Below are 72,089 nucleotides of genomic sequence, written 5' to 3'. Positions count from 1 at the left end.
GGCCACCAACTTGGATGGGCTTAAAAAGGATTAGGCAAATTCATGCAGGAGGAGAGGACCACTGATGGCTTCTGGCCAGGTTGGCTCTGCTCTGCCTCCATTTAGGGGCAGCAATGCTTAATCTGAGCCCCTGTTGCCGAGAAACATTCGTCTATTTTATCTTCATCTTCTTATATATCTGTCTGTCTGTTTGTTTGTTATTAGGTATTTATATTCCACCTTTTTCTCCAAGGAGCTCCCTGGTCCTAGTCCTCATTTAATCCCCACAACAGTCCTGTGAGGTAGGCAGGCAGGCAGGCAGGGCTGTGAAGTGCAGGGACCCAAGGAGTCCCCGGACTCCAACTCTCCTTCCCGGAAATAAGGGAAATTCAAGGGATATCAACGATAAGGGATAGCAGCGGGAAACGGCTTGGAATAAGGGAGTTCCCCACCCAAAAAGGGAGACTTGACAGCTATGGTCATGTGGCCAGCATGACTAAGCCGCTTCTTGCGAACCAGAGCAGCGCACGGAAACACCGTTTACCTTCCCACCACAGCGGTACCTATTTATCTACTTGCACTTTGACGTGCTTTCTAACTGTTAGGTTGGCAGGAGCAGGGACCGAGCAACAGAAGTTCACCCCGTCGTGGGGATTCGAACCGCCGACCTTCTGATCGGCAAGCCCCAAGCTCTGTGGTTTAACCCACAGCACCACCCGCATCTGGTTTTAACAATGAGTCCGTAAGTGACTGTGGAGGCCAATTTTGTATCCATATGTCCTTCCACAGTGGGTTCTGAACCAGACCAGTGAAGTTATTTCAACACCAACCTAATACCTCTTCGGACACTTCAGTTCATTCAAAATGCAGCTGCTGGGCTGTTGACTGGGACAGATCGAAGGGTACACATCTCAACCACAGACAATCCTAGATAGTCAAAGACCATGGCTAAATGTGGGCAGGCAATATTTGTGTCCAGGCCAGGCGGCCAGCTGGTGTGGCAGCTTGAGCTGATGAAACAGGATGGTATGTATATCTAGAGAGGTCAAAGCGACTTCCTGGGATTCAGATTGGCTTTGCCACATGCAATATCTCTGAAACAGAAATAATAAATATTTCCACCTTGAATATATTTTCTCTGAAGTGAGTCCCATTGATTTTGATGGAGCTAACTTTCAAATAAGCATGCTTAGGAGTGCAGTTTAAATTTTAATTATGGAATTATGATTCGTATGTGAAAAGTGACTTTCTTGCAATCAGGAGTCCAACTTTATTTGGGGGGGGGGAGGGGGGAAGTAAGCATTTGCCTCCCACCCTGTCCAGGATTACATAAAATGGATGTCTAGGCATGACTACTCAGACTGATAACACAAAGATGTCACATTAAATGCCATATAATATTAAAGAAAGATGCCATATATTGCTTTCTTTAAAAACTCCTATCTTTGACCGCTACGTATTTAGCTTCAAAGTCGTTTCAGAGATAGTGCCAGAATCTGTCTTGTGAGAAAGGCCACTTTGGGGCCAAAGGGGAAGGATGATCATAAACTTGTGAGTAAGGAGTATGAGCATTTATCTGGAAAGACGGTCTGGTGATGAATCACAGAGCATGGCAAACGTGACCATCCAACTGCATGAATTATAGGGAGCTTGTCCTATTAACATTTCATAGAATCATAGAATTATAGAGTAGAAAAGGACCCCAAGCATGGGCATAGCCAGGATTTTTGTTGGGTGGGGGGCAGGACTTTTGCTAGGGTGGGAGCAGAGCCAAGCTATCTGTGTCATGATTAGTCTGTTAGTCAAGTATTTTTATTTTTTGCTAGATCTGGGGGGGGGGGAAGCTACACTCCCCTATCCCCCTCTGGCTATGCCCATGACCCCAAAGGTCATCAAGACCAACCCCCTGCAATGTAATAATCTCATCTAAAGCATCCATGACAGATGGCCACCCAACCTCTGCTTAAAAACCTCCAAGGAAGGAGAGTCCACAATCTCCCAAGGGAGACCATTCACTGTTGAACAGCTCCAGTTACAGGTGGGTAGCCGTGTTGGTCTGCCACAGTCGAAACAAAATAGAAAATTCTTTCCAGTAACACCTTAGAGACCAACTGAGTTTGTTCTTGGTATGAGCTTTCGTGTGCATGCACACGAAAGCTCATACCAAGAACAAACTCAGTTGGTCTCTAAGGTGCTACTGGAAAGAATTTTCTATTTTGTTGAACAGCTCTTACTGTCAGAAAGTTCTTCCCGGTGTTGAGTCAGAATCTCCTTAATTTTTTTAGTATGATTTATTTTATTTGATTAGACATTCATGCAAACATTAATACGCATACACTTACGACAATAATAACACAACAACAAATAACAACAACGAAAAAGAAAAGAAAAAAGGATAAGAAGAAAAACGAAAGAAAAACGTTGAGGTAAGGAAGAAGTACATCAAATAGGTGGATGATAATACACCTTTGTGACTTCCCTCCAGCGGTGCTCATCATTTTTTCACTCGAGTTCTTATTTACATTGCAAATCATGTATCACTACATTATTCAGAATCTCCTTTTTTTGTAACATGAATCCACTGGTTCAAGTCCTACCCTCCAGAGCAGGAGAAAAAACACCTCCCATACGGCAGCCCTTGAGATATTTGAAGATGGCTTTCTTATCTTTTCTCCCTCTCCTCTTTTTCAGGCTAAACATACCCAGCCCCTTCAACCGTTCCTCATAAGGCTTGGTTTCCTGACCCTTGAAGCCAAGTGGTGGAACTTGTGTGTGAGAGAAAATATAGGGTGAATATACCCCTCTGTGTGTACTCATTTACCCTCCTGGCTCCAAAGTAACTAAAAGGTAACATATTCTCAAGAAAGAAATGGAAAGAGGAGGAGGAGGAGGAGTTTGGATTTGATATCCCGCTTTATCACTACCTGAAGGAGTCTCAAAGCAGCTAATATTCTCCTTCCCCTTCTTCCCCCACAACAAACACTCTGTGAGGTGAGTGGGGTTGAGAGACTTTCAAAGAAGTGTGACTAGCCCAAGGTCACCCAGCAGCTGCATGTGGAGGAGTGGAGACACGAACCCGGTTCCCCAGATAACGAGTCTACCGCTCTTAACCACTACACCACACTGGCATGCCATCCTTTGAATAGCCAGTTATCATCCCCGATAAAATGCCAGTGGCTTTTGTTTGTGTTGAAAACTGTTCCCTACCACCACCCCAACACTGAAAGGCTTGATTCTATTCACAATTCCCCCTTGCCAGGAGTAGCTAGTTGGAATGCGCCGGAAATTAGGCATCCCACTTTCTTCCTCCGTGTCATGATTCTGCCCTCTTCTCAGGCTACTTGACTGTGGGCCCATGTGTGGCATCCATCATATTAGCAAATACTGAAATGGAAAGCTCTTGATAACAGCTGTCTTGACCTCCGTTTCCGAAGGAACTATTCCCACACTAGAGACCACTGGAAGTCGGCCAAGGAGATGACAAGCTGCTGCTCCGTTTCGCTGGCCTGCTGGGGTCTCGATGGGTTTACAAGAAGATTTTGAGCCTGGTAGCTCTAGGGCTGCGTAGTCTGGCTTTGAGGACAAGCACTAGCAGGTGAGAGAGAGACGGGGGAGGGAGAGAGAGAGAGAGAGAGAGAGAGAGAGAGAGAGGAGCACACATTTGGGGGCTTGATTACTGAAGCAACACTCTCTGTTCTGGAAGAAAAGCTGCAGGAGACAAAGCTATTCTTAAAGTATAACTTGCATAAAACTTCATTCTGTAAATCTCCTTTATCTAAGGCAGTTCAGACAATGCAGCAACACAAAGCTTTGCAAGGGATGGTATTCCCTTTCCATAGCAAATCATAGAGTTTTAGAGTTGGAAGGGACACAAGGGTCATTTAGTTCAACCCCCTGCAATGCAGTTCACTTATAATATCATGTATTGTAACTTTTGTCCACCTTGTTGTTGTTTAGTCATGTCCGACTCTTTGTGACCCCATGGACCACAGCATGCCAGGCACTCCCGTCTTCCGCTGCCTCCTGCAGTTTGGTCCAACTCATGTTGGTAGCTTCAAGAACACCGTTCAACCATCTCACCCTCTGTCATCCCCTTCTCCTTGTGCCCTCAATCTTCCCCAACACCAGGGTCTTTTCCAGGGAGTCTTCTCTTCTCATGAAGTGGCCAAAGTATTGGAGCCTCAGCTTCAGGATCTGTCCTTCCAGTGAGGGGTTCCAGCTACCCACCCTGTGTCTGTGTTCCACTGGAGAATCGAGACACAGTGGAGACTGTTGTACCTTTATGAAATATGGTTTATTCACCTATTTACACCTTCAGCCTGCATGGAGGGAGTCCAGATCTTACAGCATTGTCATTTCAAGAGGGGCTTGTCCCCCTTAGCAGTGCAACCAGGGGCGTACCCAGGATCAAAACTAGGGGGGGCAAGCCATGGTCGTTCAGGTTGTGACATTTCAGCACGGAAAGGCGAATGAAACCAAAATTTTAGGAAAATTATATATATTATAGCAGTGCTTTATTACGGTAGTTATTACAATTATTTGCTTGATTTTTTTATTTTTTTTATTCTAGTTACATGTCTTATACCAGGGGTGGCCAACTGTGATCTACTTTCAGAATTAAAATCTGGCAGTTTTGGGGGGTTGTTGAGCTTTTTTTAGGGACTGGACCTTCTGAAATAATTGATTTAAAAACTAACTCAGCAAGACAGAAGACTGCCCGCTTTGTAAAGTGTGACAACCTTTGAGGTACAAAACACCCAGACAAGGAAAACCAACTCAGCTAACTAGTTTACAAGAATACTTGGCTAGTTTAGATGTACAGTCTCCAGGGCCAGATGAACTACATCCAAGAGTATTAAAAGAACTGGCAGAGGTGATTTCAGAACCACTGGCAATAATCTTTGAGAATTCCTGGAGAACAGGCGAAGTCCCAGCAGACTGGAGGAGGGCAAATTTTGTCCCTATTTTCAAAAGGGGGGAGAGAGAAGACCCAAACAATTACCGCCCAGTCAGCCTGACATCAATACCAGGAAAGATTCTAGAGCAGATCATTAAGCAAATGGTCTGTGAGCACCTAGAAAGGAACGCTGTGATCACTAAAAGTCAGCATGGGTTTCTGAAAAATAAGTCATGTCAGACCAATCTGATCTCATTTTTTGACAGATGTGGATGTAGCCTATCTTGATTTCAGCAAGGCCTTTGACAAGGTGCCCCATGATATTCTTGTAAAGAAGCTGGTAAAATGCGGGCTAGACAATGCTACCATTCAGTGGATTTGTAACTGGCTGACTGACCGAACCCAAAGGGTACTCATTAACAGCTCCTCTTCATCCTGGAGAGAAGTGACTAGTGGGGTGCTACAGGGTTCTGTCTTGGGCCCAGTCTTATTCAACATCTTTATCAATGACTTGGGTGATGGGCTTGAGGGCATCCTGATCAAGTTTGCAGATGACCAAATTGGGAGGGGTGGCTAATACCCCAGAGGACAGGATCACACTTCAAAATGACCTTAACAGACTAGAGAACTGGGCCAAAGCAAACAAGATGAATTTTAACAGGGGAAAATGTAAAGTACTACACTTGGGCAAAAAGAAAAATGAAAGGCACAGATACAGGATGGGTGACACCTGGCTTGAGAGCAGTACATGTGAAAAGGATCTAGGAGTCTTGGTAGACCATAAACTTGACATGAGTCAACAGTGTGATGCAGCAGCTAAAAAAGCCAATGCAATTCTGGGCTGCATCAATAGCAGTATAGCATCTAGATCAAGGGAAGTAATAGTACCACTGCATTCCACTCTGGTCAGACCTCACCTGGAATACTGTGTCCAGTTCTGGGCACCACAGTTCAAGAAGGATACTGACAAGCTGGAACGTGTCCAGAGGAGGACAACCAAAATGGTCAAAGGCCTGGAAACGATGCCTTATGAGGAACGGCTTAGGGAGCTGGGTATGTTTAGCCTGGAGAAGAGAAGGTTAAGGGGGGATATGATAGCCATGTTCAAATATATAAAAGGATGTCATATAGAGGCGGGAGAAAGGTTGTTTTCTGCTGCTCCAGAGAAGCGGACACGGAGCAATGGATTCAAACTACAAGAAAGAAGATTCCACCTAAACATTAGGAAGAGCTTCCTGACAGTAAGAGCTGTTGGACAGTGGAATTTGCTGCCAAGGAGTGTGGTGGAGTCTCCTTTGGAGGTCTTTAAGCAGAGGCTTGACAGCCATCTGTCAGGAATGCTTTGATGGTGTTTCCTGCTTGGCAGGGGGTTGGACTGGATGGCCCTTGTGGTCTCTTCCAACTCTAGGATTCTAGGAGGGGGTGTGGTGGGGAGAGGGAGGTGGAGATCATGACGACTTTGCAAATGTACAGGAGAGTTTGCCTCGCTCAACAATCCCGGGGCAGTTGTGCGCGATACCTGACCCTCACAGCCTAAACAACCCCCTCCCAATCTCTTCCGTACGGATGAGGGGCGGGAGGAAATCAGGGTCCACACAAAATAAAATAGGAGGAAAACACGGGAGCTGAGCAGAGGGTTGTAACAGGAAGAATTATCTGAAAGACGGGTGAGGTGGTGGTGGGGGATACACAGCTGAAACCGGGATCTTCTGGAGGTGGGAAGTAGCTGCTGCGGAGCTTTAATGGTGTTGATTTTGTGGAAGACAAAAGCAGAGGGTGAGGCGGCTTCCAAGCAGGTTTACTCGGAAGTCAACCCCGCGGGTTTTCCTCCCAAGAAAAGCATAGGATAAAAGCACAGAAAAGCCAGGGGAGCCGCTTTGCAGCGAGTGGGGGAGACGGAGGAGCTTTGCCGGTGCTGTTGCTCACGAGCTGCTGGTTTGCCAGAGAGTCAGCCTGGAGGGAGGGGGACGGGCAGCCACTTTGCTGGGAGGGAAGGAGCGCCACCGGGGCTGCCAATTGGCGCAGCTGCGCCATCCGCCCGGCTGCCGGGGGTGCTGATTGGCGCGCCCCCCCACCCAGCCAGCTCTTTCAGGTGCTTTGCCGCTCCCCCCTTCCTCCGCAACTGCCACCAGACATATATAGTTGGTGGGGCATGAAGCGTGTTTGCGTTTCCATGTCCTGCCAGGGACTCAAGGCTGCTTTGGGGGGGGGCAGCTGGCTTCTAGGGGGGGGCATCTGCCCCCTCCTGCCCCCCCTTCGGTACGCCCATGAGTGCAACCCTAGAGTCCAATACATCTCTTGCAGTCAGCCTTCAGCCAACCTGCCCAAGATGGATCCCGGTTGTTCTTCTCTCCCCTTCTTCTTCCCAGCACAACTCTATTTTCTTGTTACCTTGCACCCAGTTACTCTGGCAACCTTCCACATCCCCATTCGCTGCTCACACCTCAGGGGAAAGACAGTTCTCTTGCATTACCAATGGATCTCAATGGCCACATATTGTTTCTTAACGGCCCAAGTCATTTTGCATAGGCTAGCCCAGGAATTCTTCTGCAGTTTGTATTTCTCCCTTCACATCCCAAATAATCAAAATCCTAACATTTATCAATTTCTAGGGTTTAGTGGCTTCTCCCCAAATCTACAACACTAGCTTGCAACTACTGGACATCATTCACTTGGTTTGGGACTTTAAACTGTCTTCTTGCTTTAATTCGTATCCCACTCTGCCATTTGCTTGTCTCTGTTTACGGTCTCAGTGCAGTGGGAAGCTGGCAAGGATTTAACATACAAAATTCGGCATAGTGAAAAGGTCAGATGCATCAATGGAGACCACCAGAACCTGCCAACTAGGACAACATCGTAATGAGAGTAGGAAAGGCTACAGAAGACTGCTGTAAGCAAATGTTAACATCTGATACCATCCAATTCTGCCAAATGTAATCCTAAATGACAGAGCAGTGGGGAATGATGGAGCAGAAAATGAGATAAATATTCCACCTGTCACTTTCTCTACACCAGGATTTGCCAGCTTGGTGCTCTCCAAGTGTTACTGGCCTGCAGCAGGGGATGTTGAAACAGTAGTGCAACAACATCTAGAGGACAGCATGTCAGCCAACCCTGCTCTAGATCAAGGATTGGAAGTCGGGAATCCAGCCTGGAAGTAGTGAGAAGCCAAAAAGAATTGTCCAGTTGACTGGATGGTTAGCTTGGTCAAACTGCAGGTGGGCTTGGGTTCAAATCCAAGAGTTCAATTAAAGGTTTGAAATGCGCATTTGTAAACAGATTCAGAAGTGCCAACGCTGCTCACCTGGGGCTTTGGGAGGGATGGCATTTGCCACACAATGTGGCCACAGCTGGTCCTAGGAGGCTGTCATCCTCTTGTATGGCCAGGGAAGAGGATGGCCACTTGGTGCCACCCACCTCCGGTCACACTGGACCTTGCAGCTGGGGCAGGCCTCACCCGCAAAGCCAATCAGTTTCAGGGGCATAGGGGCTGCACCCAGCCCACTTTGCTGAACATCACAAGATTTTCCACCCACCCACCCAATCTGCTAGGTGGCAGGGCGCCGCTCCCTAGCATGTACGCGCCATGATGTCACGGTGCATGCGCAGCATCCCAGGTGCATCCCAGGGTGTACCTGGGGTGGACCACCCCCTATGCCCCCCTCGCTCCGCCCTTGGCTAGGGGCCTGTTCAGTGGGGAGAGTGTGGGACATGCGCATGGACCTTGCTAGGGTTTACTCGGTTGCCATATTTGGGGCTAGGGAAGAATTTCCTCCTGCTGGCAGAGTGGCTGGCTTGCAGGTTTTTGCCTACCTGTCAAGGCTCTGCCAAAGCTTTGGGAAAGCTATTCCTCCCCCAGTTGCAGGAAGAACAGAGGAAAAAAAGGAGAGTCACTTTTTAATGAGTTTTGTTCAATCTTAATAGCAAGAGAGAAAAGAACGCAACAAGCCTTAACATGGCATTGTTCCAAACTGGGCTCCTCCTCCCTGTTCCCTAGCAACAACATCTCCCTTTAAGGTGGCTGCTTGTGGCCAAATGTCTCCGATTCTGTTGTTCCTGCTCCTGGGAGCCAGTGTGGTGTAGTGGTTAAGAGTGGTAGACTCGTAATCTGGTGAACCGGGTTCGCGTCTCCGCTCCTCCACATGCAGCTGCTGGGTGACCTTGGGCTAGTCACACTTCTTTGAAGTCTCTCAGCCCCACTCACTTCACAGAGTGTCTGTTGTGAGGGAGGAAGGGAAAGGAGAATGTTAGCCGCTTTGAGACTCCTTTGGGTATGGATAAAGCAGGATGTCAAATCCAAACTCCTCCTCCTCCTCCTCCTCCTCCTCCTCCTCCTCCTCCTCCTCCTCCTCCTCTTCTTCTTCTCTTCTTCTTCTTCTTCTTCTTCTTCTTCTTCTCTTCTTCCTCCTCCTCTTCATGAACACTGAGTTATGGGGGAAGGGGGATCAGAAATAGTCTCCAGTGACAATGTGTCAGCTGGCTACTCTGTTGCAATTCCCCTCCCCTTCTTCTAACACTTCCCAACTATTTTGTTCCTCTCTCTCTCCGAGCTGTGTCCTTCCTCAGCCCCCTCAAACCCCTGCTGGAAATCAATGCTGCATTCTTCTTCTCCTGCAGCGTCAGGATAAGGGGTGGGTGGGTGGTCTCCTCCACTCCTCATCCATCTTGCCCTCCTGAGTCCAATCCCTCATAGCAATTGCCACAACCTTGGCGGTTAAGGCATTGGACTGGATCCTTAGTTACAGATCCACTAGAGGGGACCACGAAGGGGTGACTCTGTCCAGGAGTCCACAGGGGACTGATGGAGCCAATACACATCTCCTAAAAACGGCCCGTGTCCACATGCCATCCATACACATGTCAGGAGCAACACCCCAGCACAGGATCAACACCACTGGGTCCTGTCAGGTTTACAGGCGGACCTGCCTGGTGCGGGATACATGCCCAAGGTCTACTCTTTCCTGTAATCAATAAAGTTGTGACCTAATTCAACCCAATAACCAGTCTTCTGCGTGCAGTCTTTCAGCCCTCTCTGCACCAGCTGCGGACATCATGCGCCTGTGGCAGTAGTTTCTGTCCCCGGGTGCTTTTGATTGATTTTATGGTGTAATTATGGTGTGTTTTATGGGTATGAATTGCACACAGATTGATTGGTGACCAAGATAAAGATAATGCGTTTTACAAATAAGTACGATAAATAAACAAATGCGCGCACGCACCACACCACACACACACACAATGGCATGGACAATTTGTGTAATTAATTTGTTGGCAGAATATTATGCTCCTTGTCCTTCAAATGACGACTTTCAGAAGTGGTCTGTGCGCAGTTAGGAAAACCTAAGAGCCAGGAGATCCCAACAAGACCCAAGCTACTCTTAAAGCAATGGTGGTGGAGAAGCCGGCTTTGCCATGAACACCTCGTCAAGATTTCTGCAAAGCAATTCCTCGGTGTGGGGAAAATCAAATAATTCCCCATATGAACCTGGAGGATAGAATTCATAGCTTAGGATTCGTTAGGCAGATCAGTACTACCCCACTCAGGAGCAGCTAGTAGTCAGGGAGATGTCTGAAGAAAAGAAAGGAAAGGAAAGGAAAGGAAACAGAGAAATGGCTGAGAGAATGTATTTCCATTCACTAAACTGTTTGTGCACGTCTCCCGTCTTCTAAAGACACTGCAACCACACAGGTCTGTTTCTTTCTTTCTGCAAATCAAATTGACAAATCATTCATTCTATGGAACTCTGGTGGAATTCATTTATTCCCAGTAGTGTTTCCAATATTTCAACATTTTGCTCGGAAGATTTTTTTTTTAAAAAATGTACACATGATTTACTAGAACATTGGAGTGATGCTATGTACTTTCCCCATTTTCCATGCTACTGCAGTATCCAACCAAGGTGACACTCCACGTGGAATTTACAAATGAAGAGGAGGGGTGGGGAGTTCATCCTATAAGCAACCAGATGTTCCTTGTATCTATAGATGCACTGGTGCTATTTCACATGAATATTTCCCATGAGAGCTGTGGAAACAGCTGCAAAGGCGTGGCCCTAGGACTGTAGGAATGATTAATAGCCATGCATATATATATAATTGTAGGTTTAAAAGCCAGTTCCTGGATCCTGCCTCTTTGTCACACTTTAGTGTGACATGAGAAATGGAACTCGCTCAGGGCAGGACTAAGTAAATAAGAGATACATCATTTTTCAGTGGCTCACACTGTGCCCCACGGGACCATATAAATTGGACCATGTAGAATTTGGGCCACAGTTGTGAGCAGTGTGTGTTTATGTGGGACAGAATTTGCTCCTGATCTCAGACAAGAATTACCATTCATTCATTTTCATTCATTTAGAGGCCCCACATATTGTTAGATATTGTTCTCGGCACACTGAACATGGGTCATCCTTGGACCCATTGAGTGCTTCAGCCCAAACATTGATGTTTCAGACCTACTGGATTATGAACTAGCCTTTCGCATTGATGTTATTTGTTTGTTTGTTGTTTCCATCCTTGCCCAGTAGCCCTGTGTTCCCACAGCATTTGTCTATCTCACTACTTCAGGGAAGCTTAAGTCTCGAAAGTTATTTTCATATAAATGATGCTTCTGTTGCAGGGGAGAGCTGGGAAAAGGAGGGAGGCTAAGTTTGTACATAATCAGGCTTCAGACTATTATGCCCCGAGAGTCTGATAAAATACTCTGGGTATTATGATTATAGCTTAAACTTGTCACGAAAGATAATGCATTTCCTGTGTTTGGGGAGGGGGGAATCTCCGAACAAAACTTCTGAGTGTTAGCCGCAATCGTGAAATGTTTAAAATCAGTTCAGTATCTCTCTTAGAACACAAGGACTTTGTGTTACAGTCCACTGATCTAGTCAATCTAGTTTAATTAAAACTCATTGCTATCCAAAGCTTAGACTAATCCCTGAGAATTTTAGATGCCAAACAAAAGAGGGGGGAAAGGGAAAAGACAGAGAGCGGAAGGGGGGAAAATGTTATTACCCTTGAGACAAAACTAGGTCTTTAGTTATCACTTGTCAGTTTGGATATTTGAGGATGAGTGGATAGGTTGCTTTCCAATACATGGCTTCCCCCTGATATGAAATAACTGCCAAGTAGTAATATTTATAGTGTATTAAGCTGTTAAAAGTTAACTCCAGCTATTAGTATTTTAGAAGTACAGTTGGTCTGCATGTTACTTGGGGGTTTGGTTCAAGGTTAACATATACAGTGGTACCTTGGTTCTCAAACGCCTTGGTACTCAAACAACTTGGAACCCAAACACTTCAAACCCGGAAGTAAGTGTTCCGGTTATGAACATTTTTCGGAAGCCGAACATGTTCCGTTTTGAGTGCCACGCTTCCGTTTTGAGTGTTACGCTGAGGTCTGTCTGTTTTTTGTTTTGTTTTTGTGACTGTGTCAGTTCAGCTACTGATTGATGGATGGCGTGACTGCCGTACATTGTTTATTGCTTTCATTTTATGGATCAATGGTCTCGTTAGATAGTAAAAATCATGTTAAATTGATGTTTTAGGGGTTGTTTTTAGAAGTCTGGAATGGATTAATCCATTTGGCATTACTTTCTATGGGGAAAGCACACCTTGGTTTGGAACACTTTGGTTTGGAACGGACTTCCGGAACGGATTAAGGTTGAGAACCAAGGTACCACTGTATATGTGAAAATGTTCATACCCTTTGAGCTGCCCCATGGCTAACCAGCCTGCCTTTCATAAGACAATGTCAGACTTTAGGGAATCAGCTTCCTACCCACAAGGCAGTAGATAAGAAGATCAAATACAGGAATGTCTTACCAGTAGAAAATTTAATAATCACATAATAAAAAGTAGTATAAACACCAACAACTGGGAAACATTGGTCTGCAAACCCTCCAATTGGAGAACAGTCTTTACCAAAGGTGTCATGGGCTTTGAAGACACTCAGGACGAAAGGGAGAAACGTGCTAAGAGGAAGGCACGCTTGGCAAATCCTCACTGTGAACTCCCGCCCAGAAACCTATTTCCCCACTGTGGAAGGACATGTGGATCCAGAATTGGCCTCCACAGTCACCTACGGACTCACTTTTAAAACCGTGTTTATGGAAGACAATCTTACTTGGCTATGAGTGATCGCCAAAGCAGAAGAAGAAGAAGAAGAAGAAGAAGAAGAAGAAGAAGAAGAAGAAGAAGAAGAAGAGAAGACATTCAGAACATGAATGCAAGAAATGGCTTCTGGAGGCATGGTCTCACCACTTCCCATCCACATGTTTAGCCTCTAATAATAATAATAATAATAATAATAATAATAATAATAATAATAATTTATTTATATCCCGCCCATCTGGCTGGGTTTCCCCAGCCACTCTGGGCAGCTTCCAACAGAATATTAAAATGCAACCATCTATTAAACATTAAAAGCTTCCCTAAACATGTGGAGCCGGAATTGCAAAGGGGGAGAACAACTCCATCCAACCAGGAGTTGGTTTTTAAATAAAAAAGGAAAGGAAAGGAAAAAAATGTAATCACCAATCACATTTATGATAATACTTTCAGCCATTCAGTGAAGGTGGACATTGTTTCACCCCAACCAGATGAAACCCTTTAAAAGAAAAAAAGGAAAAGTCCTCCAGTCTAGAGCACAGAACACTTGTCTGTTGTCCCTTGGCATTACTGCCCCTTGCTTCTGAGAGATAGGGCATGTCTTATTCCTGTTTTACTTCCTCTTCTGGCAGAGAGAGGCAGGGAGTGAATGCAAAAGAGGCCCACAGAGCTAGAAAAAAACGAGGGTAGCAACATGAGGTAAAGGCACGACCTTAATGCCTTTGTGGAGGTCACACACTTGACCTGGTAAAGTAAACAGCCACAGTTCAATTCACATGACACCACTCCTCCATATACAGAAAACACAAGGATTGTGTGTCTGTAACAGTACACCAGGCTTTAAAATTGTGGTTTTTTAAAAAAAACAGAAAAAAGAAGAAGACTAACATTATGCAAACCTCTTTTTGTGGCATCTTTCATATAGGAAACAAAACACAAAACAAATACATTAATATGAAATAGAGAACATAGCATAAGGTAGTCCCAGAACAGTTTGCTTTAAGTCAAACAGAGTTCAGCCTGCCCCCTGCTCCCCCTTGTATTCACTTTTAGCAGAAAGTGTGTGCATAAGAAAGAACAACCATTTCCTTTGCATTTCCTTCTGCTGGCTGTACTTTGTTTTAATTTCCACAGCACAATTTAGTTTCATATCATGAATAAATCTACTACTTAACTTGTCTGCATTCAGCTTTACAGATTTGGTGACAACAACAACAACAACAACAACAACAACAACAACAACAACAACGCAGAAAGGGAGTGGTCAGCCAGGAAAAAAGACCTTTGCAATCCTACCCACCATTGCACCCAGTATGTTTTGTCCATATGCAATTTTAGCTTCAGGTACAATCCCTGGAATATAACCCCCATAGAAGTTGAGGGCTTAACTGTATATATTTTGGAAAGTGGTTTGCTTTTCTGTTTGCTGTGCATTTGCACACCTTTGAATATACCGAAAGCCCATTTTGCATGAAGGTTCCTGAGATCAAGGAGCAGGCTTTCGTCTGTGTTTGCATACAATTGGAAGCCATCTTGAATAAAGATGGTGAACCTTTCGAAACTGCTCCAGCTTTAACCAGATTTTGAAACTGAACTGATGCTTTGGTGTCTTAGAATTCACAACCAACTCTGGGTACAAGACTGCTAGTAGTGCGTGTGTGTTTGGAGTGTATGTGCGGAGCATATTTCACGTTTAACCGACTTCTAAAAAATAACGTATTTTATTAGTTTACACTGTTGCATTACATGAGCCTACTTAGCAAATTTTGCAATTCTTTTATGTTCGGTTTTGCTACAAATATCTTATTCTGCTAACAAATTCCTTTCACTTCTGCATATATGTCCATATGGCACAATGATCCACTTAACTGGAATCTGAAAGTATGTATTTTCTGCATGCCTTGGCTCCAGATTAAGTTTACAAACTACCACGATGCCAGTCATGTCTTAAAGCTTCATACATTTCTTGGGGGGAAATCATTCCTAGCAGAAGCTTAATGCACGACCTCAATGTGAGGCACATTGTGTTCTGCATGATACGGTAGCTTTGACAAAATACCAATGTCACCCGTTCATTTTTATTGTCTGTCTCTGATTAAGTTCTCCAAAGACATCCAGGAGTGAAATGCAGCCCTTTTAACTAGTGATGCCAATTTTTTTCCCCATATAGTAAGTGAAGTCATGCCAGACAGCTTTCATTCCTTAAAAAACAACAAGCTACTTCATTCCTCTTCTTCTTCGTTACTCTTCTCAAAACCTTGAAGAAGTGCTGTTATTATATGGTTCTAATGTTTGCTCCGGCTGGTTCAGAGAATGCTTATCATTATATCATGCAGCTAAATAAAGCAAAGCTATGCTTTATTGCCAAATTCCTGGAAAGTTATGATGATGACAAACTTAATTGGCACAGGGAAGAGAGAGCACTGCTGGGTTTTCCAGCTAATTTGTGGCATGAAAGATGCAGCAAAGAAAGCATCTGAAAGAAGGTAGAACATCGTAGGAACTAACTCCATGGGGCCGAGGTCTCTTCGGCCCCCACCATAAAATATTTGAGGGACCCAGGCCCCAAAGTGGATGGGCATTGCCATTCAAATGGTGCACATGCACTGTGTCTTCTGATCAATTATGTGGGGCAGGGCTTAACACTCCCCCCCCCAAATATTTTATTCAAGTTGGTACAATAAGGTGGTTAACAATATTGACAACCTCAGATATGTTGATGACACAACCTTGATGACAGAAAGTGAGGAGGAATTAAAGAAACTTTTAATGAGGATGAAAGAGGAGAGCACAAAATATGCTCTGACGCTCAACATCAAAAAAACTAAGATCATGGCCACTGGTCCCATCACCTCCTGGCAAATAGAAGGGGAAGAAATGGAGGCAGTGAGAGATTTCACTTTCTTGGGTTCCATGATCACTGCAGATGGTGACAGCAGTCACGAAATTAGAAGACGCCTGCTTGTTGGGAGAAAAGCAATGACAAACCTAGACAGCATGCTAAAAAGCAGAGACATCACCTTGCCGACAAAGGTCCGTCTAGTTAAAGCTATGGTTTTCCCAGTAGTAATGTATAGAAGTGAGAGCTGGACTATCAAGAAGGCTGATCGCCGAAGAATTGATGCTTTTGAATTATGGTGCTGGAGGAGATTCAATACCCTCTTTGTTCAGTCGTTCAGTTGTGTCCAACTCTTCGTGACCCCATGGACCAGAGCACGCCAGGCACGCCTATCCTTCACTGCCTCTCGCAGTTTGGCCAAACTCATGTTAGTAGCTTCGAGAACACTGTCCAACCATCTCATCCTCTGTCGTCTCCTTCTCCTTGTGCCCTCCATCTTTCCCAACATCAGGGTCTTTTCCAGGGAGTCTTCTCTTCTCATGAGGTGGCCAAAGTACTGGTGCCTCAACTTCAGGATCTGTCCTTCCAGTGAGCACTCAGGGCCGATTTCCTTGAGAATGGATAGGTTTGATCTTCTTGCAGTCCATGGGACTCTCAAGAGTCTCCTCCAGCACCATAATTCAAAAGCATCAATTCTTCAGCGATCAGCCTTCTTGATAGTCCAGCTCTCACTTCCATACATCACTACTGGGAATACCCTCTAGGGCTGCCATATTTTGAAGAGCAAAAAAGAGGATGCTATGGTGGCCATTCAAAGCAAATAAATCCAATTTGTCTCAAATTTTACCCCTGAAAAAGAGGACACCTGGCAACCCTACTTATCATAAATGTTTAAGGGTAACTTGGTGAATGTTACGTTGCTAAATACTGTGGAGTAGCTACTTCACAAGCCTTGCATTGGTCTTAACAAGGGCACTTTTAAACAAAAAACAAAAACACAGTCTATATTTTCATCCTGACTGTGGTTCATCTATAGAACTTATGGTGGTTTGTTTTGGACATTTTTTTCCAGCTGCTGAGAATCAGTGGGAGTTTGGGGGGTGGCTTTTTTTTTTTTTTTTTTTTTTTGCTAAAATTATTTGGGACACATATATCAATTTTAAAGTATGAATTTAATTGCCTAATGGTAAATGTGGAGAGATCTGACAATGGGGATGCCCTAAAAAGAGAAGCTGCCCTTTGAAGGTAAAGACAAAACACCCATTGCACTCAAGGGAAAGTTTAATTGTGTTTCAACTCATAGAACTGAAAAGAACATTAATTCAATATCTGTTACTTATGGTCACAGAGTGACTCAACCATCCATGTGCAAAAGGGTCACATTGAAAAGATCAATGATCCAGAGGATGGCTTCTATAACATGCTATCTGGCTATAATATTGAGGAAAAACTGGCATGACCCTGACTATCATACATATAGCCATCTCTCCCCCTCCCCCTTTTTAAAGGGCTATGAAATAACAATATTAATGTACTCTAGAAGAACTGCCTGTTTCTCTGCAGACACAATGCTTGTTGTTGTTTAGTCTCTTCGTGACCCCATGGACCAGAGCACGTCAGGCACTCCTTTCTTCCACTGCCTCCCGCTGTTTGGTCAAACTCATATTAGTAGCTTCGAGAACACTGTCCAACCATCTCGTCTTCTGTCTTCCTCTTCTCCTTTTGCCCTCAATCTTCCCCAACATCAGGGTCTTTTCCAGGGAGTCTTCTCGACAAGGCAGTGATCCATGAAGGAGACACAACGCTTATCTATTACCAATTATTGGAGACGGCTGATTCATTGTTCGCCCCTTACCAAGATGTGAACACTGTAATATTGAATGCAGTTATGTTATATCTGAGAACAAGGACTGCAACGTTTAATTTGTATTCCTGAAAACGTTGACTCCATTACATATAGAAGGACTCGCTTTTGAATACAGTTCAGCTTTGCACAGTTAGTCTATTTATTAGTGAAATCGGGCATGGACAGAAAGTAAATTGAGATGGAAGCCAGGATGGATTTGAATGTTCTGATTGATCAATCCATATTTAATAGTCAACTGACCATAATACATAACAAAGGGCAGGTTGAAAGAGAAAAAAACATACAGTAATAAATGTAACAAATAAATGGTCATTTCTATCCATCCTTAACCAAGAGGTCTTCCATTTGCAACCCAAGTCCATCCACAAAAAGGAAGGGGAAATGTGGATCTGAACCCCTTCAATGTTAACAGGAGCTTCACCATAGTTTTTGCATCGTATTCAGCTTCAGAAGCCTATTTACCTCTCCCTTTGATCTCTCTGTCTCCTCTGCAATTTGTATCATCAGGATAGAACCTTAGACAGACAGACAGAGAGAGAGAGAGAGAGAGAGAGAGAGAGAGAGAGAGAGAGAGAGAGAGAGAAGCAATTGTTCCATGAGCTTCCTACATGACATCTGTGGAACACTCTCAGGGTGGAGCTATAGCCAAAAAATGCCCTTATCTGGCTTGCAACTGGAATCGCTAGTAGTTTGGAGATTTAAAGAGAGGAGGCAATGGACAGAAATCAACCGGAAACATCAACAATCATTGTCCAGTCCCCCCCCCCCCCAAAAAAATAGTGTTCCATTTTAATTGTACTTCGAATAGTTCCCCTCTTTTGTGTGTGTGGATATCATCAAAGTATATTTTAGTGTCATGTATGGAGAAGTAAATGGACATAAGTCATACAGGACTGGGCTAGAATTGGAAAGTCAGAAAACCCAACCTTTGGAGAGTATGATCAAAGAACTCACCCTTATCTCATCCTGAGAAAATGCATGAGAAGATTTTTTTTTCTTTTTTCTTTTTTTATAAAAAAACACCAAACACTAGTAGGTCATTTTCCCAGGGGGCTATGGCTGAAGACATTTGGCACACTTACAAAGAAACCAGAAACTTAGAAAGACAAACATGTTCAACAGGTGCCACAAAGTATTTTAATATTAATGGCGCCTGCTGGGTGCCGAGGAGAGCTAAGTGACTCCTTGAGCTGTTCTCCCCCCCCCCCGCCCCATACCCATGGCTGCGGCATGAGAGCTATCTTTATTTAATGACAAATAGTATTCAAATCACTGATAGGGATGTGGAGACTTCTTGAAATGAAAGCATTTCTTTAAGAAGAAGATGAAAATGTAGTTTCTCATACCCTTTGATTAAGAAAGCTAGCCCATCTGCTTATCAAAGAACAGTATGGTTGTGATTTTAATCAGGGCACAGGGAAATGATGGCCTGTCGGGAAGAAATGCTTTTTATGAAGGTCATATTACTAAACCAAAAATTAAAGCCAAGGTCTTTTCTGTTTGTTAACAATTCATTACTGCACTAATTGGAAAGGAACTTCTAATAATGTGGCTGATTATTTCTACTGTCTGAGTAAGGCACTGTTTGGCTCCAATAACTCTTTGGTTTTGGAATATAACGTTTCTTTGATTAAAAAATCCAGCACATACAGATGATTGCTGAATAATTAAGGGAGACACATACACACTATATTTTCTAATTCAGCGCATACACCACCTCCATGTATAAAACTGAACATTATACGGATCATTTTATACAAATGTCTGTGCAAGCTGTGATTGGTTTACACAAATATTTCTTTTTACACTTTGTTACCTATACAGTCATACCTTGGGTTTTGAGCAGCTTAATTCTCGAACATTTTGGCTCCTGAATTCCACAAACCCGGAAGTGACTGTTCCAGTTTGCGAACTATTTTTGGAAGCTTAACTTCTGATGGGGCTTCCGTGGCTTCTGATTGGCTGCAGGAGCTTCCTGCAGCCAATCAGAAGCCGTACTTTGGTTTCTGAATGTTTTGGAGGTTGAACGGACTTCCGGAACAACTGTACCTGAATGTGTGATGTGATTCCATCAAAAAGCATGGAAACCACTGAGGGAAAGTAAGGTAAAACAAAGGTTGCTGTCTGACCCATTCAGACACGCCAATCATGTGTTGATCAAATTGTTGTGCTGGCTGGGAGTGATGGGAATTGTAGCTCAAAACATCTGTAGGCCACCAGGTTGGGCAAGGCTGTACAAGAAGAAATGAACATGGGCATATTCTCTCTCTCTCTCTCTCTCTCTCTCTCTCTCTCTCTCTCTCTCTCTCTCTCCTCCCCTCCCCTTCTCTCTTTCTCTCCCTCCCCACCCCACCCCAAAACAACTCAAGAAACCATTTTGGACAGAAATAGTTAAGGGTAGTGTTATAGGTTCAATAAAGGAAGCCTTCAGACTGCCAGTGTATTCCCTTCTTGCAAGGTTCACCTAGTGGATCATAACTTCCTGAAGGAGTTCATGACCCAGTTCATCAGGGAACAGCCTCAGGAGGAAGTTCTATTTACAGTACACAGTCTTCTGTGCCTCTCCATTAAATTTATTGCCCAGATTCTTGCTTCCCAAAGCAACCTGCATTTCTTTCTGGTCCTTCCCCTTCCCCCACTTTCCAGTCCAATTCTCTAGTCCATGTCCCACCTGCACCAGGGTGTCAACAACCCTGACAACAAGTTCCCTGCATGCTCCAAGTGGGCTCTCAGATTTTCCCTCTCACCCTTGCTCTCCTTCTCATCTGTCCTCTCTCTATAAAAAATAATCACTTAATCCACTCCAATATGACACCCAACAAAACCACTTTCTATCAACAAACAAACAATCTCTCTCTCCCCCTCTCGCATAGATCGTCTTTCATTACTGGGGATTGAACTAGCTGGCCTCGAGTTCCTGCCACTTCTACTTTTCAGTTCATAATATTTAGATTATTTAGAATGGAGGCCGTGTGGAATAAACTGTGTAGCAGTCCCCTCTCCCAAGTAATTAACAATTATGCTTTGGGCAGTGACAAAAGTGAAGCTTATTATCTTCTTCATGATTGCAACACGCCCACCGGGTTAGCTAGATCAGCATCATTATTCCCATTTTGAAAAGAATGTAGAGAAGCTAGTGCATAATGACTGTCCCCAAGCCGATGGGTCAATTGCTGCAGTGTTGAACTCAGGTTTCTCAGCTGCATCCCATCCATTAGAGCCATGCCCTTCAACCTATGTTGTTACACTACAACTCCCTTCATCCCTGTAAAGGTAAAGGTAAAGGTAAAGGTAAAGGTAAAGGTAAAGGTAAAGGTAAAGGTAAAGGTAAAGGTAAAGGTAAAGGTAAAGGTAAAGGTAAAGGTAAAGGTACCCCTGACCATTAGGTCCAATTGTGGACGACTCTGGGGTTGCATCTCGTTCTGTAGGCTGAGGGAGCTGGCGTTTGTCCGCAAACAGCTTCCAGGTCATGTGGTCAGCATGACTAAGCCACTTCTGGTGAACCAGAGCAGCGCACAGAAACGCCGTTTACCTTCCTGCCACAGCGGTACCTATTTATCTACTTGCACTTTGATGTGCTTTCTAACTGCTAGGTTGGCAGGAGCTGGGACTGAGCAATGGGAGCTCACCCCGTCATGGGGATTCAAACCACCAACCTTCTGATCAGCAAGCCCTAGGCTCTGTGGTTTAGACCACAGGGGCCCCCTCGTTCCCATCGTCCCTGACTATGGGCTAAATTGGCTGAGAATGATGGGTGCCAACTTGAATTAAATATTGGCAGGGGGTGAGATAAGCTCCACCCTGCATAATCACATGACATTGTACATGCACACTATTAGAATGGCAACACCTATCAACTTTTTTTTGGGGGGGGGAGCTCCCTCAATTATTTTATTGGGGCATACACAAAGACCCTTTGGCCCCTAGGAGTTGGCTTCTATGGATTATAGTCCAACAACATATAGGGACCCAACGCCGAAGGACATTGCATGACAATCTATACATCTTGGCTGGGAGGAAGTCTGATGAGATCTACTTCTAAGCATGTGTGCTATATAGGGGCTTCTTTTTCAGGCACGTACGCTATACGATTGCTCTGCTCTCAACATTCTACAATAGGGAGAGGAACCTACGGCCCTCCAAGTGTTGCTAGACTATAAGCCCCATCGTCTCTGTCCATCAGCCATGGTGGCTGAGGCTGATGGGAGTTGAAGTCCAACAGAATTCCAGAGGACCACAAACTCCCCATTTCTATTCTGTAACATGGATCCAAAGCAACTACTCTATTCCCAACTTAAGAACGGAAAGAGTAAAGCTGGTGGACAACAAAAACAGAGGTTTAAAGATGCCCTCAAGGCAGCTCTAAAAACAATGTAGTATAAACACCAACAACTGGGAAACACTGGCCTGCATGCCTCCAATTGGCCTTCAGTTGGAGAATAGTCTCTACCAAAGGTGTCATGGACTCTGAGGAAGCACGAACTCAAGACAAAAGGGAGAAACGAGCTAAAAGGAGGGTACATTTGGCAAATCCTCACCATGATCAACTCCCACCTGGAAACCTATGTCTCCACTGTGGAAGCATGTGCGGATCCAGAATTGGCCCCCACAGTCATTATGGACACACTGTGAAGACCATATTTGTGGAAGACAATCTTACTTGGCTACGAGTGATCACCAAAGAAGAAGAAGAAGTGAAGAAGAAGACCTTGATTCTGAAGTATCAGATGAAACAGATTCAGCACTGCCTGAATGGCGGTCTGTTGTGTTTTCTCCAAGTGGCCGTCTCTGTTCTCAGTGCATGTGCTGAGGTCCCTTGAAGTTCTGTATCAGATCAAGTGGCACTGAGGGAGACGTGTATGCATTCCTGTTCCAGACCTGTTGTGAGAAAACCCTGCGACAAAAAGAGAGAGAGAAGAATGAAAAGAGGCCTGCATTTGTTTCTGAGAACATGGCGCCCGTCCAACAATGTGTCAGATTTGTCAAGTGTGTCTGACTGAAGCCCTTGATTATCATACGCTGCTGAAATGATTTGCCCGGAAGGGAAATGGATCATTAATGAAAGGGATGAAGTGCTCTTTGTTCTTAGAAGGCTGCTTTCAGGCTGTCCTCCTGTGCCTTCTCCCTTCCAACTCCCATTCCAACTTCATTACCTGGTCGATAATGAGGTTATTAGATCACTAGAGTAAACCTGGGACCAGGCACAAGGAAGCGAACACTTCCTGAGATATCGCACGGGAAATGAATAATGGCAAATCCGCAAGTCGGAATCGCTAGCCTGAAAAGAGCCAAAGCAGTCATGCCTCTCCAATCCGCTGTGTAAGATTATTAGCATCTGCTGAAACCCACTCTCTCCCTTTCAGAACTGGCAGCAACACTTGGCATTGGGAAGGCAGGTGAACAACTGTGCCCCTCCAATCTGCTACCTGTGAGGGACATAGAAGGAATGGTGGCTGGTGGAGAAATGTTGGAGGGTATGCTTAAACAAGTCTCACCTGGGTTGGATTTAGGCAATAATAATTGTCAGTGATTTTGGGGTTTTTGTTGTTGTTGTTTTTTTGGGAAAAAGGTGGATGTACTCACCATGAAGTTGTTACAATCAGTGCCATATTTTAGCTTTTTAAAAAAGGTTTCGGTATGAGTAACCCCCCAAAAAACAAAGCAGTGAAATGGGTGTACCACACCACAATTCAGCACAAATTTAGATAATTTGTTCTAGCAACCTCTATGCCCATTCCAGCATGCCGAATACTTCTGAGGAGGCTTGAACAAGAAATGACTTTGAATGCTTTCAGCATGCGAAGCAAATATTTACCCTTTGCAAGGCAGGAGGGTGGTGGGTGGCCCAATGAAAGTCATCTTTGTTCTGGCGTGGGTTATGTCAATGCTCAAAACATTCTACACATATTCCCACTTCCTCCGTAAAACATTTTCAGGATTCAATTACAGGACATCAAGTTGTCAGGGGAAGTATATTGTGTTCTGAAGGCTCTCTCATTGTGTAATCAGAAACCTAATGAAAACACCACAAATTACAGGGTTCACTTTGTGACCCCCCCCCCGCACACCCCTTTGTAAGATTTTGGAAGAATGAAATCAGCACACTTCAGAAGTATATAACTCTTCAAATAAGAACAGCTTTCAGCAACCATTTCTTCAATGAAAATAGGGGTGTCCTATTCCATAATAGGATTAAGTTGTTGTTGTTGTTGTTGTTGTTGTTGTTGTTGTTGTTGTTGTTGTTGTTGTTGTTGTTGTTCTACCCCACCCATGTGACAGGGTTACCCCAGCCACTCTGAACAGCTTCCAACTTATATAAAAACAGGGATACCTTCAGATGTATTCTAAAGCAGGCACGTCCAACAGGTAGATTGTGATCTACCAGTAGAACACTGGACGTCTGTGGCAGATTACTGGCAGATCACAGGCTCCCCCCAAAGAAGTTCAACAGTTTTTGCTCCCCTAAAAAAAGCTCAACATTTTTGCCCTACACCCCTAAGAAACAGGGCATTCCTCCTCTCTAAAAAAGCTCAAAGGGGGTAGATCACTGCCAGTTTTTAACTCTGAGAGTAGATCACAGTCTCTCGGGAGTTGGCCACCCCAGTTCTAAAGGTTGTATAGTTAACCTATCTCCTTGGCTCAGGGGGTCGCATAACTCCATGTCTTCCAACATTTCTCTGATGAAAATAGGGATGTTTTAAGGAAAAGCAGGACATTCTGGGTTCCAGTCATAACTGGGATGAAGAGTCTGATACTATGATGATGGGGAATGCATACATTGAGAAAAGCTCTACTGTATGTCCTGTTCAGTCATTCATATCTCAGTAGGATGATGTGTACATACTCAAGGGGGGGGGGGAAGCTAAATTGGCCTCTTGCCAAATAATTTTACCTTCACCCTTAGCAATTTAAAGTATCTGAAATTAAACAAAAACACCTACTTCAACAAGTTCCTTTCAAAATAAAAAAGCTCAATATAAAAGCCCAGCATGATAAAATGTTACAATACGGATATTAAGGAATCATTTCTGAAGTTGTGTGCAGGTCATCAATAAGTCATCATTCTGGAATTTCTTGTGTTCGAGGCAATTTCTATCACTTTCTTTCTCCATGTCTTTATCATAAAGATATCATGGTGTGACATCATGAAAGAATTTTGCATAGTCTTTACTTTGTGGGACCGGTTGTTGTTTAAAAGCACTTGCTGGTCTCCGAGGTGCTTTGCAATTAGACCTTCCTAGCATATGAGAGAGAGAGAGAGAGAGAGAGAGAGAGAGAGAAAGAAAGAAAGAAAGAAAGAAAGAAAGAAAGAAAGAAAGAAAGAAAGAAAGAAAGAAAGAAAGAAAGAAAGAAAGAAAGAAAGAAACTCACTGGCTTTTGTAATGAGAACTCTGCAGTGCATACGAACAGGAGGGCATTTAACTATTAACCAGGCCTTGGGTTCACTCACACCAATTATTGCACCCACTAAAGTGTTGAGAAACTGCATTGATCTGAAAACATTCTCTGGAACAACAAGGCTGGGATTGCAAACTGGTCCCTACTACTCTCTGCAGAGTAGCCAGTCCATCTTTCTAAATAAATAGAAGAGACATCACAGTACACGATGTTCTTTACATTCCTCTGAAATTTATCTGGAATGTTTTGTGAGCTTTTCAGTGCTGACATATTTCATTTCTGTGCTGTTATCTGGGTAAATGGGATGATTTGGGTGCTTTGCATTCAGATATGAATCATTTTGTACATGATAGACTGAAGGCTCTTGGGCACATACTTTTGGACCTTCTCACATGACCCTTGGAGGCTTAAAGTTTAAGCCCGGCAAAGGCATGCCTTTTGTCAGCCAGTATTGCCTAGTATCTCAGATGCATTGCCATGAGCTGAATCGGTCATGTGACGGTTACTAGCCTACACTTGATTGGCTCAAGCTCAGGATAGGCTGATGAAAACATCAAGGGTGCTGAATGAACAGATGCCTGAGAAGAAGTCTATTGAGCCTCTCTCCAGGAGCTCATCCACACTTATGTTGTGCTGTGCCTAGAAAGCAGTTTTCCCCTTGCCCCACTCCTTTCCAAGGGAAAACCTGCTCTTTAGCGATAGATCGGAACAAATGGTGATCAAGGGAAAACCCGAATTGCCATTTGCTCCAACTGAGCACTAAAGAGTGGTTTCCTCCTGGTGGAAAGCAGTGACACAAGAGGAATTGTGAATCAGCTCCATGTGTCATTAAAACTGAACATGCACAGCTCATTTCATTAAGTTAAAGTTTTGAAGCCTTCTTGAGGTTCTGGGGCTTGCGAATGGTTCAGCATGCTTGCCAACTGTGTTCCAACACACGTTCAACCAGTCTGAAAAATGAAATGAAACCAGGCCGAACCAAGTCATAGGATCATAGAATTGCAGAGTTGGAAGCATAGGAGCAAACTCCTGAGGGCCAAGGTCCTTTCAACCCTCCCAATAAAATATTTGACAGGACCGGGGTCCCCAAAGTTGATGGGCATTGCCACTCAAATGGTATGTGTGCACCACATCATGTGATTGATTGTGTAGGGTGGGGCTTACCTGCTCCCCCAATATTTTATCTAAGTTGGTACCCCTGGTTAATTCAAGTTGGTCCAACCACCTGTAATACAGGAATCACAGCCAAAGCATCCATGACAGATGGCCATCCAAACTCTGCTTAAAAACCTCCAAGGAAGGAGAGGCCACCCCCTCTTGTGGGAATCTGTTCCACTGTCAAGCAGCTCTTACTGTCAGAAAGTTATTCCGTATATTTCGTCGGAATCTCCTTTCTTGTAACTTAAAGCCATTGGTTTGAGTCCTACCCTCCAGAGCAGGAGAAAACAAGCTTGCTCCATCTTCCATGTGACAGCCCTTGAGATATTTGAATAGGTCTCTCACTCTCCCCTTTTCCAGGCTAAACATACGCAGCTCCTTCAAGCGTTCCTCATAAGGACTGGTTTCCAGACCCTTGATCATCTCGGTCACTCTGCTCTGCACACATTCCAGCTTGTCTACATCCTTCTTAAATTGTGGTGCCCAGAACTGGACACAAGTACTCCAAGTGTCTTCTGATCAAGGCAGAATAGAGTGGTACTATTACTTCCCTTGGGACGCGGGTGGCGCTGTGGTCTAAACCACAGAGCCTAGGGCTTGCCGATCGGAAGGTCGGCGGCTTGAATCAGGGTGAGCTCCCATTGTTCGGTCCCAGCTCCTGCCCACCTAGCAGTTCGATAGCACGTCAAAGTGCAAATAGATAAATAGGGATCGCTGTGGTGGGAAGGTAAACGCCATTTCCGTGCGCTGCTCTGGTTTGCCAGAAGCGGCTTAGTTATGCTGGCCACATGACTCGGAAGCTGTCTGCAGACAAACACTGGCTCCCTTGGCCTATAGAGTGAGATGAGCACCACAACCCCAGAGTCGTCCGCAACAGGACCTAACAGTCACTTTACTTCCCTTGATCTGGACAATACACTTCTGTTGATGCAGCCTGGAATAGCATTAGCTCTTTTTTGCTGCTGAATCACACTGTTGTCTCATGTTGGTCCATAACTGAGGTGCCACTGAACTTTTAAGACAAGGATTCACAGGTAAATTAGGTTTGAGGATGTTCTTTGGGTTGGACAGCCTCCAGGTTGGCTGGATTCAGACTTGGCCAACCTTCCCTGCTTTCTGCTGTTGTTGGGCATTTCCTCCTTGCCATAACAAAAAATACCCCCACCTCCAGTTAAACTACTGAACCTACCTTGATAGATTGCCTCCCAGTCACTCATTTGAGAAGGTTGGCATTTTACTGGTTATTCTTCAGTGCATATTTTACCCTTCTTGTGAACTGTGAGTAAAAGCGAGGGTTGTGTGTGCATGTCCCCTGCTCAACTGACTTTATATATTGGAAGCAAAATTTTTTTTTAAAAAAAAATTAAAACATGAAGTTACACTTAGCCAGACTTGGAGAATTTGATTTTATTCCTTGAGAAGTGATTTTGCAAAGGTTCACAGTTCAGATATTCATGCTTCTGTAGGAATGAAAGAAAGCAGGGTGGCGGTTGGGGGAAGCTTTTTTTTTTGGTGGATATATTCCTTTCAAAACAAAACACAATGGAGAGACTAGCCCCAACCTCTGTTTATTTATAATTGTAGGGAGGGGGAAAAAAATCTACTGGCTCCAGTTATTTTCCCTCGTTTATAATGGGAGAGGTTCCCCCTTCCCTTGTTGTTGCAAGCTGGATTCTAAACCACGTCTAAAGCAAAGGTTAAGTGCTGTGCATATTTCTCTTGAGTTTTTATCAGCATTAATTTTTTTTTTAAGCGCTTTGTGCTGGGCAGAATGTTCTTCTGCTCTCTGTCACGGTAGCAAACAACTATTTGGGTATATTAACAGCATTCTATTACGTATCTTCTTAATGGGGAGAAAACATCTCTATTTTAATGGATAGAAATGCCTGTTTCTCTGTTTTCTAAGATAAAAACATAACCAGGGCTGCCATACATCCAGGGTTTCCCGGACATTACTGGGACTTCAAAAGTGGAAGTGACATTCGGGGAGGGTAAAGGGGGAGGGGAATTCCTAACAAACGCTCAACAACTTTTGGGGGGTCCTGGTTTGAAATATGGAAACCCTCACCTAACTCCAGCTTGCTTCATGTTCTGCTAAGAAATCGGACGTTAAAGATATGCAGCCAACTACATAAGCGTATGAAGGGGCAAAACACAATCTCATACCCTCCAACAACCCTCAAATGAAAAATCGACAGTGCTTTTCTTCTAGAAAAAAAAAAGGTGTAGGCAGGATTGCCATACATTCAGGAATTCCAGGACATGTCCTCTCTTTTGGGGGGTCCTACATGCCCATCCGGGGGAATTTTTACATTTTAAAGCAAATGTCCTGGATTTTGAGTTAAAAAGAAAGAAAGTGGCTCTGGTGCAGGCTCTGCTGCGGAGGGGCTATCAGGCCGATTGCCCTAAAAAAAGCTCAATAACTTTTTGTGTCCAGATTTTTACCTCTTGAAACATGTCAACCCTATTACCCTTGAGTACCCTTTAGAAAAAAAAGCACTGAAAATAGGGACATTTCTTTCTCCCCACAGCTGACCCAAAATGGTTGCCGTGCTTTTGTGAGAAGAAAATGGGAATATGGTGTCCGGGAAGATGATGTTCCAGATTTTGTTGTCACAGTGTTGGAGGGTATGTGACCTGCATATTTTCCCCAACTGGTTGGGCCTAGGAGCAACCTCTGGAATACCTCAGCGGAACAGTGTGGGGAATTTAATAATGGCTTCTGGTTTCACAGAGCTCTGCTGGTGATGTAGGAGAAAGGCTGCCACACTGCCACGGGTATCTTTGCTGAGGGCCCCTGCAAACTTGGAGGTGTCCCTGCAATGGGACACATCACAGACGTGTGTGAAAACAGGGAGCTCTGATTCCTGTGGCTGCCTAGGATGGAGATGCAGGTCACGTCTCCACTATGCTTTGTTTACCACAACAAATGTGGATGAGTCCATAGTGCCATATACAAGGTGTAACCGAAATCCGGTGGGGCCAGATCAGGAGAATATGGAGGGTGAGACAACTCAGTAACCTCGGTATCGATTTCACACTGAACTATGCAATTCTTCATTCGGGCAGACAAACACCGATCCTGCATCAATAACTCACAAACTCTGTTGACATTTGCCACCGTTCTGCTCGTTGACAGTCTGCCAGACTGAGGGTCATCTTTGCTGCCCTTGAGTGGAATCCTTTAGTCATCTTCCTAAATGGGGTGTGTGGGGGGCGGTGACACCACGCCCCCAATGTGGCTGCGATACCAGGTTTCCCATTAAAGGGGTCTAGGGGGGAGGCATTGACCATATGCTAAGAGGTTGCCATTGCCCTCCCCCTCAAGTGACTGCGAACGGGGGGCGGGCTCTCTGCTTGAACATATGTTCTCCAGAGCTAGCCCAATCCCCACACATTCTGGATAACCCTGAAGTTTCCCAGATCCTCGGCTGGGGGCTGGGAAGGATAAATGCCTAATGCCTGACCCAAGGTCTCCCTACATCTGAATCTTAATAAAGATGTGGCCAATTTTAATCCCATAACACGTTGTCTTGTGTCATTATTCCACTCAGGGGTCGCCTGGGGTTTGGGGGACTCTGCCTGTCCACGCAAATGAAGCTGCTGAAAACTTTTCTATATCAAAAAGCAGTTCATAATTTGGGTCTTTGTTGAGGGAGGTGAGGATGAACTCTGACTCCTGATGTGTGAATAGGTCTTCTGCATATGACTTATGAACAACTTGCTGCAGAATAAACAGAGACTGAAACTTAAGCATGCCTTCGTATTCTCCACTTGCAGAGTTAAATAATTTTCAAACCTTGGAACTCAGCTGCATGAAAGGCCAAAAACAACATGCTAGAGTTTGAAAGTTTTCTATTTGAAGCAAGCCAAATCCACACCCTTCCAAGGTATTCGTGTTCCAAAGAGACTCTCGTTTTCAGATCAGATCTTGACTTATCTTAGCGATTACAACCTATAACTTTTTATACTGCAGTTTTCTTTTTCTTACCTATTTCAACATTCAACAGTACATTTTGGGCTCTGTGAGGCGGATTCTCCAAAGGTACCTAATTTTAAAGGCAAGGTTAGTAATTAGTCGGTAGATCTGTGTCTGAATAAATTATTTTGTGAAACTGGAGAACTTCTAGAAGCTGAATTGTTTTCTAAAAATATAATAAATGCAACAGACTTTTCTTTTGTCTTGATTGTCTGCCAGAAGTTGAAAAGCACACAATGACTTTGCCAAATAGTTATATTTTTAAAGAAATATTGTCTTATGCTTCTCAGACTGATGGTTATGAACTGATGGGTGGGGGATAAGACCCTAGCAAGGGCCTAGCTTTTTTTTAAAAAAAAAAAGAAGTTTTTTTTTTTTTTTAAGTGGAGAACATTCTTGCATGTCGAGGTTACCGTCCCAGCTCCCCCCAGTAATTCAGACATGACACATTAATTTTGGTTTGGGTTTTTGGCATAATTTTGGCCACAACTTTATTTAAATACAGCCAATGTGAGTGGTTGCTTAGGCATTGGAACCGACTACTGTCCCCCCAGCCATGGGACAGCTGACATTCGCTTTTGAGGGCGAAGTCAGAAAAGGGTGAACACCTAAGGCAGAAGCGGAGTCGGGCAACGACCCAGGCTTCTCCCCCAAATGCTCCCTAGGACTCCGCTTGGCCCAAGCCTCCCACCACTGGGTATGGACAAAAGCAGAAAGAGTCCCTGGATTCTTTTAACAGAATACCCTTATTTTCAGGGGTAGGCCCAACCAATTTCCTACCCCTGCCCCGCGCATTCAGAGGTAGGCCCAGCCTATCCATACCTCTGAAGCAGCGTTACTAGGGGCAGGCCCAGCCTATCCTGACCCCTAGTGCAAGCAAATTTATACCAATGCCTAACCGCCAACCTTACAAGTTGTGACGATTTGCTACGTAGTAGGCAAAACCAGTGACAAAGCCAATCAGCCACCGGATAAATTCCTACCAGGCTCCCGCTTCAAAGCAGACAACCCCATGACAGGCATAGCAAGGTCAAGCAGCAAAAGCGCCGTTCCCAAATTAGGGAGGGCGGGCGGGAGATCCGTTGCACACCGCAAAAGTGAAACCAAAGTTTCACAAACTTAGGTTATAAAGGCAAGAACTGTCAATCAACCAACTAGCAACATGCTAAACTCCCCAGCAACTTGCCTTAACCAATCCTAGCTGTGGCCAGCCCAAAACCCCCTCCCATTAACTTGGAGCTGCTCCTTTAACCCTTCTGCAACCCGTGCTCTCTTCGATGGGAGAACACGCTTTGCATGTCGAGGTTACCGTCCCAGCTCCCCCCAGTAATTCAGACATGACACATTAATTTTGGTTTGGGTTTTTGGCATAATTTTGGCCACAACTTTATTTAAATACAGCCAATGTGAGTGGTTGCTTAGGCATTGGAACCGACTACTGTCCCCCCAGCCATGGGACAGCTGACATTCGCTTTTGAGGGCGAAGTCAGAAAAGGGTGAACACCTAAGGCAGAAGCGGAGTCGGGCAACGACCCAGGCTTCTCCCCCAAATGCTCCCTAGGACTCCGCTTGGCCCAAGCCTCCCACCACTGGGTATGGACAAAAGCAGAAAGAGTCCCTGGATTCTTTTAACAGAATACCCTTATTTTCAGGGGTAGGCCCAACCAATTTCCTACCCCTGCCCCGCGCATTCAGAGGTAGGCCCAGCCTATCCATACCTCTGAAGCAGCGTTACTAGGGGCAGGCCCAGCCTATCCTGACCCCTAGTGCAAGCAAATTTATACCAATGCCTAACCGCCACACGAGCTACCCCAAGCTCGCCGCCAACCGCTCACCATCCCAATCCAACCTTTCAACCCTCCGCAATATCCTCCAGCAAGATATCACTCCAACGGGAAGAAAGGTGGACTCCATCAGCCCGATAAAGCTGAACTGCCCTGGCAGAAATCCTCAGGTGCCTAATAATGGATCCACCCAGCTCCAGGACTTTAGAGGAAGCAACCAATTAATGCATTTCCTGGAATTTCGGTACCCGCCGGGCGGAGGCTGCCTTGCCATTCCCGCCTCTGCCACCAATGCGATCAGAAAAGCTTAGACCCATGCACCAGCGACATTAATTCCCCCAGATCCCTCTGAATTGTGGAACGTAATGGAAGACAGTCCATGATCGGCAAATCATTTCCCCCCAAGTGCACCACTATTGCCTCAGGCCGACCATCCCAACTCCAGCGGTGCCGAATCAACGGTAAAAGTTCGCCCCACTGCAATCCATGCCTGGCTAACCATGACACCTGCACGTGATGGGGAAAGCCGAGCCCGGCACCAAGCCCAGACTCCAAAGCTCGGGCGCCATCCCAATGGACAATGCTGTGTCCCACAATCCAGATCCGGGTAGCCGCTACACCTGAGGGGTCAAACAGAAAAATATAAGTACCACAATAACGCTTCCTCACATAGCCCTTATAGGCGTCAGAGTTCCACTGCCCCATGTTCCTGATTCTGTCAATCCCCAATGAGTGGCTGTAGATGCCGCCCCAATACGGAAAGATCGGGGGGCAAAATGGACGCCACGACCCCACAGGCTGTGATCGCCGTACGCATCACCCAGGAAAACAGCTGCCGCGTCAAGGGGAGCCCATTGGCATGGATCAACAAAGGGCTATCGCCTGCAGGTTTAACTGCCAAAAATTTTAGACATGTCCCACGCTGGACGCGGCCCCACTAGCCCGATGGCCGGCAGGGAGACGGCCGTCCCCCTCCTCAGCTGGCCTGTTGCAGAGCTCCACATGGCCAGGGTAACCTCTGAAACAGATAAGTCGACGGCCTGATAAAACAAGCCCCTGGTAAGCCCGGCCTCCGAGGTTTCCAAACCACCTCGCCAATCCGCAGTGCGCCAATGCAACAGGAAAGGCCGCTGAAAAAAGTCTGGCCTCGAAACGTGACCAACAATGGAATGCAACCTAGAACACAGGTTGGTCAGCAGCTCAAAGGAAATGAGCCACCTAGCAGCTGCTTGGGGAGTGCGGAGCCTACCCCAACCTTCCAAAGCCTTGCGAATCGACAGATTCTGCGCAGGATCTGTGTCGAAAAGGGGCCTTACAGAAAAGGAAATGGCGGCCAACTGCAGCTTAAGTGGTCTTGGCAGCCCTCCCCCATTGGAAAAGGTGCGCAAGGTACCGCAGCACCTGGGACAATGGGGATGTAGTTCCACCCCCACAGCCACAGACTCCCGGTGAACTGCCAGGAAGTCTCTCCAGGCTTTATCATAAGACCTAAGGGTGTCCAGCGAAACAGCCACCGCTACTCCCTGCCCAAGTACATGCTGCCAATATTCCACCGGTGCACTGGAAAGGGGTTCCGGGAGAGGCTGAGCGTTCTGGGTAAGACCTGAATTGCTCGATCTGAAAATGGGAAAGGGCGACAGCCACCTCGTTAGTAACCCCCGGCCCAAAGCGAGCCGAAACCAATGTTGAAATGCAAACCGTGGAGCACAAATGGCTGAAGCAGGGCTGATACCCGAGGCGAGCGGGAGGACTGTGTGACCAGAATGGGCACCACCGCCTGGTTGACTGTCCAGAAACACAGACGGCGGTCCTTGAAGTCCTCGACCCAAATATAGACTGCTATAGGGAAAAAACTCCAGAAAATTAATCCTGTGTGCCGGCCTCCCTTTGCTAGGTGTGCGGCCAATGTCGTGCCACCAAAGCCCATTTCAATAGAGGCCGAAGCTTAGCGACCCCGCTGCGTCCGAATGAACTAAAGGCCGATGTGCAGGTTCCCTACGACCTGCCACCATAACCACCAATTGAAATCCTCCAGAAATTGCACCCAAACCTGCAGGTTTGCCTTCCCTCTCTAGGCAGCCGTTGCCCATGGTGCGTGTGCAATGGGAGGAGGTCCTGCATAACCTTCTGCAAGGCAACTAATTTATCTTCAGGCGAACGAGACGTTTGCGATACCATAACCCATTGGATACCCCAGTGAGTTAGCTAGGTGGAAGGGCCCTCCATCTTCCCGCAGCCAGGGAAACGCTCAATTCCTCCGACAGGGCCGTGAAGGCCCACATCAAGGTCAAACAGTCGCCTGTATCGTCTGATGAGACCAGCAGGAAGTCAACGAGATAATGGGTGACCCCCCCATAAGGCCAGTGTAAAAGTGGAGGGCCCAATCAAGGAATGTGCTGAAGCACTCAAAGGCTGCCCAAGCAACCGAGCAGCCCATAGGCATTGCCTTGTCAAAATAATATGGCCCATCAAAGCGGAACCCCAGGAGCCAGAAGTCCTGGGGATGAATGGGCAACAGCCGAAATGCTGACTCAATGTCGCATTTGGCTAACAAAGCCCCCGGGCCAAATCTCCTGATTAATTTTATGGCGTAATCTAAATCGGACGAAGCAGCACTTGCTTCAGAGTAAGTATTACAAGTTAACTTCCTTCAGGCAGACAGCATCTGCATAGGCAAGCGGTATATTTGGGCAACGATATCCATCTGGATCCCTAAATACGTTAAAAGGGAAATAATATGGCCCTCCGACTAATCCGCTGCCACAAGGACGCCCAGCTCCTCAGTGAGGGAATATTTGACATTTGATAAGCTTAATCACCTGAATCCAGGGACTCCTATGTCATGAATAAAATGCGGGCTAGCCTCTGAGTTGCAATTAATTATGTATCATACAGAAATCACATGGGGCTTCCTTAGGGACAATCCCCCATGGGGATAACTGCAAGTCAGGAATAAAGGGGGAATCAAAAGGAGTCCCGCCATAAGTCTCAATGCAAACTCCTACCATCACCCTTTTTACTGGCTACCACAGGTAGCACTCTAACCGACTTTTGAATTGCTGTATTCCGGGCCACCAGCTGGCTGTGGGCCCCCTTCACCACCACAAGATGGGAGGGTGTCTGCCTATACCACAAGCAGCACAAAAAAGTGCATCCATTTGCAGGAGGATGGAATTAACGATCAAGAATGGACAAGCAGGGAGGGAGCCTGAGAGTCGTATTGGGCAAACTACCATGAAATGCAACAGTTGGTTCACCATCCCATTAGAACCACGCCAGAGCCTGCTTAGCACTGCAAGCTTGCAAGCATTTTTTTTTTCTTTTTCTTTTTGCTGCATCACCAAGAGGTGCTCCCATCCTGGCAAACCGCCCCCTGGACACCTCGAGGTACCTGTGAGAGGCCATTGATGAAGAAGAATCATCGCCTTGACTCCTTATGGTCTACTTTTGGAACGTCTCTTGTGGCAACGCTTTCCGCCTGAAGACGTTCTTGCTGGAACTGACAGGCTGACCTCCACAGAGGACTCAGGCGCAGGATCCTGCCGCAAAGCACCTGGGAGAGGCTGAGGAAAGGAATAGGTGAGATACCAACCCCAGAAGAAAGCCTGTGTAAGAACTGAGAATACCTCCTGGAACGGGAAGGGGCCTTTTGCTGCCCCCTGCTGCTAGCTGCCCGCTGAGCTGATGCTCCCACCACTCGTACTGGGGCCTGTGGAAAGAAAGGAACTGGACTCCGTGAAAATTGGGAATCAGCAATTAAAAACCCCCGATTCCGGGAGCTCCTCCCCTTCCTCGCTGGATGCCGACGTAGCAGGAGATGAAGCCCCAATTGGGGGTGGTGGCCCTGCTTGTGCACTGGTTTGACGGGCGGAGCGTTGAAGGGGACCATCCAACCCGGATGCAAAGCAGGCCAACACTTCTGGATCACCATCCAAACTTGCATGAAGGATTTAAATACGGCCCCCAGCACAACTAGGATTGGGCGAACGAAGTGACTGGGATGGCTCCTTAATAGCCCTCTTTGCTGGGATAGAGGAAACAGGCTGCGCAGAAGCCTTCTTTGGAGCCATTCTAGCTGCATACAGATAAAAGGAATCAGGCAAAACTATCACAGACCAAGCTGCTGAACCATTAAACCCCTGGCAATCAGATCCTGTGTGAAATTGCCTTGTATATTCAAATTTATTTATGGAACAATAAGCCTCTCCCCCAACCACTAAGGCTGTGGTGGTTAAACAGCCCAGTTGATTGCTGTATTCCACTGAACCACTAGGCCTATTAAGGCAAAGCCCTTTTCCAGTGAAATAACAGACGAGAGGTGACCTGCCGCCTGTCTAGGTACCCCTGCATGCCCTTCTTAGAGAGAGGCACCCCCTCGGAACCCATAGTTCTTTCTTTTGGGGGGTGGGGTATCAATAATATCACAAATGGGCTTCCCTCAGGCAGGGGATATAGAAACATGAATAAGCTGCACCAACAGGGTAAAGAACAATTTCTACCCGTGGGCTGAGGGGCTGCTGAATGAAAGACAGCAACATTGCAGCTGACATTAAGGGTTGGAGGTAATATGACAGCACACAGAGTGTGACAGTGACTGGGAGATTGGGGGGAGCAGGGCTCACTCAATCTCACTGTAAACATGTGGTACAGTGACAATAAGTATGTCTATTTCTATTCCACCTACCCCATAATAGAATAGCCCCAGTAAGGAATACCAAGAAAAAATAGACATCTAAAATCGTGAGCGTCACTATCAGGGCAAACATAACTGAAGGCAATAAACTTGCTCAGAAACAGGATAGCTCAAGAGCATACACAGAATGCTCATAGACATATGAGGCACAGAGTCACTGGCTCCACTCTGTCTGCCTCAGCAATGCATTAGCAACAAGCTACTGAGCCTGCAAACAGATACATTTCTATAGAGGAAATGAGTCACATGTCACAGAGACTCAGCCACATCTGCTAACAGTGGAAGGCTTAGGCTTGATGCAGGCCGAGTAGGCCTCACTGATTCCACTCTAAGGATCTTTGTCATAATGAGGCCCACACAAAATAAAAAGGAAGCAGCCCAAAACAGTGGTAACATCAAAACGCTAGGAAAGCACCCTTGCAATAGCAACAGCTGCAGTATTAAAAGAACCTCACCACAATGTTCCTGCCCAAGGCTAGATAAAATACAGCCAACAGCGCTGCACACCCCCAAATAAAGGCAGCCATCAGGGATACTAATGAAAGTGATTCCAGCCAAATAGGAATAGCCCTGACCAAACCCCACCATTATAAAATGTGGGAAAGGGGGGAAAACATTTTGTGTGAAGGAAAGTCCCAAATGGGTGCTCTCACTATTGGGAAGGATTACGCATGGGCAGCACTCCCAGGGACAGGGAGAATCTTCCAAAGGTGCAGGGGTAAGGGCCCAAACAGGCTCCTAGTGTGGCAAAGCCCCTGCCAGGGGTGGGGTGGGAAATCAAACAGGAAAAAAGGGGGAATTAAAGTAATTAAGGGATTGGGGAGGAGTGGAAGGAAGGGGAAATGAAGAAATTTAACCAGACAATGAGAAGATCACTCCACTGTCCTCCAGGTGGTCCGAGTGTTCTAGGAGATCCGTTGCACACCGCAAAAGTGAAACCAAAGTTTCACAAACTTAGGTTATAAAGGCAAGAACTGTCAATCAACCAACTAGCAACATGCTAAACTCCCCAGCAACTTGCCTTAACCAATCCTAGCTGTGGCCAGCCCAAAACCCCCTCCCATTAACTTGGAGCTGCTCCTTCAACCCTTCTGCAACCCGTGCTCTCTTCGATGGGAGAACACGCTTTCTGAACTATACATATTGTACAGAAGTTAACAATGGGGCAACGAAAATGGATTCCACTTGCTTTAATGGTAGCCAAGAGACTGATATTGATTAACTGGAAGAATAAACATATGATACTCTCTAATAAATGGATCAACAATATGACAACACTCGCAACTTATGAACAAGCTGCTTACAGATGTAGACTTTGCTTGGATATATATGACAATATTTGGAATGAGTTTATACAAAATGTAAAGGTAAAGGTAAAAGGTAAAGGTACAAAATGTGGTAGGCTATTAATATTTGCATATGTATTAGGATAATAATAATAATAATAATAATAATAATAATAATAATAATAATAAGTTTTTATTTATACCCCACCCTTCCCAGCCAAAAACCGGGCTCAGGGCGGCTAACACTAATTAAAATCACAGCAAAACATAAAAACAATCAATTTAAAATACAGATTAAAATACAAATTTAAAAATTCAAAATTAAAACTGCATCAACTTTATAAAAGAATGTATGGGTTAGAATATTTTATGTATATATTCATATTTTTTCTATCCACTTTGGTGCCTTTTTATTTTTATTTTCTTCTTCTTCTTTTCTTTGTATCACTTTATTTCCTTATAATTGAGAACTTTTCAATAAAATATTAATTCCAAAAAGTAACATATTTCATTTGGTACTTTGTGCAAAATGGAGAACATACACTGTCAACTTACATCTAATCTGAAATAAGATCCAAAATTAATATCCAAAAAAGTAGCATCAATGACAGCAACAACTAACAACAACAACAACAACAGCCCGCCAAGGATTCTGTTCAGCAGCCTCAGCTTTTGCAGCTGGAGTCAGTCCAGGTACTACCCTCCCAGACCAGGTAAAAAGGCCTGCAAGGTAGGGAACAGGTCTTCAAGGACTCATAGCCAATATGGTCTCTGGCCTCTTCAGCAGCCTTGGCTTTTGAAGGTAGCCAGAACTCCCTGTGCCCCAAGTAACAGTATAACCAGCTAAAATGTCACACACCGCAACATTTCAGGTTACCCAGGATCCCTATTGATTAATGTCAAACTGCAAACCTTCAAGGGGTGTGCAACTCCATCAAGAACTGGTTGAAACCCACCAACTACGACACTGCAGTTCCAAGTCAACCACAATTCCCAGGGAACTTTGGGAATTGTAGGTCTGCGAGGGGAATGGGGGATGGGGTCTCAAGAACTCTCAGCAACCTTAAAAAACTACACTTCCCAGAATTCTTTGAGAGAAGCCATGATTGTTTAAAGCAGTATGGTACTGCTTTAAATGTATAGTGCAGATGGGTCTCAAGTCACTTTATAACAACCTAATTTAAAGTGGAATAAATCCCATGTACTGAAACGTTGAGCTGTCTAATGGGTGGGTAAAAAAACTGGCTATATAAAAAATAAGATGTGGTAGCATTCCTGAGCTGAATGTATGTCTTTCATGCTATATTCTTCTTCCTCCTCCTGTTACTACAGGTACAATCCAACTGTTTTCTGGCCACCAAAGAAACTGCTGGTGGTTTGTGATAGTTTCCATTCCTTACACACAGGGGTGGAATTCACACACATATAAAAAATGTTCTGAAAATGCTTAAAAAAAAAAAAGCATTTTTAAAAATACATTGAATTTTCCATAAGGCTCACTATCGCCATCTAGTGCCACATTGTATATTGCACTTAAAACACACATCGTTTTATTTGCAGCTGTATAGCTGAGCCTAGGGTTACCCAAGGCAGTGGAAAATTTGTTCAGCTCTCCGTAGAAATTGTTTACATTGCTCCATTCATAGAGCTGGACAGGTGTATTCCAAGGTCTCCGTGGCCTGAGAACATCTAATCTGAAATCCTATAATCCAGGGAGACAAAGGCGAAGGCAGATCCCATGCTTAGACATGAGGCATACTTAGACTAGCCATATTGAAAAACCAACAAACCCCACCCAGAACTTCAGGTGCCGCATCATTAAAATGTTTAAATAAAGATAGGATGTCCCTTAACTGTTCTTATCTATGCGCAGTCACTAGGATTAGCAGAAGCCTCAGCAGTTGCTTGTTTTAAGATGATTCTCCTGCACGCAGCCAGACAGGTTTATGATAATCCTTTACAACCTGAGAATCTTTTAGCTTAGTTGAGCGCTATTATGTTTTAGCAGGAGATAAACTTTCAATACGTGGTGCTTTAAAAATAAAAATAAAATTGTAAGCTTCAGACCTGTTCATCTTAAAGGTGTTTTGGTCAAGTAACACAAAATAAAAAAAAACAGAAGCAAATCCCTTCACTTGAAGGTGTTATTAAAAGCCTTCCACTTTTTCCAGTTAAGGTCAGAGACCCAAAACCAGTAGATATCAACAAGTCTTTACAAGATTCCAAATAAGCAGGTATGAGTGTTCCAGGCTTCATACCCTACGTCTCAGGTTATTAGTATTTCCTAATATTATTAGTTTGCAGTATTTTCCCAGAATAAATGTAATTTTCCTCTGATTGTACTCACACAGTTGGCTCGAATATTCTTGCCGGGCAGTGGGAGAGAATCTTCCTGTTTTTCAGATACAATGGTTAAAGTAAGTTAGAATCACAACTTGACCCATAAAGCATGAGTTGAGAAGAGAAAAGGAAGTATGCTGTGTTGGCTAAAGTAAAGGATAGCTCAAATGGCAGAGCGTGAAACCCTTAACCTCAGAGTCGTGGGTTCGAGTCCCACTTTGAGCAAAAGATTCCTGCATTGCATTGCAGGCTAGATGACTTTTATGGTCCCTTCCAACTCTACAATTCTATGACTTCTGCTCTCAACTGCTTGAAAGCTCAAGGCCAGAGGCAGACTTTGGGTTGTCAAATTTCAGTGGTGCCTTGTGCGACGCTAAAATCTGGTGCCTCCCGCGTCTCGCGCTCCCTTCCACGGGGGTTTTGTGGCGCTCCCTGCAGCTGAACACAAAGCAAAAGGCTGAACACAGAGCAAGAGGCCCTTCGGCACTCAGTGGCTGGCAGTGAATGTCCCTACTCCTGGCTCTGTGGTTCGCATGGAGTCAGGGCTTTTCTGTCTTTGTGGAGACAAATACCGCACATGGTTCTGGACTGCAAGACTGATGGTTACAGGTGGGGCCTGCACAGAAATGTTGCCGTGTGATGTGCTCCTGCTCAGGGATTGAATTCAGCAGCCCAAGCCCTCTTTCCCCCAGAATGCTCTCATTTCACTTCACCCTCAGTGTTCGGTGTGGTCCCTGGGAATGCTCAGTCAAAGCCTATTGACCCCTTACCGTTTGTGTATGTGAGGCATGTCATTTTGGCCGCATAAGATTCAGCACTTGGGAATTCTAGGATTCTTTGATTTTATGACTACAACTTCCATTGGCGCCAATCAACAAATGGTCAGGGATTGCTGAACAACATCACTGTACAAGCCACAAGTTCCAGTGTGGTGTAGTGATTAAGAGCGGCAGACTTGTAATCTGGTGAACTGGGTTCGTGTCTCCGCTCCTCCACATGCAGCTGCTGGGTGACCTTGGGCTAGTCACACTTCTTTGAAGTCTCTCAGCCCCACTCACCTCACAGAGTGTTTGTTGTGGGGGAGGAAGGGAAAGGAGAATGTTAACCGCTTTGAGACTCCTTCGGGTAGTGATAAAGCGGGATATCAAATCCAAACTCTTCTTCTCTTCTTCTTCCCTTTCCCTGGTGCATGCAGTAGAAAAGAAAGAAGGTGTTCATACATTTAAGGACTGGGTCAAACAATTTACATTTCAAATACTAAATGTATTTAATATCTGAGATGGAACTACTTACTGAAGGCCAATTAACATGCCTAAGGAAGACTGGAGGTTGCACAGGAGAAGGAAGGCCAAAAAGTTAATTACCCCAAATGCGTGTCAAGTTGGGGCTGACATGCCTGGAATGGCTACATTTCCTGCCTGTTGTTAGGTGTTGGATTAAGATATACAGTTTTACCTCGGAATTCGAATGGCTCTGTTCTTGAACGTTTTGGCTCCTGAACGTTGAAAACCTGGATGTTCTCCGGTTTTCGAACATTCCTCAGAACACAAAAAACTAGCTGTGAGCCAATCGGAAGCCATGCCTTGGAACGTTTCAGAAGTCAAACGGTTTTCTGGAACGGATTGCATTCCAGTTCTGAGGTACCAACTGTACTTGTTTCTCAGGCCTACTGGAATGAGTGAGGTAAGACCTAGACTGCTTCTGGATTATTGATTTTTTCCTTTTTTTTGATGGTCTCATGTTTTGTCTTTTTAAAATTTATTTATTTATTAAAAAACACATTTATTAAAAAGTTACGCTTCAGCTTCGTCCACTTCCATAACACCACAGAACGATCACTCCGATCCTCAGTCCTCCATCACTGTCATGTTGGCTCACCAAATATACTCAATACGAGACCACCTACTGATATGGTTTACTAGACATTTTGAATCATTATATTCCCCCCCCACACACACACACAGACACCTCTGTGATGATGATGGCATTGAAAGACCCTGTTCTTCTTTAATAAAGGAGAAAAAGGAGACCTAATTGTCCCAAATATATCTTTTCTTGGAGATGCCTTTGATTATTCACTAATTGTATGTGAGGCGTATCTTTTTTTTGATACTTTTTTGATATTGTTGGTTTTATTTCAATAGTTTGTACACACACACACACACACACACACACACACAATACAGTGGTGCCCCGCTAGATGAATGCCTCGCTAGACGAAAAACTCGCTAGACGAAGGCATTCGTCTAGTGGAAGGCTGCCCCGTTAGATGAAAAAGTCTATGGGGCTGCCTCGCAAGATGAAAATTTTCCGTCTTTTTTTTTTTTTTTTGTCTAGCGAAAGCGCGGCTGTCATTGCCACTTCGCTAGACGAAAAACCCGCTAGACGAAAATTTTCGCAGAACGAATTATTTTCGTCTAGCGGGGCACCACTGTAATTATAAATATTTGTATATTAATTATTGTATAATTTGTATACTGCTGAATCACTGTAGTCTCTAAGTGGTTCTATGGTTCTTGTACTGATTTGCGTATTTCAGTAGATTGATATGTCCCAGGGCACTTCTGAGTTGAAAGGTAGAGCATAAATTTAATAAATGATGATGATATTTATTATACATGTGGCAAAGAGTGCCCCATGTATAATAAAGGTGAAGTCCCACAGGGTGAAATCCAGTGGCATTCATCTGCCTGCAAAATAGATACCGTTGGCTCAAGGGATTCCCTGCACAACCCCCAAATTTGCCACAGAGGATTTGGAGCCAGTTATGGGAGTTAGGGTGCTGCAGGTAAGGGGGGGGTGGGAGGAGAAATTGCACCATGTTAGCAGATGTTTCCCACTGCATTTAATGAGGCTTACTCCCTAGTAAATGTGTTTAGGACTACAGGCTGAATTCTTGAATGATCTTCTGTGTCATAATTTCCTGGTATGTGGAAAGCTAGCAAGCCAGGGAAAGGGTTTGTGGTTTGGCCTTCTCATTCGTATTCTAAATATTTATGTATATGTTTTTCTTTTTTTTTAAAGAAACAGATTCCCCCCTCCTGAAATGTGTGATTTCCATTCTGAAGTCAATAATGCCCAGGAAGGCGTTATCACATATTTTCTCTCCCGAATGTGTGCATTGGCTTTATGGGGAGAGTTTTGTGGCATTTCGTTCTGGCCCATAATAAGCAAACTCCACCAGTCACCACACTGCTTGGCTGTTTTCCTTGTCAACTCCCAGCTGAATTATGAAAAAGTATGTACTTATACCATTAAGGGGGGGGGGGGAGGAAAGAATTCTTTACCTCCAATCAACGGATAACAGAAAGTGTTTTATTGTCAATCAGATGTAGAATTCAGCAAAAGTTCATTTCCACACTTTGTGTTGAAGTTAAAATTAATTTCCTTCACCTTTATATATAGATATATTTTTGTAAAAAAAATGGTCAAAAGTTATATTATAAAAGAGAAGAAAGAAAGAAATCACAGCAATAATTTAAGATGAGAGAGAGAGAGAGAGAGAAGAAGAAGAAGAAGAAGAAGAAGAAGAAGAAGAAGAAGAAGAAGAAGAAGAAGAAGACCACCCAGGAGGGGAAAACAAAATCTAGGAGCAACTGCAGAGAAACTAAAGCAGGTTTAAAATAGATTGTGTTTTAAAAAGGTGCTTTCAAAATGCTTAAAACAAATAGCAGCATAGAAGAATCATAAATACAAGTGCACATGTGTCCCTCCTAAAGTTCCACTTTCATCAACCAAAACAGTAGTACTCGTCAGACTCAATCTTGGGGTGTTTATGGAGGGACTGTGAGTCGTCTATAAGAGAAGAGTCACTGAACTGGTCCATGTCTGAAGGAGTACGTTGGCCGGGGACATCGTCCGCCAAAGTGTCCAGGTAGCTCCCCACGGAGATTCCATCCAGCCCATCACTGCCGTCTTGCAAACTGTTGTAGCTGCCTCTCAATGAGGTCTCCTGACTCTCTAGCAAGCTGCAGAGACTGCCACTCAAGCTGCTGCCTCTGCTGGTGATCGTTCCTTTTTCTTCAATCAACCACTTGATCGATTCGATGCTTTCATTAATGATCAGTAGCTGCCGCATTAGTTTGACATCTGTGGCTCGGAGATCAACCTGCGTGCAGAAGAACAACTGATCAGTACATTGGATTCAGATCGATCTACTCATCCACGGATGCAAACTGACACACAGTTGTAATAATTCAGTTTCATCCTGTTTTATGTGACCCGGCACAGGCTTTTCTTAGTAATGCATTAATGTTCAACCCATTGGTTTGAGTCCTCCCTTCCAGAGCAGGAGAAAATAGACTTGCTCCATCTTACATGTGACAGCCCTTGAGATATGTCTATCTCCTCTCAGTCTCGTCTTTACCAGGCTAAACATCCCCAACTCCCTCAACCGTTCCTCATAAGGCTTAGTTTCCAGACCCTTGAACATCCTGGTCGCTCTATGCACATATTCTAGCTTGTCAATATCCTTCTTAAATTGTGGTACCCAGAGCTAGACACAGTATTCCAAGTGGGATCCAACCAAGTCAGAACAGTGGGAATAATAACTAGGGTTGTTGAGCTTTTTGGAGGAAACCTCCCCCCACCAAATAATGATTTTAAGCTTTTGGAGCTTCCCCACCCCCATCGCGTTGCCATATATCCAAGTTTTCCTTGCCATTTGGCCAATTTTGCAACATTCCCCCCAACGTCATTTGTACACCTGAAACCCAGGACATGTCAGGAATTTTCCTGACGTATGGCAAGCCTAAATATAACTTCCTGTGAACAGGACACTAGACTTCTGTTGATGCAGCCTAGAACAGCTGCGGCTGCATCACACCTTTGACTCATTTTGAGTAAGAACGCTAATCTTAAAATGAGTATTTAAGAATAAAGATATGCACTAGATATGCTGTGATTCAGATACATGCACAAAAACACACAAACAATATTTTGTGGCATAGTATAATGGTACATAATACATGTTGATAGTCAAAACGATTTCAGTCAACAAGGAGATATATATATATATATATAAACAAATTATTGTGTAGTGTAGTGTAGTCTTTTATTCTATTCGCTTAAGCCCTCTGTTTTTCTATATATGAATATAACATCTGCATTGTTCACTCACAATGAACTGGAGGAAGAAAAAAACATTCCAGACTCTGAGGAAGTGAGCTCTTTATCTTGTTTTGGCAAGCCTCCTCTTTTTATTCCTCATATAATTCTTTCCATAGATTCTTTTAAAATCTCAAGTCTGTAAAAATATCCCGAATTACACACTGCCTTCTTTTAAAAAATTATTGCTCTGGTGGTTTGGATCAAATGGTTCCTGACTATTGGCCAAAGTACTGGTGCACTATTGCTGTTCCTCCACAATTCCCACATCTGTTGCTCTCCTTCCTCCCCTTATATTCCTCTCATATTTTGTGAACCTTCCATGACTGTTCCTCCCTCATTTCCCATGCCCCACCTCTGTCCTCTGCATCACCCACCCGCCTTTCTAATGAACCTAGTTCTACCCTACAGCTTCCTTCATTCGCCCTGCCCTTCATTCCCTCCCACTCTCCTAATTCTGCATTTACAGGCCAGATCTAGTCAGTCAGAAAAGCAGGTGAAGGGCAGGTGAAGATTGAACCTCATGCATGGGGACCCATTGTGGTCCCTTCCAGGTCTCTCCATCTGACCTCTGGACACTTGGCTGGCCAAATACCTTCTCCAACCACACCGTCCCCCAGACCCAACCCCGAAATGGCTTTGCAGGGATGGAATGTGCTCACCTAGTGGGAAGACAGGGAGGGGTGTATAGAAACCCGCCTACTGCAGAATGGTGACATTTCTATTCACTGTTTTGCCCACGTTTGCCTCTGGGCCCAGCCACTGTTGGTACGTGGCACACAAAAAATTGCACAGAAGGGAAAACGTTCCCCATCCCTGTAGGAACTGTGACTGGTAAGGTAAAGGAAAAGAACCCCGGACAGTTAAGTTCAGTCAAAGGCGACTATGGGGTTGCGGCACTCATCTCGCTTTCAGGCCAAGGGAGCTGGCGTTTGTCCACAAACAGCTTTCATGTAGCCAGCAGGACTAAACCGCTTCTGGGGCAATGGAATACCATGATGGAAACCAGAGCGCACACAAACGCCGTTCACCTTCCACCACAGCGGTACCGATTTATCTACTTGCCCTGGCGTGCTTTTGAACTGCTAGGTTGGCAGGAGCTGGGACAGAGCAACGGGAGCTCACCCCCGTTGCTGGGATTCGAACTGCCGGCCTTCTGATCAGCAAGCCAAAGAGGCTCAGTGGTTTAGATCAGCAGTGGTGACTGGTGCAGTAGGATGAGAGAGAAAGAAGGAATTGGGAGATGGGACACTGGTGGAAATGCATTTGAAGGGTGTTAGATACTCAGCAAGAACAAGAGGCAGAGGCTGTGTTGGTTCCAACTGTCCTTTATTATTGAAAACAGAACTAGACTTCAAGAACAACCCATGCTGCCTGTGAGCCTGCCCGAGCCAGACTGACTGGCTGCTGCCAAACTCTGTTAGTTAACTTGTTTCTGATAGGAGTGTTCGCCCACCAAGCTCTTCTGTAATTGGCTAGGTCGCGCCAGGGGGCAGACCCTGTAAGGTGGTTGAACAGCTCCTATTGGTTACATAACAAAGGGGAAACCTACATAATTTCCTTCTTCTACCTTACTTGATACTATTATTTCATTAAACTGGGCGACTGAATCCTGAAGTCTTGTTTGCGAGATGGCAGCAGAATGGAGCTACAGTTGTGTTTCCAGCTGCCTTCTCACCTGTTCCCTTGCCATGTAGGACTGGAGATCTTGGAATGCAGAAACACAATTTTTTCAAGCATATCACAAATATTATTTGAATTTTTTTTTAATGACATTTTTAATTGCCTTCGAATCCTCCTCTATGGAAAACAAATTTTAAACTGCCAACAGGGCAGCATCACAAGCACTTAGCTGGAAGGTGGATTCCGAAGTGTTGTCAGCTGTAGCTCTAATTGTACTTCCAACCTATCATTATGTTAGAAATGCAATGCAATCGTGATTAAAGACTCGCCTATCTCTACCCATCTTGCCTAAACAGTCTTCCATGTGCAATCAGTAATACATGTAAAGAGAGAGAGAGAGAGAGACACCCAAGCCTAAAGGGCGATCATTATCACATTAGCAAATTTCCTCCCATTTGTAATAATAGCTTGGGAGCAACATGAGTACAGTGCATTCCAATACTTGCTTGTTCAAAAGACAACCCTACTGAGGTCAACGGGGCTTACTTCCAAGTAAGCGGGCATGGGAATGGAGCCTAGTTTCTCAAAGGGTAGCTACTACAATAACAGCAGCCATGGTATGATCAGTTAGGAACTGATGTAGCTTTTCAATGCTTTAAAAGCACAAGATCGGCTTAATGGATCAAGCCAATGGCCCATCTCATTCAGCACCCTGTTCTCAATCCTCCCCACACCAACTTTGTGTCCATTTCTATGATTAGCAGTGCTGGGGGAAATCCTCATACATGGTCTGGAGTAGGGCTGGCTGATATCATCCGCAAAATATGGTGATACATGAATATATAACAATGTCTGAAATAAGGATGGAACTATGTGATTCTTGACTGTGATTCTAAAAAACTTGATATATAGTAAAATGCCTTTCTATATCTTCAACACTAACAAAACAAGATATTCAATATTTTCTTCAAGATGGTACCCCTGGCAGGGAGCATTTCCTAGCAGCCTTCTGCTGAGCAGCCAAGCACCAGTGAGTCAGTCTTGTTTACAAATGTGGAGGAAAGACTGGAGCTCAAGGTTTCAGCATGCAAGTGTTTCTGTGGAAGTAGAAGGGTTGAAGAAGGCTGTCTTTAGTCTACACGCACACACACACGACAATTCTGCTGCAGTAATATTTTACTCAGGTTGGTTCCCCCTCCCTTCAGCTGGTGCTCACAGGGGCTCAGTTCCAGCACCTCTCAGGTGGGCACCGTTGCCATTCTAAGAGAACAAGGGAGAAGTTCATGGTGAGCTCCAGCATCTCTTTTTTTAGAAAAATAGCATTGATTTTATCTATTGGTGCCAACATGTCTAAGATGGCTTGGCTTGCTAATATGGAGCTGCCAGGGTCAATTTCACAAAATTGCATGAAATATAAAGGTAAAGGGACCCCTGAGAATTATGTCCAGTCACGAACGACTCTGGGGTTGCGGCCCTCATCTCGCTTTACAGGCCAAGGGATCCGGCGTTTGTCTGCTTCTGCAGACAGTTTTTCCGGGTCATGTGGCGAAACCAGAGCAGCGCATGGAAATGCCGTTTTCCTTCCCGCCGGAGCGGCACCTATTTATCTACTTGCACTTTGATGTGCTTTCGAACTTCTAGGTTGGCAGGAGCTGGGACCGAACAACGGGAGCTCACCCCGTCACGGGGATTCGAACCGCTGACCTTTTGATCGGCAAGCCCAAGAGGCACAGTGGTTTAACCATGAAATATAGGATGCCTCAAACCAGCACACCCATGCAGTGGTGGAAACCAAAAGGCAAGCTTGAGTTACAATCCACAATCCACTTTATCAGGATGCTACTTCCTTGCCACTCTACAAGTTTCTCCTCCACTTCCCAAGTCTTCAGAACCCTGCAAAACAGAAGCGATGTTACGTTTAAAGGCTGCATTTGAACGATAGGCACAAACCATTCAGGACTATTAAGTCCCGATGATTTCACTTGGAGAAGTTTAGGCACATGCTTCAATAAACTCAAAGAAACTGAAATGTTTTTAATTTTGGCTGGCTCGTGCCCGGTTTTATTACCATTTTCCATTCATATTGTTTGCCCATCAGTGCTCTATTTTCCTATTATTATGTTTTTCATTTCATCTCTTATCTATATGGAAAATATTTCTGACAGCACACATACAGAGTTCCAATTTTATTTTTATAGCTAGGTTGGACCTGTTTTGTGTGGAATATAGATTAAATTTTCCAAACCTTAATACACCCTCATGTACACACATGTAGGATGTGAGCAATAACCACAAGCTATACCGCTGGTGGTTTGGGTTTTTTTTTTTTTTAAATGCTTGCTATTCATTGTATAAACACTTCTCTCGTTACTGGCTGACTTTCTGCAGTGTGGACCATCCCTTCTTTTTCTCATATTGCAAGGGACTGTAGGGACTGACTATGACAATCTAAACAATGAAGCAACCACCTTGTGAAATCTGGATTAACTACAAGTGCATTGAGGTGCTGAGTATCATTTTCAGTGGTAGCTCTAAATATTCTGGAGAATTGTGCATTTTGGAGTGCAGCATCTAAGATTTATAGGAAAGCCATACAGAACCCCGTCCCATGAAAGGGTTCATCACACATGTATTGCCTCTTGTTTCATTCCCAATAAGGCTTGTGGAGCATGTGATGAGTTCAATGGCATTGACATTTGGTGACCAAGTGATGAGCAAGCACGTGAGGAAGCCATTTCACTTTCCCGGGGGAAATGACATTGCGGGGTACGCGCACGGGATATCCCCTGCCCCATGGGGGGGGGGTCCTCAGCCGTGTCATCCCTGGCCGACCAATCTGGATGGTCAGGGGGCGTGGTTCAGGCTATTTAAACTGCCCGCGGCCGAGGACTCGCCCCCTTTTCTTCCTGCTCTTCCAAGACTTCCTGCGGACGGGCAGGAGTCAGATATACTCATGTGGTTTCCAGTGCCTAAGCCAATACCACTCACATTCTGTAACCAATAAAGTTGTGGCCTTTTTTCACCCATTAACCCAAAATACTGTTTCATGTGTCTTTATTACAACATCCCGGGAGGGTTCGGGACCTTGCCACGCTGCTATAACCTGTAATTGCATAGGACGGCTAATTGAAAGGGCAGCTGAGACCAACCAGGATATTGGCTTCAATATAGGTGACTGTGAAGGTTTAAAACCAGTGGTGGAAACAAGGGCATGCAAGTCAACCCTAAAATATTACCATTACCAATTGCTACATATCTGTTATGGCTTTGCTGAATTATATCTGTACCAGGGTGCCTCAATTCGAACCAGTGGAGTTGCATAAAAGTGAAGTGGAAGATCCTACACAGAACAATAAGACTATTCCTCTGGTACTTAGATCTTCTTTGACAATTATTGGTACAGCCGCCTCAAAATGAATGGGAAGGTTCTGCACATGCAAACACCCATTTGAGGAGCAAACTGTTTTTTAAGGGATGGTTTCATGTGCTACCCCACTAGCATTTATTTTTGCTTATTGAGAGAGGTGTATGTAGCACCTTCACATCTGGATTGGGGCCAAGCATCCTAGCATATGGAACCAATGAAAGTCAAAGCTCAACACTGAGACTTAGGCTAGTTGATTATAGCTTCTTTCCATTCACTTTCAAACTAATGTGTGAACCAGAAGTAAAGTCAAGCTGCCTCGATGGATAGACTACATTTTTTTAACCCTATTCAATACTGGCAGCCACATGTATTCATGAATCTGGGTATCTGCAGTTCATATGACAGATGACTAAGGAAGGCAGGTGTGCAGAAGACTCTACTATATGCCTGCATCATGCCACAGATGATTTCATCATCGGATGGGCAGGTGGCCAAAGTATTGGAGCCTCAGTTTCAGGATCTGTCTGTCCAGTGAGCACTCAGGGTTGATTTCCTTCAGAATGGATAGGCTTGATCTTCTTGCAGTCCATGGGACTCTCAAGAGTCTCCTACAGCACCATAATGCAAAAGCATCAATTCTTCATTGATCAGCCTTCTTTATGGTCCAGCTCTCACTTCCATACATCACTACTGGGAAAACCATAGCTTTAACTATACAGAGCTTTGTCGGCAAGGTGATGTCTCTGCTTGCCATCTTTGAAAAGTATGGAGCAGCAATCACACTAGAATTCTGACAAGCACTGACAGGAGAAGGTGGAAGCTGCAGTGTGGACATCAAGACAAGGTCACTGGGAGAAGGCTCTGGAGAATACTGAAAGACAGCAGTGCTTTATACAGAGACTGGGTGAGAAAAAGACTCAATCCCCTTCCTTATTCTGGAATCCAGCTCCAGGGTTCAGAGGAGAGAGGCCTGATTTAAGCACTGCTTGAAGGTTTGAGTACAACCTTTTCATGTATTTGTTTATATTAATTAGCAAGATTTACAGCCCACCCCATCCTGAAGGCCTTTGAAAGGAAATACAAGGGTGTTGTGCAGTCAGCAGCACATCTAATTTCTCTGGCTACATGCAGCGTGAACTCGCTTGTAGCTGGACAGACTGAATGCCGCCATTCACAGCGAGGACTGAAACATAAGCCCAACGTTTTCATAGCTGTAGACCAGTGTTGGAGCCATTTCGCTAATAGACCTGAACTCAGATAGGTGAGATTGGGGACTGAATCACTGCAATCTTAACCTATTTAGTCTCCCAAACATTCCAATTAAATTATACGGTGCAAACTTCATAGAAACTCGTAATGATGGCTTCTGAGCCTCATTTTGACTCCTTTCCCATATAGAGGAATTACAGCTGAAGGCATACCAAATTACATAAAAAATGAATGGGTGGGACAATGCTACTCATGGATTTCCCATCCAAACAAGTAACCTGACATCTTCCTCAGAGTACTAAGTGTTGAAGCAACTGCTTCTTTAAAAAGAGCTGTTGTTACAGTTTCTGTCAAAGCCTTTGACCTTCTTGGTGTAGGTACAGTGGTACCTCGACTTACGAATTACTCAACATAGGAATTTTTCGACTTACGAATGAAAAAAGTACCCGCACGCCTACAAATTTTTCAACATCCAAAGGACATCCATTGGCGGTTTTAGATGGGGTTTACTCGACTTACAATTTTTTTCGAACTTTTCGTTTACAATGCATTCCTATGGGGAAATCGCTTTTTTCGACTTACGAATTTTTCGACCTGCGAATGTGCATTCGGAACGGATTAAATTCGTAAGTCGAGGGGCTGATGGCTGTCATAGTTTCCACTATAGGATAGAAGTGACATAAAATGGAAGTAGAGTTATCTGTCCACTCCTAACTTAAAGCTACAGCAAGGAAGCACAACACTTGAAGATGGCACCCGTCCAAACACCTGGTAACTTTAATAATAATAATAATTGCATAGATGGCTCATCAAACCTACGTCTTGCATACAGAATAAGTGCTGTCATAGGGTGAAAATTCACTTGCAAGATATTCATCACCTATTTTAAACGTAGGGACTGAGAACTTAAACGTTATAGGCAATTCACTGTTGGGTTAGCTAATGATTTACATCTGCAAAGAGATGAATAATGTTTTGCATTTCTGCTGGCACAGTGGCATACATATACATGATGCCAATGAAATTATATTAATTAAATACATTTCAGCCTTCATCTTTATCAATTAATCAAGCCTCCCCCCCCCCATTCCTAAAGATCTGTGCAGCAAAATGCTATCCAACTGGAACTTACTCAAATGTTAAGTCACAATCATGTACAGTGGTACCTTGGTTCTCAAACTTAATCCATTCTGGAAGTCTGTTCCAAAACCAAGGCGTGCTTTCCCATAGAAAGTAATGCAAAACAGATTAATCCATTCCAGAAGGCTGTAACTAAAACTAGGAAGAGGATGAGAACAGTAAAAACAAAAGCGCTAATCCTGATCTGTTCCGGAAGGCACAGCTTCTGATTGGTGCAGGTGCCCCGGAAACAGTAGCCGACAGCCGTATCGGATGTTCGGCTTCTGAAAAATGTTCAAAAACTGGAACACTTACTTCCGGGTTTTCGGCGTTTGATAACCAAGGTGTTTGAGAACCAAGATACGAGTGTAAAAGGTTTTCAAAAAAGAAAAAAAAGGTAAGGATGCCTTGATGGTGAAGTCCAGTCAAATTTGACTATGGGGTGCAGGGCTCATCCCACTTCAGGCCAAGAGAGCCGGCGTTTGTCCTGCATGGCTGGCAACCCTACTTTGCCAGTACAGTCGTACCTCTACTTACGTATACCTCTGGATATGGAATCTTTGGGTTACAGCCACGGCAAACCTGGAAGTGTATACTTCTGGGTTTCGCCACATGCGCATGTGCAGAAATGCTCTGCACACCTTTCACATGCACAGAAGTGCTCAATCGCACCGTGCACAGAAGCGTGCCTCTATTTAAATTATTTTTGGGGGTGCAAACGGACCCCCAGAACAAATTAAGTTCGTATCTGGAGAGTCCACTGTATAAGAGCTCTGAAAAAAAGCAGTTTTGCAGCAATGACATCGCTTTTCAGGATGATGCTATAAGAGCGCATCTTGTCACCTTCCTCTTCTATGAATTACATTTGCTGCCACATGTTTATTTATCTTTGAAAAGATTCATAGACCACTTAATTATAAAAACCTGCTAAGTGGTGTTCATAGTAAAAATATAGATAAAAACACCTCTAAAATCCACTTTAAAACATCAACAGTGTTGCTTGGGTCTTTTGTTCCTGTGAAGTGCAGTTGCTGCTGTTAATATTTTGTATCTTCTGATTTATGTGGAAATTGTTCAGTTTGTTTTGCTTGGTTTATTGTTTATTACCACTTTAGCTCCGTTTGCAGCTTGGTAATTTTTTTTTATGTGGTAAACTGCCTTGAGCATCGTTGGAACTATGAAAAGGCAGCATAGAAATGAGATGATTGATTGATGGATAATACTCAATAAAACACAGCAAAAAAAATCAAGAAAACTTTGAAAGCTTCACATGCATACTGTTTAGGTTAGCTTTTAATGTCTGATGAATTATTGTATTTTAATATTGTGTTGGAAGCTGCCCAGAGTGGCTGGGGAGGCCCAGCCAGATGGGCGGGGTATAAATAAATTATTATTATTATTATTATTATTATTATTATTATTATTATTATTATTATTATCATTATCATTATTATTATGACATTATGTTTCTGTAAAAAAAAAAAAAGTTCCACCAGGTTTCTAAAACAATGCAGCGAGGCCCCTTGTCTACATGATAGTAGAAAAGCACACAAAAGGGATGTGGGTAGTACTGTGGTCTAAATCACTGAGCCTCTTGGGCTTGCTGATCAGAAGGTCGGCAGTTCGAATCCCCACAACGGGGTGAGCTCTCGTTGCTCGGTCCCTGCTCCTGCCAACCTAGCAGTTCAAAAGCACGTCAAAGTGCAAGTAGATAAATAGGTACCACTGTGGCAGGAAGGTAAACAGTGTTTCTTTTGTTCTGCCTTATGCTTGGGACGCGGGTGGCATTGTGGATTAAACCACAGAACCTAGGGCTTGCCGATCAGAAGGTCAGCAGTTCTAATCCCCGTGACGGGGTGAGCTCCCGTTGCTCGGTCCCTGCTCCTGACCACCTAGCAGTTCGAAAGCATGTCAAAGTGCAAGTAGATAAATAGGTACCACTGCGGCGGAAAGGTAAACGGTGTTTCCATGCGCTCTGGTTTCCACCACGGTGTCCCGTTGTGCCAGAAGCGGTTTAGTTATGCTGGCCACATGACCTGGGAAGCTGTCTGTGGAGAAGCACCACAACCCCATAGTTGTCTTTGACTGGACTCAACCATCCAGTGGTCCTTTACCTTTATCTTAGAAAAGTATGCAAAGGAATGGTTTCAAGCACAAGAGTTAAGAAACAGGCTGTTGCATGCCACACTGCTGCCCTGAATCTTGAAAACCAGATCCAGAACCAATACCCCCATCCACACACCCCACCGAAGCATGAGTAATCTTTACATTGGTTTTGCCCATTCCCTATTTTAAAATTGTCTTAAAACGCAATCGCAGTGCCAACCTGCCCGGCGTAGCCTGGCTACTGGGAGCTTTTAAAGAATAGTGACCCTGAAAGGAGCAGAGAAGCTGCTAACTACTTGGATAATTAGTTTCATCCTGTTAACTTGTAGTTGTAGCATTCTTCATTTGAAATTTAATTAGTTTGTTCATGTGTGGGGAGGGATGCAGGGTGGAAGTACTCTGGACCCAGAAAAATTGCTCCCTTGAAAAAACAACAACAACCTGCACTTTTTATGATTGCAGTTGCAAAGATGCCAGACACTTGCAATCACAATTCTTTGCATAGGGCTGGAAACCCTAGCTGTGTGAAGTGTGGACTTGAGCAGCCCTTATAGCCTAACAAAATCCACAGATTTAAGAGCCCACGTGTAACGTCAAGGTTGTGTCCGAAGGTTTTTTAGATCTGTAGGAGAGGTTAGTTACACATGAAAACTAATATAAACAGGGGGATAACTCATCGCATCTATCCCTGAACGAGCCTGGACTGATTGTAATAAAAGACAGATGTCTAGCATATGGCACCAGAAAGATCGGCAGCATGAAAAGACAGCTATTGAAACTCAAATGTGTCCTCTCCCCCTTTCATGTCCTTGGGAAACAGGGATGAATGAAGTCAGGTGGACTGGAGATCTTCAAAGCTATCCTGAATTAGTGCGGTTGACATTGCAGTTGTTTAATAAAAAGACTAGGGCGGGGGGAAGGCTACATTTTATGTGGCACACATTTCTCCTCGTAGGGGAGCAAGAAATGTGCTTAGAGAATCCCTAGTAGAAACTTACCGATGTTGTCAGACACAGTAATACAAGTGTAAACATTTAGGTCAGTGCCCAGAGATAAGGAGCGGCTGCTGGTGTCAGAGAATTTTGGAACAGATGGCACACTATCAATTCATTATTATGTGTTCTAGACATCTGTCTCAAGCAAGAAGGCTGAATTGTGGCTGAGTCATATAAACATCCAGGGGATAGACTTTAAATCTGCACATTATCCATGCCTGCCTTGACATGAAATTCTCCCTAGCCCCCACCCCACCCCCCCACCTCCCGGTAACATTGCTCATTCTTTGGAGTCACGGCACATACTATATATACCATATGTGGTATGAGTGGGGCAACTTTGGTGTGTGCCTGAATTTGGACAGGTGAGTGAGGATTTTCGAGCTGCTGATCCCTCTTAATCCAATTGGTTTAGAGCCTTGCACTGTGGACTTGAGATCAGAGAGGGTTGGGTCATGAAAACACAGCTAAATTAAGATTTAAAAATAAATACTTATAGGCACAAACGTTAACAGGAGCGTACAGAACACAGCGCGATGGCTGGAGGGATATTCCCAACTGAATATCCCGAGGAACACACACCTGGCCAATAAGCTCATACCCTCCAATATTTCTCTGATGAAAATAGGGGTGTCCTATTCAACAACCACAACAGCAATTTTATTATTTATACCCCACCTGCCCAACTAAGTTTCCCCAGCCACTCTCTGCATGTTTGCCCAAATGGCAACATGGTCCCACACAGTTGGAAAAAAACAACAACGCTGTTCTAATTGGAGATACCAGGGACCATTTCACACAAAGCTTTTGTTTGCCAGTAATAACATCTCCAGGAAATAGGGTTGTTCTCCCCGCCCTCCAACTCTCTGAATCCTAAGGGTGCTGGATCTATAATTTTCTTGGAAAGATTTTCTCCATGGGAACATTCCTGGTTAAGGGAGGCTGATCTAACTTCCTTTAGAAATGGCTGTAGAAATAGTTAATCCAATGTAAGGTCAAGGTGGGCCACATAAAGCAGTGGGTGGTCAGTCAGGGGCCATATGCCAGGACCTGGGAGTGGACAGGGCCAGGTCTGGTGTCCCGCTTGCTTCCCCTCACACATGCCTACTCTCTCTCACAAACACATTCACTTGCACAATCTCACTCAGGCAACCGATTCATTCCTCATCCCCAATACCCATCCTCCCCCAGCCTCCCTCACACAGACATCCTAAACGCAATCACACAGACGCACAACCTTTACACAGATACAACCTCCCCTCAACTCTTTCTCCCCTGCCCTCTTCTCTCCCGCACAAACCATTTTTAACCTCCCTTCCCAGCAGTTCCAAAGTACCATGCTGCTTGCCTGAGGTCAGAAATGGGGGTCGTTGGGGGGCACAAGGTCAAACCCTCTGCTCTCCATTAAGACCTGATGCAGCCATAGAGCACGAGCCCCTTTAGGGTCATGGGTTTAAGCCCCATGTTGGGCAAAAGATTCCCGCCATGAACTAGATGACCCTCATGGTCCCTTCCAACTCTACAATTCTATGATTCATTGTCCCCATATTGCTATTAGCAGCAAAGGGACAGTAAACTTGGCTGCACTGGGAGAGGCATATTAAAGCCCCAACTGCTGTTCTTTTGCTGCTAGTAACAGTCCCTGAGGCTTGGTAGGCCACAGACCATGTACAGTGGTACCTCAACTTACGAATTACTCGACATACGAATTTTTCGACTTATGAATGAAAAAAGTGCCCACATGCCTACGAATTTTTCGACATCCAAAGGACATCCGTTGGCAGTTTTAGATGGGGTTTACTCGACTTACGAATTTCAGATGCGGTTTACTCGACTTACGAATTTTTTCGAATTTTTCGTTTCCAATGCATTCCTATGGGAAAATTGCTTTTTCGACTTACGAATTTTTCAACCTACGAATGTGCATTTGGAACGGATTAAATTTGTAAGTCGAGGTACCACTGTATGTGTAACATAAAGCATCATAAAAACAAAATGAAAAAATAAAAAAATCCTTCCAGTAGCACCTTAGAGACCAACTAAGTTTGTTCTTGGTATGAGCTTTCGTGTGCATGCACATTTCTTCAAATACACACAAAAGCTCATACCAAGAACAAACATAGTTGGTGTCTAAGGTGCTACTGGAAGGAATTTTTTATTTTTTATTTTGTTTTGACTATGGCAGACCAACACGGCTACCTACCTGTAAATAAAGTATCATAATCTTCCTAGTTAAAAAAAAAAAAACCACAACTATTGCGATCCCATGTTTCTAGCTTTACCACATCCTTCTTATGTTATATTATTTATTATTTATTATATTTATATGCCATATTTTTCCTCCAAGGTTTCCTATATGGTTAGCTTCCTCCCCACTGTACACTAACATCAAGCCTGCGTGGTAAATTAGGCTGAGAGAAAGTGACTGGCTCAAGGTTACCGAGTGAGCCTTGTGGGTGAGTGGAGATTCAGATCTCGGTCTCCTAATCCAACACTCTTTATATCTTTCGTAAGGGCCAATGGAAAACAAACATGTTCGAATCATGGTAAGAAACAGCTCTAAGAACTATGCAGCCTACTCCCTCTTCTGCTCTTGAAATTTGTGCTTACTCGGTTGTTCTATTAATGTGCTTTGCGAATGTACATTTTCTTGCTAGACATTACATGTATTAAATTGTTCTACCCAGAGGCCCTTGCAAAAAAAAAAAAAATTAGCCAAGAAAAGTAATACTAATTACTACAAGCACGGTATGCAATATTAAAATGCTAACATGAGATGGCTGATAAAAGGCTTGGAATAAAACGGCGCATATTCTGAACGCAACTGAGGCAAACTAATATTTACATTTTATCCTAATATATTTAGGAGCTATTACTGTTTTGAGCATGGTTTGGACATGGGATTACTTTATTTATTTATTCTGAAAATATCCTTAAGGGTTTTAATGAAGACTTTGCATTACCACTGTAGCGAAGGAAATATTCTGCAAGGCTTTGGAGAAGTACAAAATGTTTTGCAATTCCTCACAGCAGCAATTATGGATCGGGAAGCAGCCACAAACCTGTTTGTTTCCCTAAACTACTACTGTTGACATTAAACTGGGAAGGATTAGGGTAGTTGAGTAACACGGCCTATTTGCATCGTCAAGTCTTCTAGTGACACACCTGCCGGTGGAAATGTTGTTATGAATGAGCCTAAGAGGTTGGAGGATCATTGCAGAACAGCCAGAACGTAAAAAACATTATTACATTGAATATTAATAACATACAAATTAATTTTATAACTTTTTAAAAAATAAAATAAAACAGTGTTTATTATTTCCAGTATGTTTGCGCTCATTGGCCACACAGAGGAAGGCACAGTACTTTGTCCTGAGGAATTGGGGAGAATATTGCCCGCGTGCTTTGTCTTATAGCAGGGCTGGTTCCAAGTCACAAGGGCAACAAAGGTCCTTCAGCAAAGTGCCCTGGAGTGGGCTCAGACTCCATCAGTGAAGCCCCCTGCCCACCTGCTTCCTCTCCCAGATGCCAACCCTAGGATGTCAGCTGGCATTTGAGTTTTCCTGCAAGGCAACAGCCGCTGTCCCACAGCTTTGTGGGAAAATGAAAATGGCGGGCAGACTACCAACCACTTCCACCACATACCCTCCAACATTTCTCTGATGAAAATATTGTTACTCAATAACAACAACAACAACAACAACAACAACAATTTTATTATTTACACCCCACCCATCTGACAGGATTACCTCAGCAACTCTGGACGGCTGGGCTCGGGGGTCGCATAACTCTACACCCTCCAGCATTTCTCTGATAAAAATTGGGATTTCCTAAGGAAAAGGGGGACATTTCAGGATCAAATCAGAAACCAGGATGGCTTCTGTAAATCCAGGACTGTCCCTGGAAAATAGGGACATCTGGAGGGTCTGCAGGGGTCCTCCAGCAAAGTGCCATGGAATGGGCCTGGACTCCCTCAGTGGTGCCCCCTGTCCATCTCCTTCTTCTCCCAAATGCTCAGAAACCTAGGAAGTCAGTTGCCATTTTAGTTTTTTTTTCTGCAAGGCTATATCCGCTGTCCCACAGCTTAGTGGAAAAATCAAAATGGCAGGTGGATTCCCAGTCACTGCCACCTTAAGTCTGCATCCAGGGGGCTAGGAGGAGGAGGAGACTGCCCAAAATCAGTCTAGTGAACCCTGTCCGTGTGCTTGGGTCTCAGCCAATGGTGCTGCTGCCAGTCATTTCCTATACCTTCCCTAGTTAAAAAGCCAGAGACTTTTCTAAACGTGAAAGCTGAACATTTCAGGGAAGATCCTAAAGCAATCCTGGAGGGACCAGGCCTGCTCAGGACTATTGGCTTTGTTGGGATATCAAACTCACTTCAACCTCTGTCTTCTTAAGTTCAAAGAGGTGTTGAGCTGACGTGAGCTGGATGAGAAGGAACGGCTCCTTTCATTCCAGGAAAGGAATTACATAAACAGTAGGAGGATTGTTATCTCTAAAGATGTTCATATTTAGAGAAAGACAATGATATCTAAGACGGACGATTGAAATAGTCAGCAAGGGTGTGTACCTGAAACAACCTTGGATCTCTTGTTCCAGGTGAGGAGTCCTCATTTCAGCACAATGACTTTAGAGTCCTGACTATCAACAAACTCAAAGTAGATAAAGAAAACAATGGTCTGATCTCGAGATCTGAGAGCAGGGGCTATAAGAATATGCAAATGCCTTGCTAGATCAGACCACAGATACCAGCTTTCTGTCTTCTTCAGAAACCAGCCAAACATAATTAAGAAGCCTATGAGCTGGACAGGGATAGACGCCCCAATTTTTATCAGAGAAATGTTGGAGGCTATGGTATGATCACAACCTGGATCTGGTGTTCAAAAATAAACTCTCATTGAACATGGGGGTTCAAATTTTTAGCTGTACAGTAGTTCCTCTGGTTGTGGATGGGATCTGTTCCAGAGCTCTAGTTGGATCCCGAGGTTTCTGCAACTGGAGGGACCACTTCTGCACACACACATGCAGCAGTAGAGCACATGTGTGCGTAGCAAAAACCTGGAAATATACTTCCAGGTTTGCCGCTTACGTATCCCGAAGTTTACGTAAGCAGAGGGATATGTAAGCAGAGGTACGACTGTAATGGATAATACACACTGACAGACCACGATCTTCTCCTCAACTATGTCAGTGAACAGGAGGAAGGAGGAGATGCCTACAATGAATTCATACATGTCAGTGTATGACGGACAGAAACATTGTTGCCTGAATGAAGCCTTCTACTTCAGTTTAAGAACAATGCCTCAAGTTCAGAACTACATGCACAAATGAGGCCACTAGGTTTGGGGGAATGTCTACCTCAAACCAACTTCTTGAATCCAGCTTCTGCTGGACTGGGACTACTTCATTTCAATCGGCCCACCTCTATTGGCAAGAGAGCTCATGGGCTATGCCGCTATGCATTGCTGAGTTGATTTTCAGACAGTTCTGCAGCTGCTTGAATATGAGTGAAGCCTGCAACTGTCCAGGTCTGTTGTAAATAAAGTTTAGGGAGCTCCTAAGAGAGTCGCTCTGCTCCAGAGCAAGAACTGTGAGGGGGAGAGAGACTTTCTGCTCATCGGGCAATGGCTTGTCCACCTGCCTTCCCCACCCTCCAGCCCTGGGATCCTTTCCCAGATCAGGACTTTGAGAACAGCAGAAGCAGCTGGGAAGAGAGGAGTCCAAAAAATATATGTTGTGTGTCCTTGTTTCTCAGTATGGTCCTTTTACATGGGTTTGTATGCTTTGAAGTATTTTATGCATTGTGATTTGCTGTTATTTTTTATTGATTATAGATTAGTAATTGTAAATGATTTGGCCACCTCGTGAGAAGAGAAGACTCCCTGGAAAAGACCCTGATGTTGGGAAAGATGGAGGGCACAAGGAGAAGGGGACGACAGAGGACAAGATGGTTGGACAGTGTTCTCGAAGCTACCAACATGAGTCTGACCAAACTGCGGGAGGCAGTGGAAGACAGGAGTTCCTGGCATGCTCTGGTCCATGGGGTCACGAAGAGTCGGACATGACTAAACAACTAAACAACAACAACAACAATTGTAAATGATAAGTGTAAACTGTTTAATTATTATTTGCTGATGTTTAATTTTACCGTTTACTGTTGAATTCTAATAGATTACTGAATATTGCCTTATTTGATACAAGTTGTTTATTTTAAAGTTATTGCGACTTTTAATATTGGATTAATTTTTAGTATTCATGTTTGATTATTATATGTGTTGGAAGTCACCCAGAGTGGCTGGGGCAACCCAGCCAGATGGGCGGGGTATAAATAAAATTATCATCATCACCATAATCAGCTCCGTGGAGCTGTCAAATAAACTGCCAGAACACCAGAAGCTTTCACATTTGACTGCATCATTCCTTACAACGCAACACACATCTTTAGAGTCACATGACTGGGTACTACTTTCTATGGCTGAATGGCACAGACCTTTTGGGGTGTTAAGGTCAGCAGAGAATGGTTCCGCCACTCTCAGAAGTTCAGCAGCTGGTGGTCTGGAAGACAGCATTCTCTGCAGAAGCCCCGAAATTGGGGGAACTCCATCCTTCCCATAGAGGTCTGCCTGGTACCTTCATTATATTGTTTTTGCCATATGCTGATGACATGCCTCTTTACCCTACCTTTTGACACCTAAGACGTACATTTTCTACAATTCTACAATTGGAATTTGTTTCAAGCTGTTTTTCCTATTAATTTCGAATTGTTGAGACCTGGCCTGGGTCCTTCTGGCGAAGGGTGGATAATTATTATTATTAATTATAATACTGCCAATTTGGCAACTGCTGTCCTCCTGGCACAACACTGCAGCTGCAGTTATGGCCTTAGCCAAACCCCTGCCTTGCTCTTCTCGGTAGCCTGCATAAGAAGCCATGGAGAACTGGGATGGCCTTGCTCAAACACATCCATAAAATGTTGCTAGTGGCTCCACTACAGCCAGGCATTAATCTGGCAAACCATGTTGCTGTTCCTCTTTCAAGTCATGGTGGATTGCTAAAGGATTAAATAAATGAGTGCGCTCAGAACCAGCGCCGGGTGGAAAGGGAAACTGGGCCACAGCTGAGGGACAGCTTAGTTGGTAGTGCATGAGACTCTTACTCTCAGGTTCGTGGGTTCAAGCTCCATGTTGGGTGAAAAGACTCCTGTGGTTGGACTAGATGACCCTCGGTGTACCTTCCAACTCTGTGATTCCTTCCTGCCGCAGCGGTACCTATTTATATACTTGCACTGGCGTGTTTTCGAACTGCTAGGTTGGTAGGAGCTGGGACAGAGCAACGGGGGCTCACCCCTTTGCATGGATTTGAATTGCCAACCTTCTGACTGGCAAGCCCAAGAGGTTCCAGACAGGGCTAGGAGAACCGCTGAGAGCTGCTGCCGGTCGGTGTACATAATTCTGAGCTAGGTGGACCAGTGACCGGACTCAGGAGAAGGCAGCTTCCTATGTGTAAGCAGTGAAGAGCACCCCTACTTTCCTGGAAGAGGTAAAAATGGTGAGAGTCTGAAGTTGAAAGGACCACCACATGCTAATGGCAAACCTCCTCCACTCATTGCGATAGGGCAGCCATCCTGATGTCTGGGACTATCATCAGCTCAGCAAACTACAGAATATTAGATTTGGAAGGGATCCAAAGGACCATCTAGCCTAGGCACCCCCAAACTCGGCCCTCCAGCTGTTTTGGGACTACAACTCCCATCATCCCTAGATAACAGGACCAGTGGTCAGAGATGATGGGAACAGTAGTCCCAAAATAGCTGGAGGGGCTACTTTGGGGGAGCCTGATCTAGCCCATCTAGCCCCTACAATGCAAAGCCTCAGCCAGCTTAGCCAACGGTCAAGGAGGACAGCAAAACATCTGTAGGGTTTGGAAAAGCTGCACGAAGGCCTTGGCCAACAACTCGTTAGACCAAATAACCGCTTTAAGCAGGAGCTGGAGAAGAGCGGCCCAAGGTCTGAGCCTCCCTTCAGCCAAGATCTCCTTTCAGTGGCCATTGTTCTTTCCTCTCGTTTCTCCGAGTTTGAAGCAAATCAGGGCAACTACTAAGCAGGAATCCCAAGCAAGCTCTGACCAAATAAATGGAGACCACGGAGGGACAGTTTATGGTGGGCTATTGAATAGCTAATAGTAAATATACAACTAGCCTCAAAAAGAGTATGTATCATATTTCAATAGGAAAAGTCCCCCCTTTTTAAATCACAGCAGGATCAGATTTTTGCACATAGAAGCCAGTGCAGTGATGAAAACAGTGGATTGTATCCAATCTAAGTTCTGTTTAGGGAAGTTTTTTCATGTTTGATGTTTTATCGTGTTTTTAATATTCTGTTGGGAGCCAACCAGAGTGGCTGGGGAAACCCAGCCAGATGTGTGGGGTATTAATAATAATAATAATAATAATAATAATAATAATAATAATAATAATAATAATTAGCAGACCCTGTGAACTGAATAGAGACAACCAACCCAGACAAGTTAAATCCAATGGGAGTTGGGTAAAATTCAGTGTTAGTGAGCACCTTGAGAGGCCTTATTTTTTGAGAACCCATTAGGCTTTCAAAATTTTGACTGTCATTTTTCCCTGCACAAGTGTGTAACATACAGTATCTCCCACACGCAACACGTAACATACGAATCCCTGATTCTGCAAGTTATCAGCAGTGCAGTTATCTATCTTCTTCAAAAGTAAGGTCCCGAGCTAAGTATGTGGCTGCAGGAGTTCAATAGAAGGAGGAGTATACTCTGCACGTGCTCGGTGACACCTTTTCTTTATGATGACATCATGATATTCCAGGAACTAGCCATGGTACTGAGAAGAGATTCAGAATTAAGACCAAGCCCAAATCAAGGCATTGAGAGCAGGGCAAGGGGCAGAAAAAGAAAAAGAAAAAAAGGGGGGAATGGGTGTGGGTGGGTGGAGTTCATTTCCAGGGGCAAAGGGATGGAATAAAGTGAATTCCAAACAAAGACAAAAACGTCTGTTGGCAAGCCTCTTCGTTGGGAAAAATCTGATTCATGGAAAGCACCGCCTCTTTAAAAAGTTTTTGTATCCTGCCCCTACCACTTCTGAGCATGATAAAAAATGTGCCAAACCCACAATTGGGCATCATCCCTTACTTTTTAAGGTATATTATTTCCCATAAGGACCGTTTCTTATATTTTAGAGCATCCAAACTCAATATAGTATACTGAACCCTGTGTGAGTCAATACATAAATATTGAGGGATCCAGCAGCAGGCACAAATTTTTGACAAATGCTACTTGGACACCCCCCTCCCCCCTCTCTCTTTCTCCATATAAGGGCTTGGCCACAAGATCTGTCCCTCTACTCTTGATTCCATTCTTTTTAGAGCAAGACCGCAGGTGGAGCCATGAAACATGGGAGTTTCCTGTGGAGTTATCACACCCACTTCTCACATTTTAGATCCAGTTGCCAGGCCTACAGACAATTGCCTGTAGCTGTTTTGTGGGCAGGTGACTAGCTGCGCCTTATTGTGAGGATTAAGTGCTGCAAATGAACACTGTGAGAGCACAGCCAGGCTCTCCCACTCACGCCTACGCCAACCACACACAAGCACAGCACAGTGGCAAAAAATAAAACACCTCCGGGATTCAGTTCTAAAAACAGAAATGTGGATTCTCAGCCTTGATTGGACCCCCTATCTTATGAGCAGCAAAGCCTGGATACTTAATTCTAGATCTTTAGGCTCCTGACTCCAAAAAGGGGGTGCTTTCTTCACCTGCTCAGAGGCACTCTCCTTTTTATTCTACTGCTTTTTTAAAAACTTCAAAAACTGGCCCTAGCATGAGTTCGGCATCTGAAGCTGCCCTATCTCCAATAATTTGTAACCGATGCCGCTGAGAACTTTACTCTTGGGTTTCTGACATCATTTATTTTGGCGGAGAAAAGAGAGGGGGGCGCTCCAAAGAGAAGGAGCGTGGCTCTTCGAACTGCACGAGAATCGCACCAGTTCGGCATGTCTCCCAGCAAGCGCAAAGCCAAGGCTTGCAGACAGTGAGCGGTGTGCAAAGGAGGAGTGCCGAGTAATGGTTAGACCCCTGCCTGTCCTTTGTTGTTGTTTCGCGGCGGTGCGCCAGGGCGCTTGAGCTGCGTACTCTACTCACCATTTCTTGCCGGAGGAGGTGTAGTTTGGTCTCCAGTCTCTCCAAGGCGCTGGAGCTCCTGCTGCGGAGCATGGCGGCTCTGGAGCCCAGGGGGGCGCAGAAGCCGGGGGTGGCAGGCCCTCCGGCGGGCTGCTCGGGCTCTTTTTCCCTGCCGAGGGAGACGGCGGGCTCCTCCCCGCGCAAGGAGCGCGCCAGGCTCTCGGGGACTTTGCGCCCCAGCTTGAGCTCGACGTCTCGGAGATCTGGCACGGAGCAATCTTCCATGGCTTGGCAAGCGGAAGAAGGAGGCTTTTCGGATTAAGCGAGCTGCACTCGGAGGCTAGGGGAGGCGCAGAAAAGGCGAGCTTTTCAGCCGCGCCGCCCGGCGCTCGCAGACCTCTCCATGCCAGTCCGCGCTCGGTAATCCAGGCGCACAGCCCACGGCAGTCAGAGGCGGGGGCGCACGGCAGCCGAGCAGCGACAAGCCGGCCAGGTGACCCGCCGCGGGAGGCTGTCGCCGCTTCCCGGCAGCTGCATTATTTGGATTTTGAAAACTCCAGCCCTTGCGGTTGTTGCACCAGCTGCCTGCGCCGAAAGAAAACAAAAACAAAAGCCGCGAACCGGGCTGCTGCAGAGTGCAGATCCCCCGCAATGAAGTTGCAAGGAAGCAGAAGCCAGCTACTTGGAAGATCAGGAGGGAGAAGGGACTTCTTGGAGAGTTGCTGCTGCCCTCCTCATCCTCCCGATCCCGATCCCTTCTCAAGTCCGGTAGACTTGAGTGATCAACTGGAGTGAGCGCCCTCCCGGATTAATAAGCACGCACAGCTCTGCTGCTGACCGATCCCGGCGCGCGCCCGTGTGGAAAGAGCTCCCTCTATATCCCCCAGCAACAATTACGCAATGACTCCGCTTCCTCCTCCGATGCAACCGGTCCTACTGGCTCGTCTATACGGTGCAGCCAGTTCGATCCAAGTTGTCCGAGTATTGCCGAAAGGCAGGTGTACCAGAGGAAAGACAGCCCTTTACCGTAATACTTAGAAAGGGGACTCCTCATATTCCCTAAACGTTTCCATCATTTGTTAATTTATGGCCCTCTATACCTGAAGGAGCGTTTCCAGCCCCATCGTTCACAGGGAACCAGGCAGAGGGCCTTATCGGTAGTGGTGCCTGCCCTGTGGAACGCCCTCCCATCAGTTGTCAAGGAAATAAACAACTATCAGACCTTTAGAAGACATCTGAAGGCTGCCCTGTTTAGGGAAGTTTCTAATGTTTGATGTATTATTTTATTTTTTATGAGTTGGAAGCTGCCCAGACTGGCTAGGGAAAGCCAGCCAGATGGGCAGGGTATAAATAACAATAACAACAATTTACTATTCCTTTCTAGCCGTGATCCAATAGCATTAGAGTTTGGATTGGATTTGATATCCCGCTTTTCACTACCCTAGAGAGTCTCAAAGCGGCTAACATTCTCTTTTCCCTTCCTCCCCCACAACAAACACTCTGTGAGGTGAGTGGGGCTGAGAGACTTCAAAGAAGTGTGACTAGCCCAAGGTCACCCAGCAGCTGCATGTGGAGGAGTGGAGACGCGAACCCGGTTCCCCAGATTACGAGTCTATCACTCTTAACCACTACACCCCACTGGCTCCCATTACAGTCCGAAGGCAGCATAGCCTTGGGTAGGGTAGTTCTATCATTCTCTAGTTCAGGAGTTTGTCATAAAGTAATGCAAGTGGAACATACAACAAAAAAATTGCAGGATGCAGCAATCCTGTTCTGGGTTCTAGCTAGCTGCACTCTTACAGGATTCACTATTTAATTCCCTCTCATTCCTCCAGCTATGTTTCAAAAAACAACGGTGACACTGATCATGTTCAGTCCTCATTGGGGTAGTCTAGGTCCCCCTCCCACCCCACTTCTGGGAATCTTCACATTCCCCAAGAGGTCTCCTCTGGTGCTTGGTTTGTGCCCTTTTGGGTTCCTAAGGGTTCACAGGCAGACAACTAGTTTGTTATTAGTAAGGATAGCTCAGTTGGTACACAATGAGGCTCTTAATCTCAGGCTCAGGGGGTTAAAGCTCCATGTTGGACCAAAAACCCCTGCATTTCAGGGGGTTGGACTAGATGATCCCGGTGATCCCTTCCAGCTCTACAATTCTTTGATTCTATGTGGGATCTAATCATTCACTATGGGTGAATGATTAGACTCAATGGTGGGAGGGATTCAATTGCATACTGACAACTTCACATTGCACAATTAAAATAGATTTTTTCACTTTTATGCAATGAATCCAAAAATAATCTGGCATTTTGGGTGCTTCTAGACAACCAGCCTATTGAGCATTCACCCTGATTTGCTCGCAGGGAGATGAAACAGTTCTGGCTATTTAATGAGCATCCATTCTGCTTTGTTTGCTGAGAGGTTAGATGATGTTACAGCAAAACAAGAGTTATCCCACACTTTCTAGTGCCATTCCCCGTCACTTTCCTTAACCACAAAAAAGTTTCAAACTTTGGAGTACATGGGTTTGTTGCACAGGCCACCCTACCCATGTTAAGTGTTTGAACCGTATTTGCCAGTATGTGATTGAATCCCACCTGAAAATAGCAACAATCTGGAAGTGCCCTTTGCAGGAAGGAAAGTGATTGGGAAAGGCACTGGAATGTGTGAGACAGCAGTTGCTTGATGTAACCTCTTTGTAGAAAAATGCCAATGAATTTTCAATAAACAGTGGGTGTTGCATCACCCCCTGCAGACTTTGCATGAGCAAATCAGGATGAATGCATGAATGCACAATAAACAGGTCATCTGGATTGACATGTACACAGATAGCCCCATATTTTTTTTAAAAAAATCCAGCAATAAAAATAGGATTTTATAGAGCTGTTCACAGTAAATTTGTGTGCGTGCACACACACCCCATTTATTTATATGCAGCACCCTATTTTTTATTTTTATTTTTGTAAAAATGTCCCAAAGTGGCTAACATACTGAATACACCCCCCCCTCTACAAATACCACCTTTTCAGTGCCACCAATTTTAATCTAGGGGGAGAACTGTCCCAGTGATTGGATGCAGAAAAAAACCCACTTTATACACACATTACCAAATCAGCTCCCACTGTAACACAGGAATAGGGTATGACTGACAGGTAGCATCTTTCTGAAGTTTCTCACATGAAACTATTAGTTTCTGAACTGCTGTCAATGAAAGAATCCTGGCCCGTAAGAAGGACAAGTGAATTGCTACGCGACTGAAAATATTTAACAGAGAGTGTTGCCATTATTTCAGAATAGCAACAGGATTCTGGGCTTGCTAAGGCCATATTTGCTTGCTGTCTATCCCCCCAGCCTCCAAACTCCAGGCTGAGGAACAAGGGATGCCTTGGTCTTACTACATTACTGCAGAACTAGGGGGAACAGGCTAAACAGCTTTACCTAGTTTTTATTTGCTTTTATCTTGCACACTGTCTTCTGCTGCCCTTTAAAAGGACAGCCACTGACCTGCTCGGGGATTTTCTTTTCCTCTCCAGGCTTCTGCGCCGTGTACAGATGGAACATGATATTGCCTTTGCCGTGGAGAATGAAATACTGTAATCCAAAACATCACAGGGCAGCTAATCTCTTTACATAATTGAGGCACACGCCCATTGTTAAAATAATCTGTAATATCACATGTAAATGGTTAGGGCTAAACTACATGTGACATTCAGTTGCGTGCATAGCCTGATCCCAATTTTCTGCCTTTTCTTTTTTAAAAATAAAAATAAAACCCAAAGTGTAAGATCAATGTGTGTGCGCTCTCTCTCTCTCTCTCTCTCTCTCTCTCTCTCTCTCTTATATATGTATTGATTTTAAAGAATACTATATATATATCTATCTACCGGTAGACCACTGGACGTCTGCAGTAGATCACTGGTAGATCATTGGATCTCCCCAAAGAAGCTGAACAACTGTGGCTCCCCTAAAATAAAGCTCAACATTTTACCTCCTCCCTGAAAAAATTCAACAACTTTGACCCAAACCCCAAAAAGGGGGTAGATCACTGCCAGTCTCTTGGGAGTTGGCCACCCATGGTGTAAAGGCACTCAGCTCCCAGGCAGGCCTTGCATGCAGCAAGCACAAGAAAGGGCAGCGTGGCGCCTGCTTGCCTGTCTGCCCAGCCTCCTACTTGTCTGTCCATTCCCAACAGCAAGGACTGGTGGACTGGCTGGTTGGGCTTCCTTGCCCGCTTGCTTGCTTACTCTGAGGCCACCTCAGCTCCTGGCAACCAGAACCCCTTGGCAAGCCCAGAGGCACCATTCCCCTGGAGAGCTTGTAGCCAGGGTTGCTGCAACAGACAGCCACACGAGCCTTTGGGAGGCAGAGAAACGAGAGGGCATCAGAGGAGGGAGGAAAGGAAAGTGGCACAGAGGGCAATGTTGCCTGCGGCACCCCTGACCACCATTCAAGGCACCCCAGGGTGTCACGGCACACTGGTTGAAAGCCACTGCCCTAGCCCTTTTTATTTGTATTACTTAATTTCATTTCTAAATTGCCCTTCATATGTATAGATCACGGAGCAATGTACAAACAATAATGTAAAATCTGACAACACAAATCAAAATATATAAAAACACATGCTTATAATCACATGAGAGAAAACCTATACCTACGACGACCTCCTGCCCAGGCCTGTACCCTTCCTACTCAGAGTCACCCAATCCATTTACTGCTGTGTGTGAGAGAGATAAAGGTCTGAAGCAGAAATTGGCCAATTATCCCTTTCCTGGGTGGGCGGCGGTTGTGGCCCCTCATGATCAGAAGCCAGCCCCAGCAGCCAGGACACTTGGGAATCTCCCTGGGTTGCAGGGGGCGGGACTGCCCACCCAAACTATTAATTTCAAATGGGCCAATCATGGCCTGCTAGTGAATAGAGCCTTGCTGGTTGACTGCGCATTGGCTGTGGGCGAATCGTTCGTTCAGTGGTGCATAAAAGCCAGCTGCTCCTGACTAATCAATGCTAGTCATCAAGGTTTTGGGTGAAGTGGTGAGTCGCCCAGTGGCATATTCAGCGTAGCCTGTTAAGCAGGGCTTTGTGGAAGTCTCTGTCCAGAAGCCAAGCATGGGGGCAGACGGGCCACAGAGCTTCGAGTGGCATCCTTGGGATGCTCACCCCAGCAGATCAGTGTTTAGGGGAGGCCATAATCCTTGGCGCTACCCCGACAAAGTTTCAGCCCTCCAAGCAGGAGACTGAAACAGATATACACCCAATGGCTTAGCCAAAATTCCACCTACGTCTGTAATTCATAAAGTTGTGGCCATTTATGATCCGGATTTCTTGACTGCTTGAGTTGATTGATCACACCTTCGCTACAACCAGGGCTCCCCCCTCCCCGCCAGAACTCAGTTTCAGCACCAATCAGGTGGGCGCCATTGACATTCTAAGAGAACAAAGGAGGTTTTCCAGTGAGTTCTGGCACCTCTTTTTCTAGAAGAATAGCATTGGCTACAGCCACTGCGCAACGGAGGGTGGTGCTGTGGCTGGGGTCGCAACCTGCTCTGTACATGTAGACACCCTGCAATATTTATAACACATAATTCAAAGTCATACAGGGTTGGTGTGACCCCACTCTCTTCACCACACAATCTGTAATTGTATGAGGGAAGATTATCCAAAGCTAGGAATAGTATAGCCTTTAGTTCAGGGGTGGGATGGGGCCCAAATGCAGCCCAACAGACCTGTATATGAGTCTCTTGGGACTCCTTCTCAAGACATGCCTCTTTCTACAAGCCACACCTTTCCCTGGCTCTGCTCCACAACCTTGTTGGCAAATTTTTGCCTGGCTGGATTTTGTCCTTGAACCGTGACATTGCCTTTTGGTTTGCTTACCTGGGTGGAGAGACAGGGGGTGGTTTTTGTGTGTGCAGAAACCTCTGAATCTGCATGGCAGGAATTCGGACTACTAAATAAAGGAAAGAATTGCCTCTATTGTTTTGCCCGCTTTTGCCCGTGGTCCTGCCCATCATTGGCATGTGACCTCTGGAAGATTTCCCACAAGGGAATGCTCACGCCCGGCTGAAGATGATGCCCCACCCTGGCTTGAGATA

The 72,089-nt window shown here is 44.8% G+C and overlaps 1 protein-coding gene across 1 annotated transcript; it reads right to left on the bottom strand.

The window, feature by feature from the left end:
• Positions 1-43,960: 43,960 nt before the first annotated feature.
• LURAP1L (leucine rich adaptor protein 1 like) lies at positions 43,961-66,982 on the bottom strand. Its single transcript, XM_033173721.1, has 2 exons — positions 66,024-66,982; positions 43,961-44,430 (listed from the first exon to the last, which is right to left on the bottom strand). Exons 1-2 carry the CDS (start codon positions 66,285-66,287, stop codon positions 44,053-44,055), a joined length of 642 nt encoding a protein of 213 aa, XP_033029612.1. The 5' UTR covers positions 66,288-66,982; the 3' UTR covers positions 43,961-44,052.
• Positions 66,983-72,089: the final 5,107 nt, after the last annotated feature.

Source organism: Lacerta agilis, chromosome 16 (assembly GCF_009819535.1).
Source record: "Lacerta agilis isolate rLacAgi1 chromosome 16, rLacAgi1.pri, whole genome shotgun sequence".
In the NCBI taxonomy this organism is placed as follows: Eukaryota; Metazoa; Chordata; class Lepidosauria; order Squamata; family Lacertidae; genus Lacerta; species Lacerta agilis.
Note: the sequence above shows the minus strand (reverse complement) of the source record. Positions and strands in the feature narration are given on the sequence as shown.

Coding starts and splice junctions, on each gene's coding strand:
- LURAP1L (XM_033173721.1), bottom strand. CDS start 66,287: ATGGAAGATTGCTCCGTGCCAGATCTCCGAGACGTCGAGCTCAAGCTG. Junction 44,431..66,023: donor ACCTCCTCCGGCAAGAAATG/GTGAGTAGAGTA, acceptor TTCTGCACGCAG/GTTGATCTCCGAGCCACAGA.